This window comes from Ovis aries, chromosome 11, assembly GCF_016772045.2.
Source record: "Ovis aries strain OAR_USU_Benz2616 breed Rambouillet chromosome 11, ARS-UI_Ramb_v3.0, whole genome shotgun sequence".
Lineage (NCBI taxonomy): Eukaryota > Metazoa > Chordata > Mammalia > Artiodactyla > Bovidae > Ovis > Ovis aries.
In genome coordinates, this window is record NC_056064.1 from 49717070 (window position 1) to 49770136 (window position 53067).

Genomic DNA, 53067 nt, shown 5'->3' on the forward strand with positions numbered 1-53067 from the left:
ACCTAAAGGCTTCCTTCAACATCTTTCCTAAAAAGTATGTAATTAATTTGGCTGCGCCAGGTCTTAGTTGTGGCATGTGAACTTAGCTATGCCATGTGGGACCAAACCAGGAACAGCAGCCAGGCCCCCTGCTTTGGGAGTGCTTTGGGAGTCTTAGCCAGTTGACCACCAGGTCAGTCCCTTATAACATCTTTTCCTTGGGTAAAGGTAGGTTATTCTCTAAGATACCTGTCCCCTCTTATTTGACTCAGTTTAACTTCAACAAGGTGACCCTAATAACTATCGGAGTAGCTTTTCCTGAGTGAGAAGGGGGAGGTAAGACCTAACACATCCTAAAGCATCTATTAATACAACATGGACAACAGATCCGAAAAAATATTTAGGGATGCTTCCGTTAGTTGGGAAAGACTGTCTCAGTACATGAGGAACAGTTCTTTTATGCTAATATGAACTGTTTTTACATTAGGACATGAATGTCAAGAACAAAACTCCCTGTGAACTCTGTCCTTGAGGTTCAGTTATCTCCCAAAGAGGCCCTTCATGGCGTCATTTCAGTAGTCCTTTCTCCTCCTACCCCTTAGGACATCAGCAATCTGTGCCACAGACTTTTCGGTAGCTGGACAATCTAAGTGTTAATAGTGACTTGGGGACTGGAGTACCCGTGTGCCTCTAAATTTAGACACAATTTCCATCTCATGGGAGAATGTATCTCACTCAGGCTCAGGAGCAAATCAGAAGAAATGGCAGCTACACCATAACCTCAAAGTTAGTTTTAAAACTCCGACAGGATGGATAAAAGCCAGCGAGTCTTTGTTAGCACTGCCTGTGACCCAGCTCCCTTTGCCCATGCAGACACTCAGGGCCCCCTCTCTCCTGGTGGAGGCAAGGCGCCTGCTCTGCTGTTGTCATAGCAGTGTCTTGGCACAGGCGCTCCAGTGCTACCTAGGCCTTTGGCGCGCTCGGAAAAGAGCATATAAAAAAGCAGTGCCTGCTTAAGCTTATCAAAATGACAATGATACTCTGTATTCAATTAAAATTAATAAAAATATTTTATTGAATTTCAGGAACTTGGTACTTTTAAAATTTCAAACCTTTGCACACAAATCAGCACTATCCTTTCTAGAATAGTGGAGGTTAGGACTTGAAGATTGTCACTTGTCTCCTTGTAGTCACATAGCACAGAAATCCCAAGTCCTGACACGCCCCACCCCCTTCCGACCGTGGCCTCGCCTACTCTGCTGTTCTAGGAGAGGACGATGTGAGGGGTGATGCATTTAAGGAGCTCAACTGTCTGAGTGGAGACTCCACGGACACGAGGGGAAGATCAACCCTAAATCATGCGCGGACACCCTGGGATACGCCACATCACTTGGCTCACGTGAGAGTTTCCCTTTTGTACTTTTGTCTGGTTCGGGGCAGAGCTGCTGAAATGAAGTCTGTCATCCCTGAGGGAGCTTGGAAGTTTGGCAAAGGACAAAGCAGAGACTTTCTGAAATGACTTATTTAGGAACCACCAGTGGACTGCTGGGCGGGAGTTAAGCGCAATGTGACTGCTGATGTAGCACCAGGCATCAAGTGGGGCCACAAGGACACAAGCTCAGTGACTCCCAGGTGTTAAAGGGAATTCACAGCTAAATTCAAACATTTTAAACTGCCCAGGACATGGGCAGTTAATCTATGTCTTTCCCCCCTGCCTTTTCCTTGATATTCTTAAATATCTATGTGCCAATGAATGAGCCAAGACAACAGGAAAAAGGAAACAGAACGCCTCGCCTTTGAAAAAGACATGCTTTAGCTCCTGGCAGCAAAAACTATCCTTCTCCCTTTAGATTTGAGAGCAGGGTACTTTTCTTACCTATAAACCCAGCAGAAATCCCTCCAAACCCCAAAAGTCTACATTTTAGGCTCAGAAATCATCAACTGATAGACTGGGCTTACACAGGGCAAGTCTACCAGGGTCTCTCAGGGTGGTGGTGGAGGTGGTCTCCTGGGCAACACACGAGGCATCTGCTTAGTGTGGCCTGAGCCGTCTCCCTCCCAAGGTGGTCTTGTCCACTCACCTCCCCAGAGCTCACGGCCAGGGGGCTGCAGTGGCCCATGACTGGCGGGTCTGGAGCACTCAGTGGAGTGACCCGACCCCACAAACAGGACACAGCACATCTGAATTATTTTTCAAATTGCAAACCTTCTGTGTAAAAAGACAAATAAAAATATACATTCCAAGGTATCTGTACAGTGCCTGGGAGATGCAGACAGCTGCCCTGAGGTGCTCTGATCCGTCCGTGCTTCAGTCTGCAAGTTAGATTTTGCTACTGTCACACACGTGGTCTCATTCACAGGATGGTTTTGTTTTTATTTTTTTAAATGGCTGAGTTATAAATCCAGCTAGTGTGCAGTAATTTCATAATTTTAATATGCATTATCTGCAATAACATTGTGACAGCTCCATACCGTGGATTGACACACAATACTTAGAACAGATTTATCATATTTGGTCTTTAGGTAAATAATAAATGTTTTAAAATTGCCTAAATATACCATTCTGAGCCATTTCATTCCACCAGGAAAATACAGGGTTTTTTTTTTTTCTTTTTTCTCTCTTTAAAAAAAATTAAATACCAAAATAACTACATTTAAATAAATAACGTTATGATGATGACATTTAAAAATTCACAATAAGGCCAGAGCCCTCTTTCTGTTTGCATGCTGCTCAGCTCTGACCCCAGAAACCTCTGGAAAGGTGAGTGGCTTTCTTCCAGAGAAACGCAGGCTGAGGCCGAGTGGGCCTCCGACTTTTCATTCTCTCACCTTTGTTTCCTTTTCTCTCGCTTTTATTTTTTATAGGAGAGAGATCAGCCTTAGTATTAGATTCAGTTCTAAAAGGTTGAGGGGAATTTCCTATTACAAATCAGAAAGCAACCTAGGTGTTTCCAACGCTTACCGGACGGAGGGTGCTTGCTTCCCAGACCCTTGTGTTTACAGGCAGCTTCTGTTCCACCCCAGCAGCTGCTCCTGCCATGAGTGGGGCAAACCGCAACATCACGGGGCGGCTGGCCGGCTGGCCGATGCCAAGAGCTGGCGACGGCACCTAGAATAGTGAACGCGTCACGGAGAAATCTGTGGCCTTTGTTTGAAAAAGGTGTGATAAAAGGTTGAATCTTTTTTCCAAATGACGAAGTAACAGTTCTGTCGTTTTAAACATACACAATACGTAGGAGATTTGTTTTACTCAGAGTGGAAAATTATGCCAGGGACAAAGTCAACACAAAGAAACAAACAACAAAAAGTAGCAAGAAAGAGAAATGGGTAAGTGCAGCTCCAGGAGCCCGGCAGCGCTTTCCGTCAGGGTTACAAGTGGCCCGCGGGTGTCCGTCTGTATGTCCGTCCTACACATGGAAATGGAGGAGGATTAAATTCATCAGGTAACTGCTCTAACATGGGAAATTTGCAGATGTCAAGTAGCTCCATCTGACTTAAACAGGACAGACAAAAGTAAATCATTCCATAGGCTGAAAACAAACAACAGAAACAAACAAAACTACGCTGTTTCTTCTCCCCAAATGAAATCCACACAAAAGGTCCTGTGTGATTCCAAAATTTCCAGAGTAGAAATGGAGTGATCTGAAATGTCAAAGACCCCATTATTTTGTAAAGAAAGAAAGTACACCTCAAAATATTCTAATTCCACATGTGAACAACAAAATACTGTCTCGTCTACTGGCAGCGGGCGGTGGGGTGGCTCCGGCCCAGGCCCAGCAGGTCCGCTCGCACCGGGCGTGTCCTCCCGGGGCAGGACCGTGAGTCTCTACTGGGAGCTGAGCTGAACACTGGGCGGGGAGACATGCCGGAGCCCGGCTTTGCTGTTTGTGGTTCTGATGTTCAGGGGTGACTTCAGTCTTTTAAGGAGTTTTAAGGCCACCTGGGTTTGTGTTTCCAGTGCTGAGGTGAAGTCCAACCGCAGGGCCCTCTACCCACCGAGGGAACACGCTCCGAGCGTCGGTGAGAGGCAGTGTCTCCTTCTGGCACCAGAGTTGACGTTAAAGTGAGAAACGCTCTCCCGGCTGCTAGTTCTGGACGCCCTTCTCCCGCGTGGCAGCCGGCGGCGCGTCCACACTCAGGGCGATGACGAGGCCCTCGCTGTCCTCCGTCTTGGCCCGCTTCAGCTCCAGCTGCTCCGCGGGCTCGCCGCTCTGGCGCTTGGTGGGCAGGGAGGCGGAGGCGGAGGCGTGTGTCGCCAGCATGTGCAGGGGGCTTGCTGCTGCTGCGGAGAGACAGTGGGTCAGAGCCTGCGCGTCTGGGCGGACGCTTGTCCCTGCCAGGCCCCTGGGCATCAGAGACCCCACCTCATGTTAACTGTGCGAACAGCAAGTCTTTCTGTGAATGCACAGCATCTGTTTATTGCTTCCAATAGTGGGCTGCCTTGCTGAAGTGGGAAGGGGGGAGGGCGGAGGCCTGAGGCAGATGGCTTTACTGTTTTGGCCAAGGGGCCGGTGCTGGCTTCTCCTCGACACAGGGCCCCTGAGCCCAGGAGGGGACTGGGTTGTATCAAGCTAAGCCTGCATCTGAGCCACATACCTGCTCCAAGTCTGTCAGGGGAGGGACCTCCAGCGAGCCCTAGGCTGGCTTCCGCATACCCTTCCACCCAAGCCCACCCTCTCTCTGGTCGTCATCACCGGGAGGCCCTTCCTCCTCCTGGACTCCCGCTGGCACAAGGGCCTCCTCCACCTCTGATCACGCCTGCCTCATGCTCTGCATGACCAAACCGCAAGGGATGAACCGAAGGAGGTCATCCCACACCTAGAAGTGCTCTTCCTCCAAGTGGGAAGGCAGACTGGGCCTGGGCCATTTACCACAGCGGGGGCGGGGGTGGGGCAGGGTGTGGGCTGGAGCAGCGACCTGGAGAGGCAGCATCCTGTCCAGGAAGACCCCTGCCCCCTACCCAGTCCCTTCGCGCCCCAGGGGAGGTTTAGGACCGTAGCAGCAGGCGGCCATATGGAGAATGATGTGCACACGAAGACCCTGAACAGCGACCTCATCTCACGAGCAGGCCCGAGTCCCAGCAGGGGCGTGTGTGCTGTCCCGCCTCCCTGATGCTAGTAACTTGATGTTACCGCTGCGGTAGCTCATGACAGCTTGCTCTACATGTTGCATAAGCATAAGGGCTTTACACCAAGCTTTATGACTGGGTCTTCTAATAGATCGCTTTAGCTAGCACAGGGGGACGACAGAATTTCCTCCCAAGAAATGGAACTTGAAGCTAAGTGAAGAGACAGGGGGTGGGGGGTAGTTTGCAAAATGAAACAGATGGGAAGCCACAGAACACACACTGAGGTCAAAGAAAGGGGAGTTCAGCACCGCCAGGACTCCAGCGCCCCCGTCCTCAGCTCCAGATTCAAAGCCATTCCACTTAAATTCCCGGTAGGCTTTTGCATAGGAAAATTCATACGATCGTGTCTTCAGGGAACAAAGGGGCTGGCAGCTGGACCTGGTTAACATGGGGCTTCCGGCCATCTCCGCTGTCATCTCTTGAGAGTGACTGCTGCGTCACTTTCAGGAATAAGGACCCGTGTGGTGCGGGGGCAGCACTGCAGTGAAGCCGGGTTCTTCAGGACGCACACGTCACTGCTGCAGTCCATGCAGAGACAGAGCCCTGGCGAGTTTGGGAGATGTCCCACAAAATTCTGGCTTGAATAAAATTGCTGTTTCAGGAGGATGTAGCAATGATTCAGAGCAGAATGGAGTTAATGGTAAGTCAGGACAAATCGGAGAAGGCACCCCCCACCAGTACTCTTGGTACTGGAAAATCCCAGGGACGGAGGAGCCTGGTGGGCTGCAGTCCACGGGGTCGCTAAGAGTCAGACACGACTGAGTGACTTCACTTTCACTTTTCACTTTCATGCACTGGAGAAGGCAATGGCAACCCACTTCAGTGTTCTTGCCTGGAGAATCCCAGGGACGGGGGAGCCTGGTGGGCTGCCGTCTATCGGGTCACACAGAGTCGGACACGACTGAAGCGACTTAGCAGCAGAAGCAGCAGCAGGCCAAATGGCCAAAGCCTAAAAAATTATGTGACTGGAAGAACAGGCTGGTGCGGTGGGGCAGGGTAGCAAGGCCTGCTCTATGGGAGGTGTGGCTGTAGGTGGGGCCCGGGCCCCAGATTCTGAAGCAGGCACAGTGTGGTTCCTAGGCCATGCTGAGCAGTCTTCCACTAACTGATCTGCAAACCCTCAGGAAAGGTGACAGCAAAGGAAACGACCTGGGCAGTGAGGGAGCCTGAGAGTGGGCAGAGAAGTCTCAGAAAGAAGACGGCAGAGGGGCACTGGCGCCACAGCGAGCAGGTGGGATGCCACCTAAACATGCGTGTTGCCCCAGGGACTCCACACCCAACCCACACGCCCCAGGACTCCACATCCAACCCAACTGTGTCGCTGCCCCAGGACTCCACATCCAACCCAAACGCGTCGCTGCCCCAGGACTCCACATCCAACCCAAACGTGTCGCTGCCCCAGGACTCCACATCCAACCCAAACGCGTCGCTGCCCCAGGACTCCACATCCAACCCAAACGCGTCATTGCCCCAGGACTCCACATCCAACCCAACTGCGTCACTGGAAAAACGGCACAACCATAGCCGTACTGGTGAGCCGCAGGTGTGGGCCCGGGACTGAGACCTGGGTTGAGAGCCCGCCTCACGGCCAGACTCATCCCACCTCTCCGCCCCTCCGTGAGCAACAAGCATCAAAACGTGCCCTCCCTGTGCCCATGGCGGCAATAACCAGAGCTCAAGGCACCTGCCTGGAAAGACAGGCTTCCTTTTCTAAGGGTGGGAGGGCGGCCTTGATGACACACTACACTGAGGCCGCCACACAGGTGCCCACCAAGCAGGAGGAGCACTGTGTTCCGGTTGAGGTGCCTGGCCCTCAGTCACATGGTGCCTCAGCAGGAGGGGGATTCAACTCCAGGGTCACCTTTCAAGGGGACGCCAGGCACCATCCTGAGCCCCCACGCTCCCCACCCATCCATTAGCATAGTCCGCATACAGGCAGAGGCCAGTGGCTACACTCTGAACGGTGGCAAAGCCCCCAGGGGCTGTGAACACCTGTCTCTGTCCCGGCCCCCAGCTCGCCTGCTTCCCGCAGCAGGCCTGGCGTTATAGGTCTCCCTGCCCGTGCACCATCCTGCATGGTTTCCTGGCCATGTCCTGGGGTGCCCTCCCCACTCAGGCAGGGGCTCCACTCCTGTCTGAGTGTAACTCATGCACAAATTTCCTGCTACAGCCCAGCACCGCTGCTCCTGAGAGGTGTCTTACACAGCTGTGAGTCAATCAGAGCCCCGAGCTGAGCCAGACCAGATGGCACATCAGGCTGGCGGCTGCTGAGCCACTGTCTCAGGGGGAACACAGGGCGGGGCTTGTCAGCTGATTGACACATACCCTGTCTTATGTGTTTTTTGATTAAAGACAACTCAACCTATACTGTTTATCCATTAACACAGAACTCATGCCTGTATTTTCCCCATAAGGCACATCACAACCTTCACGCCTAGAACACTCCAGGCCTTCTCAGAACCAGGCCCAGAGCCCACTTTTAATAGCAAAACCACCAGCAAGAAGCACAAAACATGGAACACACGGCCCTCAGCAACCGTGGGGGCTTCCCTGATGGTCCAGTTAGTTAATCTGCCTGGCGATGCAGAGGACCCCAGTTCAATCGCTGCTTCGGGAAGATCCCATGGGCCCTGGGGCAGCTAAGCCTGTGCACCACCGTCACTGAAGCCCACTCCCTGGAGCCCGTGCTCTGCAACAAGTCACTGCAGCAAAGAAGCCAGCACACCATAACCAGAGCGCGGTCACCACTCGCAGTAACTAGAGAAAAGGCCATGCAGCAACAAAGACCCAACACAGCCAAAGAAAAAGTAACTTTAAAAGAGAAAGAAACAGTGGGAAAGACACAAGTTCATAGCGGGAGCTGAAACAAGGGGATGGGTGCTACCACACCCTGCTCTACTGGGAGCCAGCATGCCCAATTCAAATACCTTGCTGCTCTGCACAAGCCTGCAAAGGACTGTGAAAGCGCAGAGTGTCGACTTGGGAGTTATAAGTAAATTTCAGTGATCTGCAAGAAATCTGCAAACATGTCATCCAAGTATGGAGGCTCAAGTGCGTGTGTGGGACCACCTCCCAGGGGTCCTGCCAAGCAGCAGCTTCACACCAGGCGGGCGCTGCAGGCAGAGGTGGAATATTGCCTCGGAGGTGATGCCGCCTCAGTGCTAGCCTCGCTGCGCCCCCAGGTTCTGGCCCAAGTCCAAGCAGCTCCTGCCCGTGCACCAGCTGCTGGTCCCGTGGGCGCCCTGCCTGCTCCATCCACAACCTACACGTGGTTCCCGGAGGAGGCCGGGGGGAGTTAGAGAGCACACCACTGGGCAGACAGCCCAGGTTTCCACAAAACCCTTTTGCTTCCTCAGCACCAGGACCTGGACCCAGAGAAGCACAGGCTGGGGGCCAGCCAGGGCCAGTTTTTGTGAGACGGGAACAGTACCTGTGAGCATAGCAGAGGCTCTTTAGGATGACAAGTGAAATGCTGCTCATAGGGGAACACTGTCAGCAAGGTAAAGACTCCTTTCTTCCCCAGACCACCACCCCACAAGCTGGAGGTCAAGGGCAGCAGAATCTCCACAAAGGTAGACTGAATCTGTGACCAGAATTGTGGTCCAGTGCAAAAGAGGCTGAGAAGTGACCTCAGCATGTTGGGCTTTGGGGGGAGCAGTATGACTGGCCCCAGAAAGTGCCAAGAAGAGGTTCCAATACACAATGGCCTGAGCCTGACTTCCAAGTTCATTCTACGAGGCCAGCACTACCCAGATACCAAAGCCAGCCAAAGACCATATGAGAAAACTCAAACCAATATCCTTGATGAATACTGATATAAATATCCTCGAACTAAATACTAGCAAACTGAATTCAATAGCATATTAAAAGGATCACACACCATCACCAAGTGAGATTTATCCCAGAAATGAAAGGGTGGTTCAACATATAAAATCAACTAACAGAATACACTGTTTTGACAGACTAAAGGACAATATAATAACATGTATGATAACCCACAGTTAGACAGCGTCAATGCTGAGAGACTGGATGCTTCTCTCAAAATCAAGGATGCTCGTTTGCCAACACTAATCAAGTCCTACGGGCAGCTGGGCGGGAAAGGGAAATAAAAGGCATCCAAATGGGAAAGGAAGTAAAACTACCTCTACTGGCAGATGATGTAATCTTTATATATAGAAATTCTAACAAATCCACATAAAGAAACCCCCAAATAAAAAATTCATATAATCAGCAAATGTGCAGGGTACAAGATCAACATGCAAAAAATCAGTTGTATTTCTATACAGTAGCAATGAACAATCTCAAAAGAAAATTATGAAAACAATTCCATTTAGAAAAACATTCAAAAGAAATAGGGAGAATTTTAACCAAGACTTAAACACTGTAGGACTTCTATAGTGAAAACTATAAAGCACTGTTGAAGCAATTAAAGAAGACCTAAATAAATGAACAGATATTTCATGCTCAAGGATGAGGGAACTTAGTATGTTAAGATGGCAATACTACCCAAAGCAATCTACAGATTTAATGTAATCCTAACAAAATTCCAATATTTCCCCTCAGAATTGGAAAAGCTGATCTTAAAATTCGTACTTCCTACCCCAAAACTTCCTACCAAGCTACAACAGTCAAAACAGTGTGATTATGGCATAATGACAGACATAAAAATCGATGAAATAGAACCAAGAGAAATAAACTCATACATCTGAGGTCAACTGATTTTCAGCAGCGGAGCCAAGACCATTTAACGGGGAAACAACAGTCTCTACAACAAGTGGTCCTGGGAAAACTGATCTCCACATGGAAAATATGAAAACAGGCGCTTGCGTGAGATACAAGAATTAACTCAAAATAGATCAAAGATCTGAATGTAAGAGCTAAACTCTAAAGCTCTTAGTAGAAGAAAACACAGGGGAAGGTGTAGGTCTTCATGACCTGAGGTCTGGCAGTGAATTCTCACCAAAAGCACAAGTGATGAAAGGGAGAGAAACTGGACTTAAACTTAAAAACTTTTGTGCATTAAAGATACTATCAAGAAAGTGAAAAGACAAACTCACTGAATGGAAGGAAATATTTGCAAATCATATACAAGTATCCTCCCTACGCCCTTCTATAAAAGCTTCCTTTATGCCACTTTGCTTTTATGAAATAACTACATCACTACCCACTTTCGCTAATGGAAAGAAATCTAAAGAGGATTTTCACTTCTATGGAGAAAGGGGAAAAGCAAAAATAATGTTTACCACTTGTTTTGCAGCAAGCCATTAGAGTCAGCAGCACCCCAAGCAGTGAGTGGCACAGCCAAACTCCTCCCCAGGAACCACACTCCATCTCGGCATCAAGACAGCAGAGCTTTGCGCTCTGTGAGCATGTGTGCTCTATCTTGACTCATTCTGTACATCCGTTAGCTAGACATGTTCTCAGGTTTCACGGGAACTCTCTACTTTTGGATAGCAGGGGATACCTGTATCTGATCAGGACCTAAGTTTCTAGAATATATAAAGAGTTTCTATAACTCAACAACAAAGACAAACCCACTTTAGAAAAAAACAGTGTAAGGATCTAGACATTTCTTCAAAGATGCTACAAAATAACCAAAGAGCACATGAAAAGATGCTCAATGTCATCAGTCCGATGCTCAACATCATTAGTCACAAAGGAAATGCAAACAAAAACCACAATTAAGATGACCATGATCAAAAATAAAAGGAGAAAACATCAAGTGAGGTTGAAAAATAGAACCCTTATACATCACTGAGGATGGAATGTTAAATTGCTGTGCCTGTTGTGGAAATCAGTTTGATGGCTACTCAATAAAGTAAACACAGATTTACCATACAACTCAGCAATTTCACTTCTAGGTATACACCCAAAAGAAATGAAAACAAGGATTCAAACCAATACTTTACACGAATGTAATAGCATTATTCCAAATAGCCAGAAGGTGGAAACAACCCAACTGCCCACCAACTGATGAATGAGTAAACAAAGCGGAAACACATTCAGCCAAGGAGTGATGCACTGATGCACGCTGCGACATGCCCGAACCTCGAAACGTTAAAGAGGCCAGTTAACAGAAGCCACAGTTCTTATGGTTCCATTTACAGGAAATATCCAGCACAGGTAAATCCACAGAGACAAAGTAGATTAGTGGTTACCAGGGACTAAGGTAAGTGGGGAATGAGGAGTAACTGCTTAACAGGTATGAGGTTTCCTTTTGGGGTGATGAAAATGCTTTTCAACTAGTTAGAGGTGATGTTTTCAAAATACTGTCAATGTGTTTAATGCCACTGAACAGCATACTTTAAAATGGTAAATTTTCATGTATATTTTACCACAATTTTTAAAAAGTACATATTATTTGAATCCTAAGGAGAAAAGAATTTGTTTTTAAAACTATAATAATGGTATTGCGCTTATATATTAAAAGAGAGTTCTTATCTTTTAGAGATGCATGCTCAAACAGGGAATGACATACCTGGGTGGGAGCAGACAGGGCAGGTGGGGAATATGAACAAGGTAGGCTATGACCTGATTTCCAGAATGTCTGTCATTTTCCACAATAAAAAGTTGAAATATCAAACCTTCTGATTTTCAAAATTCATTAGTAACAGGCACACCTTTCTCAAGATTGGTTTTCAAGAGTAAAAGAGGCCACAGCTGGGTCATACAGCATCCACCCAACACCAGTTTTCAGGAAAACCACCATCTCCACTTGCCCACACAATCTTCCTAAAGCTGATCTGCCACCTCCTCCCTCCTCCCCTTTCTTAAGAGCCCCTCTCTAAAGCCACTCAACTGTGCTGGTTCGGGAATGAAAATGTCAAGATGGAGCCTGAAACCAAGGAAGAGTGAAAACACTGGCACTGTGAACCTCAATTACTACTGACTAGGTAGCAAATTCTTCTGGACCAAGTGATTTCTAAGTAAAAGACTGAGACTAAACTGATGGAGAACCAATAAAATTTCCTACTAACAGATAACTTAAAATAGTTTTTGCTGAAAGATGACTAAAACTGGAAGGAGTTTCAGCATTTCTTCTATCCTTCCTTCTTCTAAGTAGGAACAAGGTCTCTGCGGGCTGACCCAGCACTTTCCTTACTGTTGCCAGCAGTGATCATCAGTATAATTGTGTGGTTTTCTTTAAAGCCCAGATGTATTGAGAAATGCATCTTTACTAAAAATGAATGAATGAATAAATCGATTTATTTGACCATGCCGTGCAGCTTATAGAATCTTAGTTCCCCAACCAGGGACTGGACCTGCTCCCTCAGCAGTGAAAGCTCGGAGTCCTAGCCACTAAACTGCAAGGGAATTCCCAAATACAATTTTTAAAGAATTAAAATTTTGGTTTTGGAAGGACTGATGCTGAAACTCCAATACTTTGGCAACCTGATGCGAAGAACTGACTCATTTGAAAAGACCCTGACGCTGGGAAGGATTGAAGGCGAGAGGAGAAGTGGACTGTATAGGATGAGATGGTTGGATGGCATCACTGAGTCAATGGACATGAGTCTGAGTAAACTCGGGGAGTTGGTGATGGACAGGGAGGTATGGCATGCTGCAGTCCATGGGGTCGCAAAGAGTTGGACACAACTGAGCGACTGAACTGAACTGAATTTTGGTTTTGAACAATTCTTCAGTTACAACAATTGATAAGTAAATCCTTATAGTCACAGATAATTAAATCTTTAATATTTCTACATTTTGCTGTTGCAGAGAAAAGACGTACTCAGTAAATGACATTCAATCATAAAGTATATGGCATTAGCACAAAATCTGTGGGGGGCATGGGACTTAGCCATGAGGATGCATGAGCTTGCCTATCTGTGGACTGATATATGGGTGAAGTGAAAAGTGAAAGTCACTCAGTCGTGTCCACCTCTTTGCAACCCCATGGACTATACAGCCCATGGAATTCTCCAGGCCAGAATATTGGAGTGGGTAGCCTTTCCCTTCTCCAGGAGATCTTCTCAACCCAGGGATTGAATCCAGGTCTCCCACATTGCAAGTGGATTCTTTACCAGCTGAGTCACATGGGAAAAGTGGGTATCAAATCAAGACAGTATTCAGAGCCAGGAGCACATTTAAACGAATGATGTGTTATTTTAAAATATCAGTAATGGGAATTCCCTGGTGGTCCAGTGGTTAGAACTTTGTGCTTTCACTGCTAAGGGAGAGGGTTCAATCTCTGGTCAGGGAACTAAGCTCCTACAAGCTGCAATGTGCAGTGAAAAATAGTAGTAATAAAAATTAAACATCAATATTTTTAATAGTGGAAAATTTAATTACTTGCTTATTAAATTTATGAAGCAAAATTTTAGATACCAATTTAAATATGTGAAAGGGACACTCAGTTTTTTAAATTCCTTAGACAGGCAGACATAAAAGGTTCCTGATATGCACAGTGCTTCTTGGAAGGCCTGCAACACGTGAGAAATGTACATTCTTCAGCCCCAGGCCGGATCTGCTCAACTGGGGACTCTGGGACAGAGCCCTTGAGTGATTCTAAGGCACATGATATGTCTGGGAATCACTGGCCCACACCATGTCTTCATGACTTAAGACAGAGAGGAACAGCTCAGACCAGAAATGGACCGTCCACCTCAACACCATCTGCTTCCAGCCACGCCAAGGGTCACCAGGTCTGCCACATCTGGACCGCCTGTGACAATGAAGTTACTCACAGAGAAAAGAAAAATGAGGCCTGAGCAACTCTTACTTAGGAGACACATGGCTTAAGGAAGAAAGCATTTTAAATGGGCAACTGGTTGCAAATTTCCCAATTTATCCACAGGTGGCATGTTATCTATTATTTAAAAACAAAAAACTCTCGGTGGTTAATCCTCCCTAGAAAACATTACAGATCTTGTCTGTAATGTTACAATAGAGATCTGCCTACAGATCTCTGTTAAATTCAGGGAGGAGCAGGGGGAAGTGGAATCACATGAGGTGTCCCAGGTCTCCATCCCTTAATAGCTCAGTAAGGATTCAGAGGTCAACACAATCAAGCCTTCTGTTCCCCGCCCTCTTTCAGAGAACCTATCTCTGGGCACAAAGAGCTAGTTTGAGCCAATAGCTTCTGATTCTACTGCTTGAGGTCCTGCAGCTGAATCACAACAGCCCACAATGTGGACAGCACACACTTTACATACCTGAGTGAAAACCCACTGCTAAGATGTCTGCATACAAGCTCCAAGGACCCAAAAATCTTGAGTTGACTCAACAGCTAGCCGGACTCCTACCCTTCACACTGCTCCACGGAACTGGATGGAAGGAGGTTCTCTGTTTTCTGATTTAAAAGCCAAGCTCCCTTAAGCTCATCTATGTCAGAACATCCATGTGGAACCATGTCAACAGGGTTCCTGAGGGCCTTCAGAACAAAGAGCACAGCAGATACTCTCAAGCAGCCCCTGCCCCAGGGGAGGGCACTGTCTCTGGAGTCAGCTGAGATGCCCCCAGGGGGCAGTACGAAGTCAGGGTCCACCATCCAGCCGCCAGGCTGTTTCCAGGCCACACCTAGATGGCTACGAAAGGCGGGAGTGTTTTCATCTCTCTAGGTACTTAGAAACGCTTTCCTCTTCAGATAGTTCCTCCAATGGGAATTACATGGGAGCCAATTCCCACAGCTACTTCCCAGCTACTTCCTATTCCGTTTCCAATAGTTTAGAAATGCAAACATTTCTTCAGAAAAAATAAAATGAGAACTGTAATAGAACGAAAACCTTGAACACCACGCTTCATAAAAGGAGAGCAGAGGACCTTCATTCATGTTACTGGCACCCAGTTACCCACGGGGGACACTGCTTACCATTGTTCACCTGGCCGTGGACAGCGGCGGGGATTGGCACCACGTGAGTCCCGTTTTGTGTTACAGTTTTTATTGGAAGCTGGTGCTGACCTAGAGGTGCCTGCTGCACTATGGTGACCGTCTGGACAGGGGTGGTCTGTGACGTCTGAATGATCCGGCCAGCAGCACCTAATGTGGCATGGCTAATCGCAGGGATAGGTTCTACTTTCACTAAATTCAAAGAAAAGAGAAAAAATGACATCAACTAATATTACTGGATAGCTTACAGAACTCTCACTAATTTAAAGCAAAGCAAACCAGGTGGCGAACATCCCTGCTCCAGCATAACGTTACGTAACATGTTAGCAAAGGGTCAGGTGAACGAGGCTGGCAGGTTTTTGTTTTTTTTTTTTTTATACTGAATATTTATTTGCTTATTTCCCATGAAAAGAATAAGTATTTTCCCATGAAAATTGTAGGAGGTCAAAGTATTTTACTTGTACATTGATGAATCTTAGGATTTTATTTTATTTTTTTATTGTATTCCATTTTATTTTTTTTTTCCTTTTTTTTAAAAAAAATTTTTATTTTATTTTTTAAATTTTAAAATCTTTAATTCTTACATGCGTTCCCAAACATGAACCCCCCTCCCACCTGGCAGGTTTTTAAAAGCTTGAAAAACTGCCCAAAGCGACTGCCTCTACTGCTTACCTTTTACTTCTCTGTGGTCTCCATTCTCTTGTGGCTCCGCCTTCGGGGGGGCCAGCACAGCTGCCTGAGTGACCACAGCCTGTCCTGCGACGGTGTATGTGTTTGCTGGGGCCAGTCCAGCCACGCTGGTGACGGACACCGCTGGGATCTGGTGGACGACGTGGACCGTCTGCACCACGGGCTGCTGGGAAGTCGAGGTCGTCACAGGGGCGGCGACAGTGTAGGTGACAGGCTTGATCGTCGGTGGCAGTGGTCGCTGCACGGCGATTAAGACGGGCTGACTAGACAGAGGTGAGCCTGCCGAGGACGGGAGCGGAGGTGAGGCTCAGGTATCCCAAACCACCTAACTGACCCCTCAGTTGCAACCTACAGGCTGATTTAAGAAAACAGGAGGTGGCCCCTTTCATCTGGTAATGATGCAGTCATTCACAATGAAAGAAATGACATATTTAATGGGGATACTTAATGTATATCTAACTGCTAAAAATGCAATCTCTGCTTTGTTCAGATTTTCTTTTTTTTGGCCACACCTTATGGCATGAGGGATCTTAGTTCCCCAACCAGTGATCAAACCCATGCTCCCTGCAGTGGAAGTGTGGAGTCTTAACCCCTGGACCGCCAGGGATGTCCCTGTTCCGATTTCTTACAACACTTCTTCCCACAGTTCTCGCCTCATGAAAAGGAAAACATCAACACAGGATATGGGAAGGAGCTGCCCAATGAGGCCTGAAGAAGGGGGCCATGCTCCCTGGTATCGAAGTCTCCATCTCATGACAGGTGTGGAGAAGCAGGAAGCGTGGAGACAGAGCTATCCACCAGCAGCCCTGCCAGCCTCTGCTCTTTCTGGTTTGGGCATTTGGGCTCCAGCAGCAGGAACTACAGATGGGGGCTGGCAGGGGTTGTTGCCAGCATGGCCAGGAACTCCAAAATATCAAAATGCACATTTTGCCAACCAAGTAGGAACCATAGCAGAATTACCTTGAACACATTTTCACACTACTTTTTTTTTTTTAAATTCCCCAGGGCACACATTTTTATTCCACATTACAACTTTGTATGTACACTAGGAAATATTCACCTACCTACTAAATAGACATTTATTTCCTGACAGTGTCTACTTTGTCTAATTTATGTTATTTCTTTTTGAGGGAATTCTTTTTCATAGACTTATGAATGATGAAACAATTGAGAAACAGGTTAATTCTAAAATTCTTCAGGTACCTACACATACGAGTCACAAAAGAATGTTAACTGATTAGGGAAAAAAAACAGAACACAGTGCAGTTAGCTTCTCAGAGCCTATCAGGCACAAGGCTCAAAGGCTCCAAGGCCTCTGGATCACACGCTCATCTGACCCGTCCCTCTCCCACCACACCTGCCCTCTGTGCATCTTACCTGGTGCACTCTGGGCAAACCGCGCCTCCTGGATGACAGCGAGTTTGGGCTGTGAGGCACCAGGCTCGGGCTCCAGAGGGGCTGGCGAACCTTCCCGGGACAGGCTCTCAGGGGTCTGGGCACCACTGGAGTGAGCAGACAGCACTCCAGCATGATTGGGAGAGGCTGGAGCACTTCTGTACGACCAAAAAGAAGACAATGGATTTTTACAATAAAGCACTCAAGCTACCCCGTTGTTTTTAGTAAGTGTATACTGCAAAAAGGGGTGTCATTTGTCTTCTGCCAACCAACTACAGTTCTTAAGTCTTACTTTCTGTGTGACGCCTATACCCTGAAACACTCAACAAGGCTGGCACGGCTGGGACGGAGCCAACGTGTGCAGGACGCTGCTGCTCCACACCCAGCATGGGCCACACAGCATGGGGCAGGACTGGCTGCCTCTCTAAGCAGCTCCCACCCACAGCCAGGCAGCAGGAGCCGGCAGCCTGCAAGTGGAGCTGGCTGGGTCTCAAGACTTAAATTACAGCCATTTCTTTTTTCATTTCAAAACGCAGAGTAACTATTAATGAAGCTAAAAATGAAACAGCAAAGATGTAGCTTTAAAGAGCTTCTCACATGCCAAGGAAAAGGAAGAAACTATCAACATGGCATCATCATATTGCCGACTCATCATATTGACAATATGCATTCAATGAAGCAACAATGCTACACAGGAATACAATTTAAATAAAAACTTTATAATCTGAATTGTTTTAGCACTAGAAACAAAAATACATGAGAGGCATCCAACACTTCTTTTTTTCCCAAATCCCCAGCCCAACATTTAATCATAATGCATTTGGTAATTCCTTCATTTTCAAAAGGAAAATTTACCAATACATCAAAGGTAAATCCACTGACCATTAAGAGAGGTCTTTTTGTTTGTCTTTTTTCCTTACCTAGACGAGAGCGGTCCCAGAGGGGTTCTAAAGCAAGGCACGCCCCTAGGCCGTCTTTTCCTAAAAGCCTGCTCTATTAATTTGCTTTCAGAGGCAGGATCTATCCTCCAGAATGAGCCTTTGCCTGGTTCTTCCTGGGAACGTGGTACTTTGATGAAATAACGATTCAGAGAGAGATTGTGGCGAATTGAATTCTATGAAACATAAAAAAATACGTAGAATTCATATATTTCTTTGCTGAGAAATAAAAGTGTGCCCCAGTTTTAGTGCCCTGAAAAGGTCCTGTAGCTCTGTGCTGGAAGAAACCGGCCCTCCCCGAAGTGCAGGAGGAGCTGCGGGCATGACCACTCAGAGACTGCCAGGCAGCTTCTACAGAGGACATGGGGCACTGTCAACAGCATGGCAGGGTGGGCACTGGCAGGCAAGGAAGGGAACTGGGGCATGGAGAAGAGGAGAGAAATCTATACCACACGAAAAGAGGCTACTTCCAATGGGAAAAGCATCAACTTCTACCTTTTTACCAGGTAGGAAATCAAGGACTATCACTGTGACCTCTCTCCTTTTGGAGAGGAACAGTGTTGAGAACAGCCATCCCTTTAAAATATTTTATCAGTACAAACTTAACTTATAGAATCCATCACAGCTTTTAAAATGAATTAATCCGCTATAAGGTATTTGGCAAACTAGCAAAGGAGAAAAAAAAAAATAAGCCAAAGTTTCAGAAATATTATTGACACCATCTTCCAGTCAAAGAACTTCCATATACTTTGATCTGCAAAATAATCTCGTGAAGCACATGGAGAAACTTTCTCAATCCCTAGGTCCATTCTTCTTTCTGTTACAAAAAACTCAGCTCACAGTTTACGGATACTTGAGGAGACCTCTCCGCTGCACCGAAATTGGAGACCTCCAAAAGCTCAGGAAAAGCTGGATGGAAGTCACGCATTCAGATCATTTTGTGAACTTATGTTAGTGTTAAAGTTGAAAATTAATGGATTAAATTACTAAAATTTCAACTCAAACTAAAATTCTGGGTTATCAAAAAATTATTTCTAAGTTCTCCAATTAACTTTCTAATAGAACTGTCAGCCATAACCTAAAATTCTGAATTGCCAGAGGTGGCTCAGAAATCCAAGTAAGTCAAATACTACTTTGCAACCAATCTAAGGGACTATTCAAGAATTGAACCAGTCACAGGACTATTCAAGAACCATACCAAAAAAAAAAAAAGAACCACACCAGTCACAGGCCACGACAAACCACCAACGCCTATGGACATCAATCATCTCATTGGCAAGATGAAGGGACAGGCTAGGCTGTCTGATTTGTGAAGACTGTTTATAAGGAGATGTATTATATTAGATTCAGAATATTTCCATAACCACAAAGATACTTGCTATGATGTTCTATTACAGGGTCTGGCTGATAATCAACCAAGCCCTACTGGCAAATCCCTCCAGAAAATCTAGTCTATTCTTGGTGTCCCCATCAAGACAGAGAAAGCAGTCCTCTGTCTGCACTCAGACCTTTTGAGTGTGGAGTAGAAGGCAGATCCTAAGAAAAAAGAATGAGAAAAGCCAGCCCAGAAATGAGAGTGGAGGACACTCGCACGGTGAACTGGATTTGAGGGTGCAGAGTTCTGGGCTGCACCACGGGAAGCCGGCACTCAGACAGGAGCTCGGAAGAGACTGCCTAGCCCCCGTGCTGAGTGACGCGTGACAAGGGCAGTGCTGAGCCCCACGTGAAGGCGGGAACTGCACCGACGGGGTGAAGCAGGCTCACATTCATGTTGTTGGGAGGAGAAAGGGAGGTTAGCTCAGCGGCGATCTGAAGGCAGGAAACGACAAAAGTCAGGACCAGGGTCAGCAACATAGCGGCTGTTACCCCTCACACCACCACAAGCTGTGTGGTCAGTCCTTAGGTCAGGGAGTTATTTTCTGTTCTGAACCCAGTCTGCACCATCAAAAGAGGGCCTAAATTCTCCTCCACTCTGACAACAATCCCACAGACAAATGAGCCCAATTAATGGTCACCTGTGATTCTCCAGCCAACAAGACTCTAGAAAATATGAAGAGGTATTAAGAAATATTTGACACATACACAGAAATTGTATTTCTAAGGTGAAAGTAAAGGCCTTCGTAATTTGATCAAATCAAGCTACACACATTAAGACGACACTAATTTGATTCCAGTGACTCAGATTGTTATGAAGTATTCAGAGAAAAGGTGGGTTATTATTTAAAACTAAATATGAAGAAAAAGATCTGCAATACTTTGCACATTCTCTTTCCTCCAAATTCTCCCAGCAGAGGCTGCTTCCCGGAACCCAGCTGAGGAGGGGAGGGCACAGGGGCGGTCACTTGCGCCTGTTGTACTGCCCTCCCTGAGCGCTTCCAGCCTTCCTGCCCAGAACGCAGTTTCTGTCTGTTAGCCCCACTCAGCACTGAGCACTTGCCAGTGTGTATTCTGTGTAGTAAGAACTTGCAGAGAAATTCACAGGAAGAACTTTCTAAAGGAGAGTCCAATGTGTAGGGTGCAGTTGAGCACAAGTCACTCCCTCTGCTCTCAGAAACCAGCTCTGATCCTTTGAGGGGCCAAGAGAACCAGAATTCTCAAACTTCTCAGGCATAACAAATACCTCTGTTCTGAGTAGGGTAAAATTATAAGTCATAACAAAGTAAAACATTTTGGCATAAGTAGGCAACCAAAGTAGATAAATATGCCATCCCCCAGCTAGTGGCATTATTCAGACCATCTTGCTCTACCGTCAAATTTGCTCCAGACTAATCAAAAACCTTTGCCATGGGCAGACTGCAAAATACATAAAGTAAGGAGCCACGGACTTCCATTAAGTGCTCAGGACTGGTATAGTGGGAAGAGTCCACACACGTCATCTTAGAAACTGAGGTGGAGGGAAGGATTCAAGCTCTAAGAAGCACAGCACTGCCGCCTCCTCTGACCCACTGGGGGTGGCAGGATGCAGTCTGCAAACCCCCAATTGAAAAATGCCTGTTTTGGTTGACAGCTGGGTGTTTTGTTTTTTTCTTCCCCCTTAAAAGAAAAAGGATCTGGGTCTTTTATGAAACAAGGTTGCAAACTCCTTTTGTTTTCAGCCTGGAGAGAGGGAACAGGAATAGCCTTCTGTGTAGAGACTGCAAGTGCAGTCCCTCAGGATGGGCAGCTCAGAGTCCAGTGACAGAAAAGGACACAAACAAGCCTGCTGGGGAGAGCAAGGACTGCTGAGGACAGGAATCTGAGTGCTCGTCCATAAACTAAAGAAGGCTGGAGCAGGAAAAGTCATTTCCCGCTAAAATAACCGGGGCAGGTACACAGCGTCTCAGGAGCAGCCTTTCACAGGCAAGAGGCACAGTCATCCTTGTGACCTTTATATGGGCAGAAAAGATGTTTCAATAAAAAGTGTTAATGACAGTTTGTAACTCTCAGTTCTAAGTAGGCTGTGAAGTCAGTTTAGGAGCCAGCAGCAATCTGTGCTTAGGGGTCACCTCCGTGGGCCTCACCTCTCTGTGACCATAGCCCCTCCTGACCTAACTCACTTCCCAGGAGACTAAGGCCAAGAATAGGTTGCCCTTCAGCCTCTAACAAGAAAACCTTGTAATGCACGGTATCAGTTCTCACATAAATGGATGCTACAAAGCACAGGAAATACAACCAAGAGGGAAACAGAATGTTCAAGTCTGGCCAGGTTTTTCAGAAATACTCCCATTACAGCCCAGCTCACTGGCATTTCAAATTATCAAAATTCTACACACAGTGAGGTGCGTGGACCTCTCCCGAGCTCCTGAACAGGGCACTGTGTGAGACCTCACCTGCCCGTGCACAGGAAGCTGTGCCCCATGGACACAGACTATTCTCTGCCTCTGCTTCCTTTGTTTTACACTTTCTTAGAAGCACAACCTCACTGTTACAGATTAAAATATGGCATGGGACTTAATGTTGGGACTTACTGTACATCATCTTAAGGGACCTGCCAGGTAGCTGAATATGAAAGTGTTTTTCCCGAGCCAGCATTTCCTTCATGGCCAACTAGGAAATGCCACCTGGCTGTGAACAGGAAGGCGGGCAGGACACAGATGCTCTAGCCCAGGAGAGTAGCTTTTACAGACTAAGATCCTTTACAAAGGAAACAGTCAGGATTTTTATCATAACATGTTTATAGATCTGCAGACAGAAGAAAAAAGTCTTTACCCTCCATTAAACAGAAAATGGCTTACTCCCCAACCCCTTGGCCAGATTACTTGACTGTGGTTATGGTTCAACAGATGTACTTGTCAAAGAATCATGTACTCATTAACAGTCAAAGGAATTCTGTGGCCATTCCTGATTACTTAATGAATTCAACATTTGTAAATGTATATTTCTTCTCTCTTTTGATACACTTTTACTGTTCCACACTTCAAAAACACAAGGAAGAAAAACATACAATGCAGAGGTTGAAAAACTAAATTAAAAAGCTAAACAACGGAAATACTATGCACCGATTTCCGAATGTCCTCTGAGGAGACCCAGATTCACAGACAGCCTAGGAACAGGCTGTAAGCACAAGTCAACAAGTAGGCAGGCTCCCCAGGTGAGTAGCGCTGTGTCCATGTTTTGTGTACTGGCTACCTGGAGGAGGCATCAGGCATCTTTTGAAGAAAGGGATCCTCAGTAACAGTTTGAAAACCATCTCTGTGCAAAATTCAAAAAAGCTATGTATGTTTTCAGAAGTCAATGAGGAAGACAGAAGACCGCCAAAGTAAAGGATGGGCAGGATTTTTAACTCTCCCTCCCTCACTGGTCCAAGAGAAACATCTCAAACGACCCATTCCTTTCCCACCCGTGAAGACCACGACAGTAAGAAACAGGGCTGGGGTTTCCTCAGAACCATGGTTCCTTGTGCCGTGTGCTAATAAGGAGGTTAGAAAGAGCACGGCAATAGCACGTATCCGACACTCCTCCTCCCTCAGCACGAGAGACCCTCACTCATCTCACGTTACCTATGCCCCAGCTACATACACAGCCACTCCGTGCCCCTCTCAGCTGTCAACCAGCATATACAAGACATGGAACAGAAACATTTAATAACAAACTGAAAAGGATTTACCTGCCAGCCCTTGTCCGCAGTCCTGTAGTAGGGATAGTTTTTTGTGATGTGCGTATAAATTCCATTTAGGGTGAGTTGTTTATCAGGAGCCATTGTAATCGCTTGTACGATTAATTGTGCATAGGAATAAGGTGGCTTTGAATCATCCTGTATTAAAGTTAAAAAAAAAAAACAAGTATTGAAGTAATCAAAATTTTTATTAAACTTACTGAAGTTCAGGATTCTTGACATTTTAAAGCATTTCTATGATAATACTCGTCTTCCTTCCTATAAAAGTAATATATGATGGGGAGAATTCCCTGGCTGTCCAGTGGCTAGGACTCTGTATTGTCACTGCCCAGGGACTGGGTTTGGCTGTATGTGTGTGGGGTGGGGTGATGGTGGTGGTGGTGGTGGATGTAATATGATGGGAAAGCATCTGGAAAATCTGGAGGAAACAAATGAAGACATGTAGAACAGCAGAAAAGAGAACATTAAAAACACGTAAGGGAAAAGTCCAAAGGGCAAAAACAAAAAGAATAAGAAAATGAGGAAAAACTCAGTAGAATTTCTGGACCTCAGGAGAGTCCAGAGCATGCATGCTGATCCACGCCATAGGCTCATCATGTTGATCTCACGGTCAGGTGAAGAGCTGGGCCAGGCCAGTGGGGGGAACTGGCCTATCTCCCAGGCCCTGGTGGGGGCTCTCATGCTCACAAGGAGACGGGGCAAGAGCGCTGAACACCCAAGCAGGAGAGTGCTGTCCACTCAGAACCACCAAGAGTCCATCAAGGGGCGCCTCTTGTAAGAAAACCCAAGCAGACGAGAGCACCAGGAGCCAGACTCGGGGTCCCCACACCGGGGTCCAAGGCATCCGGGCAGGCACTGCTCAGGTGTGCAGGGCCGCCGGCACTCCTGGTCCCAGCGTACTCAGACACACCAGGGCTCTTTGCCATTGGGACGACTCCGAACCGCATACACATGCACAAGCCCACTGGGGAGAGGGTGTACCTCTCTCTGGCTGTGAACTACACATATCAACAAAACATAACATTGAATACAAACAGTAAACTGCAAAACAATACCTTCAAGATGATGCTCCTTATAAAGAAACGAACAATTTAGATATTGTTTAGAGAGAAACACAGCTGGCTGGAGCATGTTCTCTGCACAGAGAGACTGAATCACCCAGCACCTCACTTTCGAACAGCTGGCATTTCCTGAGCACTTGGGCCAGGCACTGCCCTGTCCGTCCTCTGAATGTGCTCACCCTGAGTTACAGGACAGGGATGGTGGAGCGACTGAGCTGCAGTCCTACCAGGCAAGAGCATAAAGCCTTCCTTACTGTGCTTATGCTGCTGTGTGGGTTTCTTTTTTTATCTTTCTTCTATACATTTCCATTAAAAAAAAAAAAAAACCGTAATAGACAGGAAAGCCCACAATATATCCATATCAGCCAAACACAAATTTTTATAAAGTGACCAACAGTACAACCAATGCTAGGTCGAGAGAACACAGCCCACATCCCAGAAGCTTCCTCATGCCCTGCCCCGCCCCCCGCCCACTTTCAACCTCCCAGAAGGCCACCACTTCTCCTGACATTCTGTACTAATCAGAACCCAGCTGTGACTTAAGTTTTACCATCTAAGAATGTATCTGAAAACAATACAACTTAGTTTTGCCCGATTTTAAACAGGGAAATGGACAAGAATGGAATCCTACGGAAGGTGCCCCGTGTCTGCGCCTGCCCAGTACCCTGTGCAAGAGGCTCCTGGCTGCTGTAGACAGGCAGATGGTGCACAGCCCGACATATCCACTCCCACGGGTGTGACGTGCCCTACTACATGAATAGACCACATTTCATATAAATGCATGCTTAAAGTAACACTATGTCTGGTTTTCTTCTCTTTTTTCACTCAGCGTTCTATCAAGAGCACTTTCATATCAGTAACTGTGTCATGTAAGATCCCCTTACTTAATCAACGTTCCTTCATTTAGGGGCATTTAGGTTGTTTCCAACTTTCTGTTTTGTTTGAACTTTAGTTTGAGATTTCTGTCCATTTCCCTTAAATGAAGTCTTAGAAGGGGCATTATTGGGGCAAAGAACAGAAACAGGCAGGGTCCTACTGTAAATCATCCAATAATTATCATCCGAAAGGGACTGATGTGTCCTCCCCAAGGTGTGTGTGTTCATGCACATGTGTGCACACACACGTTCAGACATGCACATGTGCAACCTTCAGCATTTGGGACAGCACTACTGAACTCCAAGAACAGTTTCCTAGGACACCAGGCACTTGACCCCATGAGGACCAAGGGTTCAAACCCCTAGCACCTGGGCCCACAGCTGCCACCGAGGACGGCCCAGGGCTGAACGATCAGAAGAATGCACCTCTGCGAGCCCAGCACTGAGAACACGCTCAGCAATCCCCCCGCACCCACGCAATCGGGCACTTCTCGAAAGGCCCTGGGTGGGTGTTCCCTGACATGCAGGTAAAGATAGCTGCTACCCAACAGGCCCTGGGTTCTGTTTCAAAGCTATGAAATATTTATTTACCTTTGGGCTATCTCCACCTGAAGCTTCCTTCTCGTTTTCCGGCTGTGAGTTGTCGGCCATTAAATTGAGGTCAGATGGTATCACACGGCCCATTTTGTACCCTGAAGACCCTGCTCCCCGGGGGCTAGAAGGACAGGAGTTCGCAGCACTGTGGACAAAAAAAGGTTGTTCCTATCAGAACATACCTCACACTGTATTTCGGTAACTGGTTCTTATTTCAAGGAAAACAAATTTTAAAAGTAAAAGAACTTCAGTATGTTCACTGGAAAAATGGACTCATTAATCTTTGTGAAATTTAAGATCACTCCAAGAAATCAGGTATTTGCTTCCACACGTATCATCTTAGGAACTTACCAGGGACACAGAGCCATACGTGACGGCTCTCGGGCTCAGCCTGGAAGAGGAGCAAAGAGCACCGCTCTGCTCGTCCCCCTCCACCAAGGAGCTGAGGACAGGCAGCAACGAAGGACAATGGCTTCCAAGCTATACCAGAAAGGTCAAGGGAAACTGGGAGAGAAGGGAACAGCAGCCAGGCTGAAGACAGGACACACAAAGAGGGAAGGAGGTGGCAGACACAGATACACATGCAGGCAGGCTGTGAGGGGCTCACAGGAAACACACAGAAACCCGAAACAGAAACCTGCTTTTAAAAATGCACTTTTTTTTTTCATGAGGTAGGGCTGGCCCATGACACTGAGAATGTTTTGATTTTTGATCTTTGCTGATTAGAAGACACTTCATTTGTAAATTCACCAAGTTACGTATTTAATTTATGCTCCCTTTTCTGTACAGTATTATTATACTTTACAGACAGAACAAGCTACTGAAATGGAAGGATGCCAAGAAAAGATTGTTTTAAAAATCCAGTAAGTTATAGAACAGTGTATATATTTAGCTCTCATTTGTACTTTGGATAAAAAATAAGTATTGAAAATGTTTAAGAAATTTCTGGAGAAAATATTTAAGAAACAGTAGTTACCCCTGAAAACTGAACTAGAAAGGAATGGGCCAGAAGGTGGAGCAACACACTACTGCCTGGTGCCCTCTGCAGCACTACTGGCCTCCCTACCAAGAGTACGCACCGTCAGTATTTGCACTCACCCTCCAAACAAGAGTGTACTGCGCGCCAGGACAACTCCAAGCACTTAAGAGAGGACAAGGCAGACGGCAGAACCACAAGCACGGAACTCTCGCTCTATGATCTTAAAACGAGCTAACATTTCAGAAAGGTCAACATGGGGCAGGTGACTTGTCCCCCTGGCTGGGCGGTGGTGGGTTCCCCCATGAGTCATCTCAGCAGCAAAGACGCTGTGCTGCTCAAAGCTGGTGGAGGGCCGTGGGGTGAAGATGAGCAAGGAATACAGGATGAAGACAGGCCAGGAGGTGAGGAGAGGTTGGGTCAGGAGCTGATCCAAACTCTGAGGTTTCCAACAACCTCCGGTTCCTTGAGTGCCTATGGGCCATGTGTCAGTGGCCTGACCTCAAGGCTGCTGCTTCCACTGTGGGCCGCTGTCCCATGTGGGTACACAGGGGCGTTCTCCTCTTCCTCTGTGAATTCTGCACATTTTTCATGCAATGCTGAATAAAAATCTGGCCATGCAGCTGCTGATATTTGCCTACTCACTGCCACACTTACTACCTGATCCATCTAGTCACACAGAGACAAATTCAACTAAGTTGGCGAGACAGAGGCAGCATCCTCAGCAGAGCGGCTGTGGCAGGGTCAGAGAAGGGGCCCAACCAACAGCAGCTGCACTCACACGGAGCCGAGCAGCCAGTCTACCTGACACTTCCTCCAGAGGCCTTTCCAGAGGGATACCTTTCTGTCCATGCTGGTTTTCAAGATAAGAAACAGAAGTGTTTGACTGAAAGCTACAACTCAGAGCTGCAGCATCCCCTCTGTACCCTCCCCACTCAGCTACATGTGGGGTCAGCCACAGTGGACAAGGCAAGCAATGTCTTCTCTGCCTCCCAGCCAGGCCCTGTGGACAGCAGGAGCTAGGCTCGCAGGAGAAGCGAGTGTGTTCATCTGCACCGAGGTCTAATACTACTCACACTGAAGAAGATGCCTGAATACATACTTCACTCTTCTAACCGAACGGAAGAACACTGACCATCTGAGCCTTATCCCAGGGTCTCATCTGCAGGTCCTGGGTGATTCCTGACCTGACCCTCAGCTACTGCCCCTTGAAAGCTCAGCACAACCTAACCATGTTGCACTGGATTCCATGGTGAAGAGCAGGCCCGGAAGGCACCATTCTCTACTTCCTGACACTCTTGGAACAAACATTAGGACAAACACAAGTTTGTCACCTTACTGAGGTCAAACTCAGAAATCCAAACTGTAAGTGATCAGAATTTACATAAAGTTGCGGCAAATCAAGATACTCTTGGTATCAAACCAAAATGCAATTGAAAACATGACTCACACTTTAGACCAACACCACAAATCACCTATTCCTAAACTTACACTCAAATAAAAGAATCCACAAGTGAAAACCAGGAACATTTGGGAACTGTGTTTCACATGCAAGAAACCGAGAGTAAGTGGTGTTCGGAAACTGAACGATATCTTAAGTGCCTCAACATCTCTCTCTCCATGCAGGTCAGTGCCTGGGAAGGAAGGCGTCATCACTATATACTACCGTCCACTACTGTGATGCACGATGGCTTCTGAACGTCCCAGAGCAAGAGGCAAGGCCTGAAACTTGGACAGGGTCGTGTCCACACTCACACCCTGACACTATGGGGACTCCCATCCCCATGGAAGCTGCTGTATACCTGATGGTTCCTGTGGGGGAGGGGAGGGGGCTGATGAGGTGGGCCATGGTGTCTGGAATGTTGATGGTCAGCGGCGAGATGTGAGCCTGCACAGGCTTCACCGGGGACTCGGGCGCCTCCTGTTTCTCCCTCTTCTCGCTGGACAGGGCAGTGAACGTGATCTTGATGTTTGTGCTCGGAAACCTGAACGTGCACCTAAAAAAGAAAAGCCAACTGTCAGCACCTGTCTGCCAAGCGGCGGGGCAGGACGCCCCATCCACAGCAGGGGACAGAGCCCACGTGTCCCCAAACATGCTGGAGCCTCGACTTGCGCCGAAGAATCAGCGAGAAGCCCATTTCAACCTCACCTCAAGTGTTACAGGTTGCTTAACACATGATGCCACAAGGAGACATCGTCTCATGACTTAAAAACACTAGTAAGCAAAAGCCTCATTTAGACCAGCCCAATAGGGGAAAAAATGGTAAAGCAGATTCAAAAAAGACTCAAATACCACTTAATCTGCACCAGGCAGGGTCTGAGACAGGCTCAGGATCGGGAGACGAGCCCCAGCCATGGAGTGAGGAAGGCCAGGCAGGAATGCTGCTCACCCACAGGCCATGGATGGCCCCATCACGAGAAGGAGGAGCCCCGGGTCCACCTTTCACCTGCTGCCGACCTCCGAGGACATCTTCTGCCCAGCCCCTCTCTTAGGTTCCCACCCTGGTCTGTCTGCAGCCAAGATCTGCATGTGGTGTTCAAAGACAGAAAAAAGCCAGACTCTGATTCTCCTGCCCTCAGGCAAAGCCCTGTCTCTCTTGAGGTCCCCCTCACATGAGGTCCCATGGGTGCTGCCCTTCCTCCACTTCAGTGCTCCAGAGACCCCACCTCAGGTCAGACCCCACATCGCAGCCTCTTGTCTTTTCTTCCCCTCGTTCACTACCCAGGGGCCCCCTTCGACCCTTCAGTCACCTATCCAAGGGTTTCCTGATCACCCTGCACCCTCCCCTTGCTGCCTTGTTCATTTCACTCTGGCCACTTGACTCTATGTTACCCCATTTCTGCTTGTTGTCACCCAATAGGATACAAGCTCCACTGGAACAAAGTCCTTGCCTGCAGGGTTCCCTGCTATAATCCACAGACCAAAAGAGACCCTGATAAATGCAGAGAAGGGCCTCAGTGCACACTTGTTGAATTAGTGAAAAAGTGCCCCATTTGATACATTAGAAATGTAATTAAAATAAGCAAATCACATGAATACATCAATAAATGGTAAGCCCACAACTGCCTCTTTGTTGCTAACATGAGATTCGAATAATCAACTCCAGGCCTAGAAAAGAAGGGCATGAAGACTCTTACTGGCCTTGTAATACAACACACATAACAGTGATGAGAGTGAGGCAGTCTCCTCCCTCTCCTCCCCTATGAGGCTCCTGAGCCCCACCCTCAGGTGATGGTCCCTGCTCACCAAGAAGGCCGGCTGTGAGAACAAGCATTTTCACCAGCAGGAGGGCTTCCGATCCTGCAGAGCAGTTACCTGGCTGTGCTTGTTTCCTCATCCACGGAACAGATGATAGCATCTCCCTCCGCGAGTGCCATGAGGATTAAGTCAGATGCTTCTCACATTCAAATGTTTATCAAAAAACCAAGCTACCTTCAGCCGCACTGAAAGATGTCAAAACTTGCTTTTCCTACAGCTGGACAGTCACCATCCACTGCGCTGTTTGCTTCATTGTCACCCAGGAACTCACGGAAGCCCAGCCCGGAGCAGCGGAGCAGCACATGCACCAGCCTGTCCTCCACACGCCGTGGAAGCAACACAGCCCTGTGCGCAATTCCAGCGCAGGGATGTGAGAATGGGACTGGGCCACCTACATGTCCCCAGGGGTTTATTTCTGCTTTTCGTAAGACAGGACCACACACTCCACGCTGGTCCCTGGCACGTGTGTGTTCCCTCAGTGTCACCACCCACAGGGTCCGTTGCACAGACGGACAGAGTGCTGCCTTCAGGGCAAGCAGCATCACATGGAGGACTTCCTTCCTTTGTATCCTATTCCCAAAGTCCTCAGTTAAGACAACCATCATCTCCTCAGCATGGGTATCATCTGTAAACCTCAGGCTCCAAGGACACACAGAGCATCTAAAGCGACACAAAGTACCATCAGGCCACCTGCCGACAACCTCTGACAAACAGCATGTGAGAGTGCCCTAGCCATCAGTGGACGCTGCCATCAACCCAAATCCCACCTGACAGGTGAAAATGGTATTTTTGTTTATATCCAAACATGAACTACTTCTCATGTGTGTAAGCCATGAATCACAATTAAAAGCTACCCAGGTAGTCTGGTAACTTTCTATTTTTTAATCTGGGTTATGATTACATGAGTGAGTTCCTATTAGTGAAAAATCATTGAGTTATACTATAGATGTATGAAGCATACACTTTTCTGTACATGCAGTATGCTTCAATAAAGAGATTTTCTTTAAAAAAATTTTTTAAAAAGCCATCTGTAGATGGATACAGAGATTGATAAAATGTTGATAACGTCAGGGGGTTCACAGTCCATTTTACTATGGGTACTCACATTATAATTGTAACTCATTTTTCTATGTTGGTTACATTCAAAGCCAAGTACTTCAAAATGTTTTTTGAGTTCTTTGGGGTTCAGTTAGTGAACACATCCTTGTTCCCCTTTAGGGGATGCGAAAAGCCACTGCTTGACTTTTCTAAGTCAGAAATAAAAAATAATGGGATAACTCTAATTAATTGTGTCATAAAAGAAAAAAGAGCAGCAAAACATTAAAACAGCAGACAAAACAAGGTGAGTATCAGCACTCTGTCTGCCCCACACCACCACCAGAGGTTGTTTACATCTGGGCACGCTGGTCCTTGTTCCCATGAAGCACTTCAGGTCATCTAAGAGTTTAAGAGCCTGTAAGATACTATACTGATTTGGAAAATTAAGAGCATGCTATCCGTGTTTCACGCTGCTTTGTACCATCACTATATCTAACACCGTGTGCTCTTTAAAAACACTTTGCTGCTGCTGCTGCTAAGTCACTTCAGTCGTGTCCGACTCTGTGCGACTGCATAGACGGCAGCCCACCAGGCTCCTCTGTCCCTGGGATTCTGCAGGCAAGGACACTGGAGTGGGTTGCTGTTTCCTTCTCCAATGCATGAAAGTGAAAAGTTAAAGTGAAGTCGCTCACTTGTGCGACTCTTAGCGACCCCATGGACTGCAGCCTACCAGCCTCCTCTGTCCATGGGATTTTCCAGGCAAGAGTACTGGAGTGGGTTGCCATTGCCTTCTCCATAAAAACATTTTAATTGTTCCTAAAAGATCTGTAATAAACTCCGTGTGGGCTCTGAAGTTGTGGTGCTTGGGCTTAGCTACCCTGTGGGCATGTGGCATCTCAGTTCCCCAACCAGGGATGGAGCATGGGTCCCCTGCATGGGAAGGCAGGCGAATCTTTAACCAACTGGACCACCAGGGAAGTCTCAGGGAAAGATTTTAAAACGAACAATAAGAAAAGCCAGACAGCAGAAAGCAGAACCACAAACCCCTAAGCAAAAACTGAGCAGGCACTGAGCAAAATCTGACCAGATACTGAAAAGGCACACACCTCGAGTCACAAATCAAAACTGAAGCAACACAACAGCTGATGGTTTCAAACTTAGGCAAGGACCCTGATAAAAACTAAGTTTCTTTTACTTGAATAAACATTAACAATTTTAATATGGATTCAGAGTTGCAAATACCCTTCTCTCCACCTCTCTCTTAGTCTCCTGTATTTGGTGACAGGCATCTTTCTTGGAGTGGAAATTCTTACAAATGAGACACACAAGCCAATGGCTTGGGTCCAGAGATCTGAATTTCCTGATTCACAAAGAAGCTCTAAGGATTCTGAAAATCTGTTCTTTATGTACAAAGCCAGGCCTTGCTGCAAATACTTAATACCAACATCATATAGCTAGATAGAAATTAGCCACATTGAAATCTCCAACCAAATAGAAAGTCAAATTTAGTGATATCTCTATGCAAAGCAAGTTTAAACAATTAACCAATCAGCCAAACTATTCCCTACAACCAAGTCCAGTTGGGCCATTTCAGAGGTGGAGCTGGTCTCAGGGAGAGGGTGGTTCCCATGCTCTTTACCCCACAAAGGATAAGACAGGCGGGAGCAGTGGTCCAGCCCCACAGCGCCGCTGGGAAAGGAGCAGAGCAGAGCAGCATTCCACCTTGACGCTAACTAACAGTGACTGCAAGCCCCAGGGGGACAGCCACCGTGTTCCCCAGCCTCCTGCCATCCTTTCTCGTGGCACAGATTAACTACTCAGATAGACACACATTCTAAGTTGGGAAAAAAAATCTCCCTACAAGAGGGTTCCATTTCTAGCTATTTCAAAAAACATGTCTGAATGCAACTCAGACAGTCGTTACGAGGATAACTCTGGAGTCCCTCGGTTTTCAGAGTATTTTAGTATTTTAGGAAGTTTAATGGGCAAAGGTCTACAGATGCCACCCCCATGGGCCATGGCACAAAGCCGGAAGACTGCCCCCGCCACAGGGCTGAGGAGACAGAGCCTCACCTCTGGATTTCCTGCCAAAATAACAAATCTGAATCTCACCAAGAGGAAACATCAGACAAGCATTCTACAAAACAACTAGCCCATCCTCTTCTAAAACATGAATTCACAGAAGACACAGGCTGAGGAACAGTCACAAATGAGAGGAAAGTTCAAGGCATAGGTGACCTGAGTCTAGAAAATGGGCGTCAGTAAACAACTGCTACGTCCAGTTACGGTCAAGTGCTGTATCAGTGCTAAGTGGTGTCAGTACCTGGGCGATAGTTATGGAAGAGAATTTTTTAGGAAATAGACATGGAAATATTTCAGAGGTAAAAATGCATCCTATATGTAGCTTATTCTCAAAAATTTCAGGGAAAAAATACAGCAATGAAGCAAATGTGGTCAATGTTAATATTTGGGGAATCTGGAAAAATGAGAAATTTGTTCTATTTTTGCAACTTTTTAATAAATCTGCATAATTTAAAAAAAAATAAAAAATTTGGAAACTTCTACAACATCCAATGCAAAGCTTGACAGATCACCCCAGGTGTCACTGGGCCTGTACCAGGCTAGGCTGTGCACACTGTCCATGACAAGGTGAGCACAGACATAAAGAGCGTGGAAACCATCCATTCTTCTGTCAGATTGGACCTTCTCCATGGTTGGTCTGAGAGCCCGGTTCTGGGATACACCCTCGTCATTAGCTCTCTTCTATGCAGTTCAGAATCCCATCAAATCCCAAGAATAATCTAGTGATAGTTACGAAACATCACCTCACTGCAGTTCTCACCCCTCCTCCAGAGCCTGTGTCCCTGACAGTCAGGCCTGAACTAAGCAGGGGAGTACAACCCCAGTCCTGCAGTACACCGAACAGAGTCACGGCTATCTACACAACAGACCCTGACTTCTGTGCCCTCAGTCACCCAACACAGCTGACACCTGTTGAGTCTACATGCTATCCCGTCACTGGGCTTCCAGACTGTGACCCAAGAAGCTGTGGTTTGTGGTAACAGCATATTCTATAGTTTGTATTTCTTCTCTCCTGGGAAGAGTGTCTGTCCCATCCTACATATATCAATATTCACACAGAACAGTATGTCCCAACCATGTTCCCAGAGCATAGCACTGAATGTCCTGACACCCAGCACAGGCCCAGCTGTGCTGCAAACGGCCCCAGCTCTCTGCTGCTCACACCAAAGGGCTGGGTCCAGCTTTTGCCATCCACTCACTCCATAAACACGGCTGCTCTGCGCCACTTTTCCCTCACTCTGGGGTCCAGGCCGATGCAATGACCTCACTGAGGACACCGATGGTTTCCAGACAGACAGAATAAATGAGTCCTGTGGCCACGCCTGCAGTCAATGGGCAGGAGGGGCCCCAGCGAGAACCCTCCTCACACAACATCACCTCCTTAGTGTTAGCAATCCCAAGAGACATCTGGAAAAGATCATTTCAAGCCCTTTTAGCTATGCAACTGGCCACAGAGACACCAACTGAACTGCTCTCCAAGGGAAGAAGTAAGAGGCCAGTTACTCTGTCACTCACCTATGACAGCTGACAACGAGACTCTACTATGAAGAGGAAGAGAATCCGATCCTTTAATCTCAGGATTGGCAAAGGAAAGACTGTGATAACAAAAATAATGTGTCACACAGGGTGGACAGAAGTGACTGCCAAGGAGGAGGGCAGCAGGATCAGTTACACCTAAGGGTGGATCGGGAGGTGGGGGGAAGTAAGGAAATGAGTGAGGAGGTTCCCAAGCAGCCGAGGTGTGTGGTGCTCACACCGCAAGGATCTGTGAGGACAGAGAGGAGATGAGGTCTGACTGGCTTGGGAGACGGAAATAGAAACGGCCCTGCTGACACACCCACGTGTGCAGCACCCAGGGGAGGAGACCGCAGGATGACTAGCTCCGCAGTCTGGCTTCTGACTGAGGGAGCGTTGCTACCAGTTACTGAGGTGCAGACGGGTGGGGTGGATGAGGAACAGGCTGTGTAAGTGGACACATGGCCTTTGAGGTGCCCATTCCCCACAATCCCAGAGGGGGCATCCAACCAGCACTTCCTGAACCTAGACAGAGACACACTTGCTGTCCTCAGTGGTTAAGAGGGTACATTCGCAACATCACAGAAGGAGCCTAAAAAATTCAGCTCGCAAGTCTGGTATTAGAGAACAGCCTTCAGAACTCAAGCAAGCATCACCTTGAAGGAGGAACCCTATCATGGGAGTTTTGACCATGTGCTCCAGTCCCAACTCAGCTACGACAAGCCATGCCTCTTTATCTTTTGCAAAACTGGAAGAAAAATTCCTCCTCTTCTTTCCAAGCCCTACGGAGGCTTAGCCAAAAAGGCACTTTAAATGGACCCATGTATACGTTTTCATCATTCTCTTCTACTAGTTTCCTCTAATTTATAACAGAAAGATTGAAACTTTTACTCCAACCTTTAATAGACTGTGGCCCTTAACAGTCATATTTGTCAGTGACTGATAAACCACCCCCCACCCCAGGCTGCCTTTTCTGTAGCTCCAGGAGCAACATGTCCACACAACCAGTCAGTCCTGCCCGCTGGTCACCCTGAGCTGCCACCACATGGGTCTGAATGGGCCACCCAGAGCCTAGCAGGCACTCCCTTCATCCCAGAAGAGGGTGTGTGGAGTGGCAGCTCACCAGCTCATGAGAGGGCTTCCCTCAGAGGAAGTGGCTTTGGGAGGCCAGTGTCCACCCATCAAAGAGAGCAAGTCACAGGTCAAGAACCTGACCCAGTTTAAGATGGGTAAAAGGACGACGAAGACCATACTGGGAGGAGCCTGGAACCCTAAACAGTCCATGCGTCTCTTTGCTGGACCTCAGCAGTAAACCTCAAGCAACACCTACTATTACCTCGGCGTGACTTCTTACCCTGACAAACACGAAAACATTCTATGAAAATTCATGAAACACAATGGTGTTTTTATTAAAGGAGCTCACACTATTGTAGGTTTTGTTGGGTTTAGCATGAGTTTCTAGCCGGAGCCTCAAAAGCCTGATTCTGTAAGACACCTGCAACCCGAGTTCAGGTCCTGGCCTGTGAGTTTCACCTTTGAGTAAAGAACTTTCACTCCATGTTTAGCCTTGAGGTGACTTGGAAACCACACAGCACGTGAGTAGACAGGGGCACTGTGGACATGTGGGTCGTTAGCGAGTAAAGGGGAGCTGTGCTCAGAAGGGCCCACATGTAAGGCTGAATTTTGTAGCCAGCACCTGGTAATCTCCTTAGCCATTACCTGAGTCTGTGTTATGTAAGTGAGGCCCAACAGGTCAATGGACCGCAGCTGTGGGCTTGGAAGCTCAACTCACACACATCTTGCCTCTTGCAACCCCTTCCCCTCCACGAACACCCACTGTCCAAGAAGTCCTAGACAGGGGCACCTTGGGCTCCTGGGAGAGTCTGCACTTGCCCCACGAGTACACTTCCACCTAAAAAAGCTTGGTGTCAAATAACCAAAATACCACAGCAGGTTGAGAGAAACTACAGAAGAAATGAAAAGCGTTTGCAGCTTTTTAAAAAAAATTGAGGTGTACAGTATTATTTAAGTTTCAAGTGAATGACACAGTGATTCACAATTTTTAAAGACAGGTTTCATTTACGGTTATTATAAAATATTGGCTATATTCTCTCTGCTGTACAATACATCCTTATAGATTTTTGCAGCATTCTTAATCCACAGTTTCATTTTGCACTGGACCCCATATAGTATGGAGCTGGGCTTGTACCCTAAGGTACTAGTATCCTGGGAAATGGTACATTTCCATAGGCAGATCTGCCTTTGTACCCACAGACCAGGAAGGCTTGATTCCAGAAGCATTCCTGACCCAATTTAGAGGGCCGGTGTCGGGTTTTCCAGCAACACATGTGACAAGCACCTTCACAACTGCTTCTGAGTTTTTCTTTGGCTTGGAGAAAAATTTTGTCTGTTGGCCATTTGTTGCACTGTGATTCCATTAATGAAGGCACTGGAAAGAACTGCCTTATCTACTACTCTGAGTGGCAATTTGCTGTTTAGGGGAGGCTGACTCAGGAGTACATCCATTTAAAATCCTGATGCCAGGCTGAGGGTGGGGGTAGTATTGGAATATCAGTGTAGCCAATGTGATGCTTTGTGCTTCCAGCAGTTTGACCAAAAAAAAAAAAAAAAAGTACAAATTCTACTTTAATTTCCAGTTATTCAAAACATGTTCTAGACTAACAAAGATTTCCACCAATATAGAAATAATCCCATGAGCCTGCTCTCACCTGGATCACAAGTCACCACATCCACGCTCTGAGTGCAGATGGCTCGGCCCTCCGGCCACGTCACTGACAGTAGCAGCAGACAGGCACGCTAAGCATACGGCAGGAGCTCAGAGAAGCGGTTACTCCTCTGAGGTAGGACTACTGAGATGACCCCAAACTTGCCAAATAACACTCACACGAAACCAAAGCAGGCTCTCCAACAGACACCTCACTAAGATAAAACTCATAAGCAGAGCCGTGCACAGGCCCTGGGCTCCCTTCTTCCTCTCCCCAGTTCAGAGCAATTTCTTTTGCCAGTGCAGAAAAGCAACAGCCTCCAAATATTTTTGATTGCATGCTTCTAAGTGAAAAATTAAGCAGGAGTCAAAATATGAATAATATATAATCAAGAAATGAAAAGGGACAGAATCAGAGAAATATTCCCAGTACACACAATTTACAGCTGACTTGTGTTTAGGATATACAAAGAATTCTTAAAATAAAAACACAAACCCATTAAAAATGATCAAAGAGAAATTCACTGAAGAAGATACAGGAATGGGTAAGAAGCACATCAAGAGATGTTCAACATCATTAGTAATGCAAATCAAAGACCATGATACCACTGCACATCCACGGAATGGCCAGTATTAAAAAACTGACAAATCAAGGGCTGGCAAGGTTACAGAGCAACCAGAACTCTCCCACGCTGCTGGTGGGAATATAAAATGGTGGGACTGCTTTGGGAAAGTCTGTCAGCTTCTTAGTAAAGCCACTTCACCCTCAGGTGTTTGACCAAGAGAAATGAGACCCTCTGTCCACACACTCTTTCACAAATGTTCACAGCCATACCATGCCCAACAGTCCAACCTGGAAAAGACCCAGGTATCCAGCAATAGGTGAATGAATCAACCAATGATGTTAAGTCTATACAAAAGAATACTTCTCAAATATCAATCAACAATCACAAAGGGAAAAAACTGCCCAAACAAGCAACATGGATGAATCTCAAAAACATGTTAATCAAAAAAAGCCAAACTGAGGAGTGCACATTGCATAATTTCTTAAGAAATCCTAGGAAAGATACAACTAGTCTAGTGATGAAAAGCAGGGCTTTCAGTTTCAGAAGAAGGGCAGAAGGGCAGGAGAGAGATTCTGGGAGACGGAAACCTTCTCTTACTTTGAACTGGGTTTCCGTTACACAGATATAAGTACCCATCAAAATCCTTTGAAAGGTACCCTTAAAAGAGTTTTGTTTTATCCTATTAAAGTATATCTCAGAAAATGTTTTTTAAAAGAAAAAATTAAAATGGCAATAATACGTTCACATACGTATAAATTATATTACTGTATTACACACTAAAAAACACAAAAATAGCAACCAAACAGGATGAGAAAAACAATCAGAAGTATATCTTCTTCCAGACTCTAAAAGATCATCTTGATCTCCTTCTGGAGTAAGTACACACACACACACATTATAGAGACTAATATACTAAAGAAAACATTGCCTTTGTTTTACCTCTGAGGTTCCAAACAAAAGGAATACAATGTCTAGAACCGGAGGGATTTTCTTTTTGCTATATTGAGATATAACATGGTTTAGGTTTAAGGTGTACGATATAATGATAAACGCATATAGTGCAGAGATTAGCACAGAAACGTTAGTATCCATCAACTCATTATAGTTACAGTTTGTGTATGTGTTGAGAACTTTTAAAATTTACTGTCTGAGCAACTTTCAAATTTTATGAACAGTATTATTACCTACAGAGGTACCATGTTGCACATTATAACCCCAGGACCTATTTATCTTATAGCTAGAAGTTTGTAATGTTGACCCCCATCCTCCCTAACCCACTTCCTCCATCCTGTGTTTTATAAATCACTGATAAAACTGCCAATTACATAGCAAAAAGAGATATGATTGGATCAAGTTCCTTATTAAATGGAGAGTTTTTACATACGTTCAACCCTGGAGTAAGGCATTCCATTCTTAAGGGCACTTTATAAAATGATAACTTTTATTTTATGGGTAGAAAAACAAAGGCATAATCCATAAGGTGTGCGCTCTGAACCCACAGTTCTCATGCAGTGTCACCCGCTACCACACCTTAGGCTTCTTACCAGGTGAGCTGCACACAGGAGGTGTGCATTCACTCAATCTGTAGGAAAATCTTCTCAAAATACTCTGCTGAATGGCCAATATGCACACGAAAAGATCAACATCATCAATCACCAGAGAAACGCAAATTAAAACCATAATACAATATACCACAACATACCCATTGAAAACCTAAAATGAAAAAGAGAAAATGCCAATGCTGATGAAGCTGTGAAGACACCTGAACTCTATCTTACTCAGTGTCAAAGAGGTGTAAATGTAGAAAGCGCTTTTCCAAAGTGGTTGTACATACGAAAGCTGAACACACACACATCGATGGTGAACCACTGGAGCCCACCCAGCAGACACGTGCACGTGCTTGTCAAAACACAGCTACCAGAATCTCCATCAACTGTTCAACTAAAAGTCTTCCAACTTAAAAGACTCACAGCAGCATTATCCATTATAACAGCCTAAAATAAAGCTACCTAAATGTCCACCTATGGCAGAATGTCAAATTGGAGTATATTCACAGTATTAAACATAGCAATGACTATGAATGATCCACAGCTAAGTACAATAATGTGGGCCAATCTCAAAAACATTTTATTCAGTGAAAAGGCAACACCACCTTCTGAACTCCATTCTGTATAACTCCATGTACATGAAGCCAAAAGAAAACAAACACTCTACAATTTAGAACTCAGGATCATGGTTCTGTGGCTGGGAAGAACACATGGCAGGCTTCTAGAAGGGGGTTGACAGTGCAGTGTTTCTTAACTCAGGGCAGGTTACACTGTGGGTTCTCATTAAGCTTTATACTTAGGATCTATATTGTAGATTATACTAAAAACAAAAATATAAACAAACTGTGGAGGGTGACAAGACTAGAGACCAACTAAGAAAGTGCTCCAGAAGGCCAGGTGGAAAATACCTAAGGCAAGAGCTATGCAGCAGGAAGGGTGAGGGATGGATCTGAGAAATGTCCAAGTGGAGTGAAGGGGACAGATTAATAACTGTATGAGTTCAGCAAAGCAGAGCAGACTGCGGAGAGGGTGAGCCCTGGTCCCAGATGGACATCAGCTCACAGGAGCAAAGGAGGACACTTGAGCAGAGAGAAACAGCAGGACTGCAGACTTCAGGCCTGACATACCAGGATCTGACTCAAGTGTATAATATTTACCTATATATTTGGCTGTGTCGGGTCTTTGTTGCAGCACATGGGATCTATCTTACATCATGGGGAGTCTTTCCTTGGAGTGTTCAGTTCAGTTGCTCGGTCGTGTGCAACTCTTTGTGACCCCATGGACTGCAGCACACCAGGACTCCCTGTCCATCATTAACTCCCAGAGTTTACTCAAACTCATGTCCTTTGAGTTGGTGATGCCACCCAACCATCTCATCCTCTGTCGTCCCCTTCCCCTCCCATCTTCAATCTTTCCCAGCATCAGGGTCTTTTCAAACGAGTCAGCTCTTCGCATCAGGTGGCCAAAGTATTGGAGTTTCAGCTTCAGCATCAGTCCTTCCAGTGAATATTCAGGACTGATTTCCTTTAGGATGGACTGGTTGGATCTCCTTGCTGTCCAAGGGGCTCGGGAGTTTTCTCCAACACCACAGTTCAAAAGCATCAATTCTTCAGCACCAGCTTTCTTTATAGTCCAACTCTAACATCCATACATGACCACTGGAAAAACCATAGCCTTGACTAGACGGACCTTTGTTGGCAAAGTAATGTCTCTGCTTTTGAATATGCTAAGTTGGTAATAACTTTCCTTCCAAGGAGTAAATGTCTTAATTTCATGGCTGCAGTCACCATCTGCAGTGATTTGGGAGCCCCCTCCCAAAAAAAGTCTGTCACTGTTTCCATTGTTTCCCCATCTATTTCCCATGAAGTAATGGGACCAGATGCCATGATCTTAGTTTTCTGAATGTTGAGCTTTAAGCCAACTTATTCACTCTCCTTTCTCACGTTCATCAAAAGGCCCTTAAGTTCTCCTTCACTTTCTGCCATAAGGGTGGTGTCATCTGCATGTCTGAAGTTACTGATACTTCTCCCTGCAACCTTGATCCCTTGGAGTGCACAGACTCTCTGACGGGGCGTGTGGGCTAAGAGTGTGGGCTCAGTTTTGCAGTGCTTTGGCTTATTTGCTCCACAGCACGTGGGATCTCAGTTCCCCATGTCCCTGGTTTTAGGGAGCAGAACCTATCTTATTCCCAATTTACTGCATATTTCTGTTCCAACCCATCTGGGGGCTACCTGAAGGGTGATGCAGGCACCTCTTTGTTTTGCCTACCTCAGAACTCAAGCTGAAAAAGCTTGAGAACACTGAAAGTGAAATTTGAGTCAGAGCCTGTGGTGAAAAAAATTACAGTCCAAACACACAATACACAGCCTAAGGCAACAGCTGGGGAGTTTTTCTGGGGAGTTAGGACCTTCAAAAGTAACAGGGTATGGGACTTCCCTGGTGGTACAGCGGTGAAGAATCCACCTGCTGAAGCAGGGGAAACAGCTTGATCCCTGGTTCCAGAGGATCCCACACGCCATGGGGCAACTAAATCTCCACGTCATGACTATTATACTCAGCTACTAAAGCCCGTACGCCTAGAGCCCGTGCTCCACAGGAGGAGCCACCGCAACGAGAAGCTCACGCACCAGAACTAGAGAGTAGCCCCCAAGAGCCAGAACCAGAGAATGCCTGAGCGCAGCAAGTTAGGCCCAGCGAAGCCAATAGCAAATAAACAAAGCTTAAAGACAGACACAAAAGGAAAGGAGGAAATAATCAAAACCGCTGACCACAACAAAGTCAACATAAAAGGCGGCAACCGGGGAGGAAATGAGGGACCAAAAAACTCTAAGACAGAGAAAAGAAAACAAGTATCAAAAGGGCAGAGTCCCTCCTTATCAATAATTACTTTAAATGTAAATGCATTAAACTCTCCAATCAAAATACTTCAGACAAGAAATTTAAGATGTTTTCTTCAGAGAACAAACATTAATATTCATTCAGCAACACTCCTGCATCAGCCAAGGGTGATCCATACATCTCCATGAAGTTGATTCAATAATATCCATGTTTATAGAAGAGGACAGTGAGGTTAAGAGATTAGACAGCTCAGACACCGGGGTGAGGGCTCGTGCCTTCCCTCAGCCAGAGCGATGCTACGACACTGCTCCAGCAGACTAATGAGCACACAGTGCCCTGCCCGGCCACCCTCAGCCCACCCCGAACCTTTCCTACAAGGAGAGGTCTGTGGCGAGAAACACAGAGGGGAGTGACAGGCAGCCTCTGGGATGTGATCCTTATTGTGAAGCCCCTGGGAAGCTGCCCTCCACAGAACAGGGAGAAGACCCAGGCTGACCCAGTGCCTACTGGACACCAGGAGCTGAGGGACACTCAACCAACCTTCTGGGTAGAGCTCCACTCCCACCTGTAGCCAATGCAATGACTCACACAGGCTCGGTCAGACCCCTAAACCGAATGCCGTTTCAATGGTCTGAGGTGGCCTCTGATAACTACTAATATAACCAAGGCTTGGCGCACTACTCTAACAATGGCTTTAAGTATAGAAGCCGGTCCTTTAACAAAAGTGGTCAAATTGCCATTCCCGAAATACTAAAAGCATTTAAAAAATTTATTTATATAAAGACAAAGTTCTTCCCATTAGAGATACGCAGGAAAAGAAACCCTAAACACTGAATGCCTAGTTACTAGAACTCACATATGTTATAAAGAAATAGATATTTTTCAAAACTGTGACTAACGTAAATTTGCATCAACAAGAACATGGACACTCTGAAAAACAACTTTTAAGAGAGAATAAAATAAAAGGTTGGTGGCAAATAAGATACAACTTTCAGAGGTAGGGTGGGAGTGGGAGTTGGACCACTTCATCAGGAAAGGGTGTGCTCTGGACCAGGCAATCCCAGAAGGGTCTCCCAGGCCTCTGCAACAGTCCTCAGCCACAAGAACCACCAGCAGCCTGGCCCTCCTCCAGCCCAAGGCATGTGGCCACAGGAGTCAGGATCTGAGTGCCTACTCTGTGGGAGAAGTCACGACATATCTGCAGGGACGTAGGTACAACCAGCTCCACCTGCCCAGTGTGGAGCAGCGCTGGAGAGCAGAACACTGCATGGTCTGACCTGCCCCTAGAACAGGTCTGCAGGCTACCATGCAGCATGACCGATGCACATCCGCAAGGACGTTTTTATTTAGCTACAGGAACTTCTGTTCACATGTATCCAGGCTTTCCCTCTACCTATCAATCCCCCTCCAGGTATCAATCAACTGTAAAAAAACACATAATCCAAAAACAAAAAGGCCACTTAGGGTGGTCAATATAAACAAGAAGAAAATGCAGTGAATTGTAGAATCAAAGAAAGAATTTAATTTTAACTGTTCCCTTTGGTGCAGTATCTCCAAATACAAACCTCGAAGCCTATAAACAAATTCACCAACAGACCCTTGAGGCCTTTCACTGTCCTGGCACTACACAAGGTCACTGAAGGTCACGGGCTACATTTCCAGTAAGTGTACAACCTGTGGGTGAACGAGCCCAGCCCACAGAACGCTGGCGTGCCAAGGTCCAGGATGTGTGCGATGTTTAAAACACACGTGGGCAAGTCCAGAGGGAGACTAGGCAGAGCGGGGACACAAGACTCGAGGAGGAACCGGAATGGACAGTTCACATTTAGACCAATCTTCTTCAGCTCAAACAGCTGTAAAACTGATGCTCATAATCCCAACATCCTCCAAAAGTTTAGAAATAGCAAAAACATACCATTTTTAATATATCACTTTTGCACTCAAAACGCTATTACAGTCTGAAAAAGACCAGAAAAACACAAAGTCAGTCTCTGATCTACTTGTTCAGGGTTTTCTGTATCCCGTCTGTTTAAGTCAAAAGACAAGTTTCATACTGCTGATTGTGGGAGACTAAATAAATACCATGAGAAAACAGCATCCCTCTGACAGCAGTCTTTCAGTGTGGCTGTAGTGACACTAATTCACACTCCCTCACACCATCAGTTCATTTCCCAGGAGAACCAAGACCACAAAAAAACCGGAACAACTCCACTAGAACAGCTCAATGCTTTTCGCATTAACCATAAACGTTTGTTCAGTAATTTGATCAACCTAACTAAAGAAACTGGATACATGTGAGCATACACATTCTACGGTGAGAACATCAGTCTACTCCCGAGTACTAAGACTGATCTCCTTACAACCCAAGTAAGATTTGGGATTGCCTCCTGGGAGTGTCCTTCCAAAGTTGCAAAGTGAGAGATTCTATGCCAGACCTCTTCACCTCAAGCTTCGTTTCAGAAAGGCACTGTCAATGAATGAGAAACAAATGTTATGGTACCTTCAAGGTTTAAACAGGTACCACTGTAAGTTATTAAAACTCACTGTCTATGGGGCTAGAAATTACATCCCACTGTTACTAACTGCTACGATCACTGTGCTCCAGGGTCTCCACCATCCTACCACTGATGCTTGGGGTGGTATTATTCTCTGTTGAAGGAGAACTATCCTTCAAAATCATAGGATTCTTACAGCATCCCTGGCCCCAGCCCACTAGGTGCCAGTTGCATCCCGTGCCAGTTGCACCAACCTAACATATTGCCAAATATCCTGGGGAAGGGAAGGGTACACCAGTGAGAGTCACTGTCGTACTCTGATCTCTTTCAATGGGTAAGATCCAGAAGCATTCTGCAGACACCAAACTGCAGCAAAGGCCCAACGATGTCTAATATCCCTACAGAATTCTCAGCAGAGCACCAAGCATATACTCCAGGAACTGAGGCATGCTAGGCAAGGCAGCTTCCCACGAGGTGCCTTCTAATCTCCCCACAGCCGTTTCCCGGGATGATGGTAGTAACACCTTGTTGCGGTGCTCAAGCTGCTTGAATCATGGAAATGGCAATGCGTGCCTTCAACCTGTCCTGACGCATTTCATTAGCAAATTCAAACAATCCTCATTAAAAACTGGGACTAGAAGTGGGAGACGACTTACTGTATTATCATTTAAGATATTGTAAGCTGCTCCAAGGGCTTCCCAGGTGGCTCAGTGGTAAAGAATCTGCCTGCCAATGCAGGAGCCGCAGATTCGATCTCTGGGTCAGGAAGATCCTCTGCAGGAGGAAACAGCAACCCACTCCAGTATTTTTGCCAGGATAACCCAAGGACCAGAGGAGTCTGGTGGGCTACAGTCCATAGGGTCGCAAAGAATTGGACACGACTGAGTGACTGCGCACAAAATTCTCCAAAATCCAAACATAAAAGAAAGCAGGAGCTACACAAAAATGTTAAACAGATAAGAATATCATCCAAGATGCTAACAGCTTTGATTAAAAGCTTTCTTATTTTAGGGACTTCCTGGTGGTTAAGAGTCCACCTTCCAATACAAGGGATGCAGGTTCGATCCCTGATTGGGGAACCAAGATACCATATGCTGCAGAGCAACAATTAAGCCCATGTACCGCAATGAAGACTCAATACCCCAAAATTAAAAAAAAAGAGTAATAATATTTTTTAAAGCTTCCTTATTTTAGAAACCCTCTTTTTTCTTCTCCATTAAAAAAAATAATAAGTTTTTCCTCAGCAAAACAAGAATAGCTGAATTTTCACAATGGAAAAATTTCCTGTTACTCTATAGTCTCATCTTCTGGAATATTTCCACCAATCACGAAGCTATACTGTGCTTTTGCAACTGTGGATCTAGATGAGACCTGCTGATGAACAGGGGACCATAAGTGAGGGAACCACATCTAACTAGAATCCTGTCACTAAATGATCAACATCTGAGAATATTAAAACAACAGTAATGTCCTAAATCAGTAGCCAACAAGCACATGTATATATGTACTAAGTAATGATGGTCGCGTGCCATTACCAGAGGACACAAACTCAAGTAGGACCTTCCCTACCCTGGAGGACCAAGAGGGGAGAAAGTCAAGCAAGAAGACAAGTTGTAGCACAAGGTGATGAGGAGGGAACATTAACATTTACCCTTGCCCTCCAGAACGGGCTCCTTGACCTACCACTTCTAGTGGGTCCAGAGCACTTCTGAATGCCTGAAAAGCACAGAGCTGCCCTTTGAGGCCTGCAAGGGACCCCAGCTTCAGGTCCTCTCTGCCTTTAAGAAAGACAGCATGGACTTTCCTGGTGGTCCAGTGGTTGATAATCTGCCTTCCAGTGCAAGGGACATGGGTTTGATCCCTGGTCTGGGAAATTTTCACATGCTGCAGAGCAACTAAGCCTGCGCTCTGTAACTACTGAGCCCAAGTACCCAGAGCCCGTGCTCTGTAATAAGAGAAGCCACCGCAATGACAAGCCTGCGCAGGGCAACTAAAGGGCAGCCCCCACGCACCACAACGAGAAAAAGCCCTCGCAGCAATGAGAGCCAACCCAGCCGAGAATATAAACAAACGAGAAATAAAGAGCCCATGGCCCCAATTTCAAAAGTATATATGGTTTGTTACACTTCAATAAAAAGGCAATTTTAAAAAGAAAAACAGTAAATTGCAAAGTTCTTTGATTGTACAGAGAAGCCACCCTTCATTAACAAAACAACAGTTTGGCCAATGGCATTAAAGAACAAGAATTCTTCAAATCAGACCACAAACAGGACAGGACTTTTAACCAGTTCCCTTTCCTGACTTTGCCCCAAGGCAGAGGCACTTTTTCTTTCCCCATGAAACAGGGAAGGTTTGTGGTGAAGTTGACATACTGGAGTGGGGCGGAACCAGAACGGAGGCTCTAGGAGAGAGGGCACCCTGAAACAGACCTCTCCTGGCTCAGCCTGGCTTTATCTTCAGGTCCTGGTGGGGAAAGACAACTTTTCTTGGCTAAAGAAATTTCAAACTTTGCTCACTACTCCCAGAGGCCTTTCATCGATCTACTGCGTGCACGTGTGTGGAGCTATGAGCAAGTTGGAGAGTGCTGGCCCCTTGAGGACATTTTCACCAAGTCACATTTCCTGGGACATTAGATCTCCACAGGCCCCTCCATACCAGGACACTGTGATAAAATACAAGCAGCCCCTGATGTCTAGCAAGGGCAAGGGCACCGGCCTGGTGCCAATTATGCCACACAAGGTCAGTTATTATCCCTGTTAAAAGTAAGGAAACTAAAACAGGTTAAGTAGCAGGGCTGGAATCGGACTCCAGTCTGCCCAGCCCCAGTGCCCATTCTTGCTTCCTCCTGATACGACTGGCTGCACACAAATGACCACTACAGGTGACAGGTCCCATCAGGGAGCCCTGTTTCTCAAAATGTGTTAGAAATTCAAACTATTTAAAAGTCAAAAGCTACTCCTTAAGTAAACATTTTAAATGAACAGAGTTCTACCACTACAAAACTTACTAAGCACTAGTAAAGTACATGGGCGGAGGAGCCTGGTAGGCTGCAGTCCATGGGGTTGCTAAGAGTCAGACACGACTAAGCGACTTCACTTTCACCCTTCACTTCCATGCACTGGAGAAGGAAATGGCAACCCACTCCAGTATTCTTGTCTGGAGAATCCCAGGGATGGGGGAGCCTGGTGGGCTGCTGTCTATGGGGTCGCACAGAGTCGGACATGACTGAAGTGACTTAGCAGCAGCAGCAGCAAAGTACAAGTAAGCTGGTTATTGGGTTATTTTTAACATAGTAAAGAAAGTTTTATGCTAAAATGGCTGCACTATGCTCCCAATGTCTACAAATCAGGGATAATAGAAATGTATCTCAATTTGCCAAATGAATAAACATTGTAGCTTTAAAAAAATACATAGTGGCTCTTAAAAGCAACTAATTTGTACACTGAGCACTAAAGTCCAAAGCACCTCTGCTCTGTCATGGATTTGCCATTACGTGTTGCCCACTTCTGGGGAGCCCAGCAATCCAGGGCGGCACCTCTTAGCTCTGCCCACAAGCTGATCAGATAAAATGAAGGTGTTTCAGCCAGTCTGGCAGCCCTGAGACAAGAAAACATGCCAGATCTCACTAATGGCTCTGCTTAGGTCTCCAAAGAAGACATCCTCATTTTATCATCTCCTACTGGGCACTCTATTCTGCTTCTAACCCTCATCTCACCTCTGTCCTTACAACATCTATGCCCTGCCCACAACCACTTCTTATACCTCCACTCTCTCCCTCTCCTTCCCCCAGGAGGTCACACCCTGTCTCCTTCCTCACCCTCCAAAACACCCTGGTGACGGAGGGTGATGTGCGAGGCACTGTTCCTTTCCCACTGCGCTCCTCTCTCGGCACTCCCTTCCTACTTCCCTCTTTCAGGGACTGGTATTCTCTGGGAACCTTCATTCTGCCCAATCCCTACCATCTAAGCAGGTCAGAGTCCCTGTGAGTCCCTTCAGTTTCTTTCCTGGGAGTCTTCACCTGCACGGCTCCAGAAGCCACTGTTTACTCAGTTCTCTCCCATCCTCACCTAAGAGGAAGCTCTCTGTGATTTAATGAGAAAGTCTTCAAGTGTGACATTACCAAACTTCATCTGCAAGTTAAAACATGCCACATAAGAAAGAGGAGGTGGTGGTGTACCACCAACTGATAGGCAGTTAATGCAGCATAGAAACAGGGTCACTTTTCTAAATAGGTACAATGGCAATTCTGCATGTTAAGTTTCTCTGGGCAATAGTAAATTCAACTTGCTCTATTTATAAGTCTGGCTATTAGATATTTAGGATCTTACTGATTAAAAAATACATCAAATTCACTTGACATTTCAAAGTACACACAACTGTTAAAGAGTTGCTCATTTTTATTTATCAGTTCTACTCAGTTTGCTACCAGGGCGACAAGAAGAGCAACAACAGCAAACCCAGACTCTCCTGCCTAACAGATCTTCCTAGAACACCTTACTACTCACTCAGGTGCCAGACCAGGTCCTTCGACAAACAGGGATCTTGTTCCTCAAACAAACAAACAAAAAAAAACATTCTTCATTCTCTCGCTGACCACCGTGAAAATGCTCCCCCACCAGGCCTAGGCAACTTCACACTCCACAAACCTGTCCCCAGAATCCTTTCTAGCCTGAGTTCTACCTCTCCAGCACTAGGCAGCTGGCCCCAGTCACACCTGCAAGGCCACTCCACTTGCCCACTTCAGGAACCTGGCCCAGAGCTCCACAGACAACCCCCTCTCCCAGTCCCAATAAGAGCTGAACTTCCAACAAGTCAGATACTCCTGGGGAGGAAAACATTGCATTTCTGAATACCCAGCCCTGCATACTTGGTTACAAATTAAGGATTTTGGGAAATTACTTGTTTTCTGGAAAACCACACGCTTGCAACTCTTCATGTGTTCAGCCTACCCCCTACCGCCAACACACCCACTCACACACCAGTCCACACTATGTACTGAACTTACAAACACCATGGAGAAGGTGCTTGTACTTAGATCTTATCCAAATCATTTAAAATACTCATGACAGCCAACACACAGGATCACAGGCCTTATCTTCCTCTATTCCTCCCAAATTAATATTCAGTATTTTAATAAAATAGTGAACCATACTTTAAGTCTAAACTGCTTATGTACTCTTCTAAATTCTCTGTATATAAACTTTGAATACCATAAAGTGCAAATTCATTTTAAAGATGGAATAAAATTATTATTCAAATTAGAGGCCATCCAGAGATTGTCATATTTTTAAAACTCCTCAGTGACTTTTCAATCCAGTAAGCAAGTCTGAAATAAGCAGTAAGAATATTTCAACCTCTGGGGACTTCCCTAGTGATTCAGTGGTTAAGACTCCAAATTTCCACTGCAGGGGGTACGGGTTCGACCCCTGGTCAGGGGAAACTAAGATCACTGCATACCTAGTCACTCTAAGTTACAGGTGCTTTCAAATGAATACAATTTGATTTTTCAATGTTAAAAAGAACTTAGAACATAAAACTGAGTTTAACTGAAAAAAAAATTTTTTTTTAACAGTTTGTCTGCATTTGGCTAGCACCAATCATCTTCACAGTTTCTTCCATTAACCTGTACCTGTTATCCCTCACACTAACAATTCAGAAATAAAGTGAAGTGAAAGTCGCTCAGTCGTGTCTGACTCTTTGTGACCCCATGGACTGTATAGTCCATGGAATTCTCCAGGCCAGAATACTGGAGTGGGTAGCCTTTCCCTTCTCCAGGGGATTTTCCAACCCAGGAATCAAACCCAGGTCTCCCTCATTGCAGGCGGATTTTTTACCAACTGAACTATGAGGGAAGCCCCAACAATTTAGAAATAATGTCTTACAAAAAGGGAGGTACTGCAAAATCCTAACAGCTATCTACTCATCTCACACTATAAAAATGCCAAAACCCCTTTCATGAAAAAACCCACTCCCCTCTGTCAGTATGGGCACAGGTTCCCAGGGCCATAAGAAGTCCAGGGCGTGTAGCAGCCTGGGTGGCCCAAGGACTCTTCCCTGTGCAAGAGCAGGAGATGAAGGCCAGAGGCCTGGCCTCTACTCCACTGCCTTTCTTAATCATCTCATTTAAAGGCTCACTCCACCCCTCAAAAGTCTGAATTCTGCCTCCTCACAGAAAGTCCTTGTATTGCATGTTTGGTATGTCAACACAAGTAAATGGTTCTGGTTGAATGGCAAAAATACAATTTTCTTTAAAAATCTCAAACTTCTCAGAGTAAAATTATAATAATACTCTTTGTTATGACACCAAGTTATTTGCAAAAAACAAACTGCCTAACTAAGCAGCAGCTGTCAGATCTCTATCATTGATTTCAGGTGCTCTATAGAATAAATACACACAAACAGCATTCTGGTTTGAAAAATAACATTATTTGAAACATTCCCATCAAGGTTTAAAGAATTAGCTGGTACAGCTTTCCAGGCTAAGCAGTAACAGCACACGTGTACAAAAGTCAAGGAATAAAGAAAGCAACAAATCTTACCCCATCTCCAACAACCAAAAGCAGTCAAAAATTTCAGTTTGTGGAAGAAGGTTCTACTTATAAACAATCTCGAAGTCCCTGAAGAATAATTACCATTTCCTAGACAGCAAGTTTGTTTTTCAAGTAGACTAAAGGCTAACGTCACAGAATCAGAGAACCAAGCTAAAATGCTCTGTAGTGGGACTGATAGTTCCCCACGAAGCTCACTTAATTACATTCTATATGACCTTATAATAATCTCTAAGTAATTAAATGATTTTCCAAAAAGTTATGTTGAAAGTACCTAGTTTTCCCAAAAATTTAGGGTTCAGAGCACAGATTTTAAAATTCATCATGCTTCAAGAGCTTTCACTTTCTAGGCTACAAAGATACACAATAAGAAAAATAAGTCCTTGGCAGCTTAAGAAACACAGGCTTGAAATAATACACTACTGAAAACAGGTAAAACAAAAAGTAACAGATAATCCATCATCAGTCAAAAACATACAGATTTTTGTTTTGGGCAGTTCCACCACCCAGACCAACGTTTCTAATCCACACTACCTAACATGCTAGTTATGAAAAATATTGTGCATACTCTCAGAACTGCACAGAGAACCCCAGAAAACCTCAGCCCACGTGGACAGCTGCCTGAGCCTCCAGCTTTGGGAAGGCGAGGGTGGGGGGTCCCGGGCTGGCAATGTAGTCTGCGTTTTGGTCGTGGGTACTAAGGATGAAGCCGGGACACTGGGGTCATGGAATGGGATCCTGCCAGGATGATGGAGTCAGGGTCTTAGTGTGATCATAGGGAAGAACAAGGCCAGACATCGAGATCCAGGTCCTGGTTGTGGGAGAACGGACAAGGGCTCGGGGTCGAAATGAGGTTTGGAGTCTCTGGGTTCTGACTGTGCCCTATTCGTGGCTAGGACTAGGCGAGGTTCGCTGGCGGGGGGCTGAGTCCCTCCTGGTAGTGGGTAGGGGTAGGGATCGTGGGTCAGAGCGGATTGAGAGTCGGTTGTCGGAGTCCGAGTCCCGCCGGTCAGGCCGCACCCCTGCCTGCGCCCCCAGGCCCTGGCCCCACTCACACGCGCGGCAGCTGCAGCGGCGGCGCCCCGCGCCTTTGGAACACCCCGTCCACGAACACGCCGTTCTTGCCGAGGCAGCGCAAGTAGAAGTCGCCGCCCGCGTCGGGCCCGGGCTGCGCCGACGGCTCCGGGGCCGCCCCGCCATGGCCGCCGCCGCCCGGGGGCGTGAAGATCTCGAGGTGGCGCCGCGAGATGAAGCTCGAGTGGCCCATGCTCACGTCCACCGAGCCCTGCGACGAGTTGCGCCCGATGGTCACCGAGCGCTTCTTCATCAGGTACTCGAACTCGCGGCCCTCGAGGCGCGCCACGGCCCAGCCGCCCGGCGGCGACCCGCCGCCCGCGCCCCCGCCACCCCCGGCCCCGCCGCCCGCGGGAGGCCCCCCCGCGCCCGGGAGCGCCGCGGCCGCCGCCATGGGCCTGCGAGGGCCCGGGCCGCCTTCCGCCGCCGCCACGGAGCTGAGGGCCGAGCGAGGCCGCCGGCCGGCGAGCGACGAGCGGCGGCGAGGGGCGGGACACGCGCGGCGCGCCGCGGGCCGGCGCCGGGCCGGTGACTGACGGCCGCGGCCGCCTATAGGGGCGGTGCACGGCAGTGGGGCTACCGGCAGCCGACCAATAGCGAGGCACGCCGGCAGTGCGCTTGCACGTCGGCCGCGGCGCCCGACGCAGGCGCGGCCCCGGGCGGCCTGGAAAACCCGAGATGGAGGAGGGAGGCCGCGGAGCCGACGCGCGGCACCACTGCGCGCAGTGCCGCGCGTGGGGCGGGGGCGGGAGCCGGGCTGGGGTCAAGGTCGGCGCGGGCAAGCGGCGGGGGCCTGCATGCGCCTCACCCGGCCCAGCGC

The 53067-nt window shown here is 46.7% G+C and overlaps 1 protein-coding gene across 1 annotated transcript; it reads right to left on the bottom strand.

The window, feature by feature from the left end:
* Positions 1 to 1025: 1025 nt before the first annotated feature.
* Positions 1026 to 52774, bottom strand: FOXK2 (forkhead box K2). The gene is made up of 9 exons (XM_015098889.4): positions 52229 to 52774; positions 28363 to 28557; positions 25582 to 25729; positions 23046 to 23192; positions 17942 to 18135; positions 17004 to 17179; positions 15609 to 15905; positions 14919 to 15128; positions 1026 to 4261 (listed from the first exon to the last, which is right to left on the bottom strand). The coding sequence occupies exons 1-9, from the start codon at positions 52639 to 52641 to the stop codon at positions 4065 to 4067; spliced, it is 1977 nt and encodes a 658-aa protein (XP_014954375.2). The 5' UTR covers positions 52642 to 52774; the 3' UTR covers positions 1026 to 4064.
* Positions 52775 to 53067: the final 293 nt, after the last annotated feature.

Coding starts and splice junctions, on each gene's coding strand:
- FOXK2 (XM_015098889.4), bottom strand. CDS start 52,641: ATGGCGGCGGCCGCGGCGCTCCCGGGCGCGGGGGGGCCTCCCGCGGGC. Junction 15,129..15,608: donor AGACCACAGAGAAGTAAAAG/GTAAGCAGTAGA, acceptor CTTTGAATTTAG/TGAAAGTAGAACCTATCCCT. Junction 4,262..14,918: donor CCACGGCCAGGTGAACAATG/GTAAGCAGTGTC, acceptor GTCTCTCCGCAG/CAGCAGCAAGCCCCCTGCAC.